The following is a 72,089-nucleotide window of genomic DNA, read 5'->3' as shown; positions in this document are numbered from 1 at the left end:
AGAAACAGTACAAGCACATCGGAATCCATGTTGTAATAACTGAGGGGAAACCTTGGCACCTAATGTTATATCCTGCTCCCGCCCATATTCACAGCGGCTTCCGAAAACATTTTGCACGTTCAAAGTCTAGTGTGACCACCCCTTTATTCAAATACCCACATTTGCGGACTTGGCCAATTGAGAGCACGTGCACGCGACAGGAAGTATGTTTGCAAGACTGTCCAGATCTTAAAAATGCCAAAGCGCAGTGCCCTTAACGCACACTAAATTCACACTCCAGAGAGGTATTCAAGGCTTAGTGCATCCCATTATGCATCATGTTGTGGAAATAAATCCCGAGACTTTTTGCCAAGATCATGAGAGGTCACGGAAACCTTTCCCATGTAAGTTAAAGATGCAATGTGTAATACAAACCAGATTCCAAAAAAGAATCTGAAGTCAAAATGGGCAGAGGATCACCAATTCAACCAATGCTGGGGTGAAAAATAGTGGAGCAATATCAGAAAGGAGTTTCTCAGAGAAAAAATGCAAAGAGTTTGAAGTTATCATAATCTACGGTGCATAGTAGGGCTGTGCGATATGGACAAAAAAAACCTATCACGATTTTTTTATAGATTTTGCGATTTCGATTTTAATCACGATTTTGAAACACACAGACATGCTTTATAGTCATAAATGTATTCAGTATACGCATCACTGACTCGCACGCAGATTTCCTTTGCTCTGTTAACAAAACCAGATGCGCGTGCTCAGATCATAGACTGTATAAGGCTCAGATATATGCTGCCTTACAACGTGTCTCCTCTCATTCAACCTGCGTCCTGTGCACTCACAACTCTCTCTGTGCTCACGCGCAAGATATAAAAAATCCTTTTCTGTTCTCATCTTTTTACCGCGTGCAGTGTGAACGTTCTGTTCTGTTCTGTTAACATGGGCTCGAAAAAAAGGCTATGCATAACAGACAGAGTGTGTGTACCTGAAGTTAGGCATATGCCCAGTGTGCTCTGTTCTCGCGCTACACTTAGGTTCGCTGCATCCCGATTGGTTCAGATAACATACTGCGGGAGGTCAGGACCGCAGAAAATCGTGCTATAAAGCGATTTAGAAATCGCGCACACTCAAATCGCGATTTTATTTCAATTTCGATTAATCGCACAGCCCTAGTGCATACTATCATCCAAAGATTCAGAGAATCTGGAACAATCTCTGTGTTTAATGGTCAAGGCCAGAAAATCATACTGGATGCCCATGATCTTCAGGTCCTTAGACGGCACTGCATCACACACAGGAATGCTACTATAATGGAAATCACAACATGGGCTCAGGAATACTTCCAGAAAACACTGTCAGTGAACACAATACACCGTTGCCGGCTAAAACTCTGTAGGTCAAAAAAGAAGCCATATCTAAACAAGATCCAGAAGCGCAGGCGTTTTTTCTGGGCCAAGGCTCATTTAAAATGGACTGTGGCAAAGTGGAAAACTGTTCTGTGGTCAGACAAATCAAAATTTGAAGTTCTTTTTTGGAAAACTGGGAAGCCATGTCATCCGGACTAAAGAGGACAAGGACAACCCAAGTTGTTATCAGCTCTCCGTCCAAAATCCTGCATCTCTGATGGTATGGGGTTGCATGAGTGCGTGTGGCATGGGCAGCTTACACATCTGGAAAGGCACCATCAATGCTGAAAGGTATATCCAAGTTCTAGAACAACATATGCTCCCATCCAGACGTCTCTTTCAGGGAAGACCTTGCATTTTCCAACATGACAATGCCAGACCACATACTGCATCAATTACAACATTATGGCTGTGTAGAAGAAGGATCTGGGTACTGAAATGGCCAGCCTGCAGTCCAGATCTTTCACCCATAGAAAACATTTGGTGCATCATAAAGAGGAAGATGCGACAAAGAAGACCTAAGACAGTTGAGCAACTAGAAGCCTGTATTAGACAAGATTGGGACAACATTCCTATTCCTAAACTTGAGCAACTTGTCTCCTCAGTCCCCAGAGGTTTGCAGACCGTTATAAAAAGAAGAGCGGATGCCACACAGTGGTAAGCATGGCCTTGTCCCAACTTTTTTGAGATGTGTTCATGACATAAAATTTTAAATCAACTTATTTTTCCCCTTAAATTATAAATTTTCTCAGTTTAAACATTTGATATGTCATCTATGTTGTATTCTGAATAAAATATTGAAATTTGAAACTTCCACATCATTGTTGAAGTGCTCCAACTTTTTTGGAATCAGGTTTGTATTTACAACGGTCTACTTACAGAAATGCAATATATTATACATAACTGTGTTTTCAGATGTATATGAAGACCTTACTTAATAAACCATCATGTTTTTATTACCTTAGATTGAGCTATTTATATGTACTTTGGCCCTGTCCCAAATGGCACACTCCGGACTTGTGGACTTCCTCAGAGTCCACACTTTGGTGACATCATGTAGTGCAGACTATAGGGCCCTTGGCGCAGGTCCACGAGGGCGCATTGAGAGGTATTTTTCGGACAGACTCGATCGCAACGGTCTGGTCTGGTTGCTTTTGCTTATGCCACCTGGGCATTAGGCAATATATATGCTTATTTAAATAATGTATACAGTGGTAATAATACATAATGTTCCGTTTGAACAAAGATTAAAATTTTAACACATAATAAACATATGCGTGAGTTTCAGATGAATTTACAGGTTTAAATATAAATACTAGGTTTACATATGACTCAGTAAAGCTCTGACATTCGGTTCTAGGGTTCTAGAGCGTTTCAAGGGTACAAAGGGGGCACTGCTGAGCACACTTCAGAGCGTTTCACGAGTTCACCCTTACAGTACATCTAATCTGATGGTGAATAGTAGGCATATTTTGGCATGCTGTCTGGGGGAGGGGTCTGGGCCCGGAGCACAGCCTGAACCCAAATAACACCCCCTATTCCTAATTTGGGATAAATAGATTAGAAGTGAGGAGTTGGGGTGGAGGAGGGATGCTGAAAAACTGTTGTGTGACAGGAGGTAGGAAAACTGGATATATATACACTTGTGTGCTAGTTAAGATGATTAGCTAAACGAGATGCACCTGTGCTAAATCGGATGATTATCTGATCTTGCTCCTCCCGAACTTTGTTAATAAAACCATATTAAAATGCTGAATGGGATGGCCTACAGACTCATAGACTCGGCGAGTATGTGCAATTTAAGTCCACGAGACCAAAACTCCACATGAAAGTCCACACAGGACAATACAGTGCCGGTCCCCTTACATGCCACTATGTTTCTACCGTAGCCCTAAACAGTCAAACAGACGGTCACTTTCTTGTTCTTATGAATAAAATAACGGACACTATGAAAAACACGTTCATTAACATATGCATGGGCATGGGCGATGGGCAAATGGGCATGGACATCGGATGAACCACAGAAAAGCGCATTCAGAACTCTTAAAAGTTTGCTCACTAAAGCTCCATTCACGGCACATTATGATCTTGTTAAAGAAACAGCGGTATCAGTGGATGCTATCAGCTACGGTATCTGAGGTGTTTTACTGCAAAAGCATGACAACAGCTGGAAACCAGTCGCATACTGTTCTAGAAGGCTGACAGGGTCCGAAACAAGATACACCCAGAAAGAGAAGGAATGCCTCACAGGCTTATGGGTGTGCAGAAGGTTCCAGGTGGGTACTTGGTGGGCAAGGAGACATTCAAATTGATCACGGATCACAAGCCACTAATACCACTGCTCAACAGTAAAGATCTAGACACCGTGCCAATGAGATGTCAGAGACTTTTGATGAGACTCATGCGGTTTAATGCAAAAGGGGAGTATGGTCACCAGGCAAAACCTTGGTTGTTGCAGATGCGTTGTCGCGAATCCAGTTAAACACTACAGAGGACAGTCCCCACAGAGAGTTCAACTTTGTGTGAACTCTTGAGTTACCCTTCAGAGAACATTGTAAGGAACCTAACATCACTAGATCAGGCAGAATAAGTAAGCCTCTGGAGCGGCTGAACCTATAGAAGAAAAAAAAAGAAGACAAAATAAAAGTGTATCGACATACAGTCAGTAACAGATTATTTTTTGAGTAATGTGACCAGGGTTGGTAATAACTGAATGTAAAATGAATGTCTGTGAATGCTATGTGTAACAGCAATGGCAAAGTAATGTAGTGTTTAATTTTAAATATATTTTTTTTTCTCATAGTCGATGTGTTGGGTAAATATATATATATATATATATATATATATATATATATATATATATATATATATATAATGTTAGAGCTGTGAATCTTTGGCAAGGCAGCGATTCGATTAGATTACGATTCACAGGTTTTCGATTCGATTCAAGAACAATTTTTGCAAATTTACAACGATTCAATTTGATTCGATTCACAATTAAATTCGATTCGATTGTAACGATTCGATTCTGCATTCTTTAAATGCATTCACAGGATTATTTCAATGCTTCTACTAAATTCTTTAAATGCTTAGTCAGGGGGCAAATTACAGTAGCATTTATGGTTAGAGAACCATAGGTTAGAAAAAATAAATAAATAAAAAACTTTTGTCCATTGTTAAATGCTAGTTTAATGATGCGACATAGCATACGTAAAAAATTATGTAAGCCAAGTTTTTAAAAAAGAGCTTAAAGAGTATTATGTACAAGCTAACATTTTGTCACACCAGGGGCGTAGCTATAATTTCAGAAGTGACAGAAATGTCAAATACATTCATTTTATGTATGTAGCCTAAATAATAATAATAATAATAACAATTATTATTATTATTATTATTATCATTATTATTATTATGATTATATTTTTTTTTACAAGGAATCATCTTCTTTTTTAATTACTTTTAATTAGCTGTAATAAATCAAATACACTGCTGGACAATATCCAATAAATCAATAAATCAATCATTTGTAATCGATATTTTTTTCCTAATGGCAATTTTATGATTGTTTTATATCCTAGGCTACATTTAATTAGCAATTATTTAAATTTTTTGCACAGAATAAGGTAGAAAATATACTTTATAGTTTCTGTACTGTAATAAATGTCAATTAGCACTGCATCATTCATAAATTGTTTGTGTTTTTTTGTTGTTGTTGTTTCATCAGTTCATTCTGCTTTTATTCAGTTTAGCTGCAGCTATAGCTTGGCACGTCTATGAGAGCGAAATCGCTTCTCTTTCAGTGTGAAAACGTCTTCATCTTTATTTAACTTTTCCTCTCCATCAGTGAACGATTCTGAGAGAAAACGCGCCAGATGTCTGTTTGCTAATGAAACAAATGCTACTTTCATGCATCTGATTATCAGATAAATCTCGCGCTCTTATTTCAAGGTCGTTGTTAATGCTGTGGTTAATTTTAACAGTTTCCTACGTATATTCGGTTCATCCGCATTGTTTAAACACATGTATCATTCAATAGATCTGTGCGTATGATTTAGACACTTACATTTCTGCTCCGTCCATGCAATAAATACAGCTGTCGACGGCTCCGGTAACTCCGTCGGTAAGATGCAGAGAGCCATTGACAAACTACAGAAAAGTAAAACTGCTTCATGTTAGCATAACTGGCCACAAGTCCTATAGATCACACGTCAGCTGCGTCAGAGACGAACGGAGCGCGAGCGCAATCCTGTGACAGTCTCAGGCGGTAAACAGTCGAGCGCGTGAAGGACAGATAAGAGGCACGATTCACGAACACTCTTCAAGGTCTCCATTAATTCGTGCGTGTAGTAATTTAATGTGTATACATTTTGAAAGCATTGAATCGCTATAGAAATCGCGATTAATTCGATTCTTAGCATTTTGAATCGATTACTGTCCAAGATCGGCGATTCAAGATTCAAAAATCATGTTTCATGATCGATGCATATGAATCGACAGGGTTTGTAATCGATGCATCGAGAAAACGAGTGAATCGTTACACCCCTAATGAAGGCAGCGTACACTCTTCTGTGTCAGTTGCGCCACAAGGGTACATTTTCTACGTGTATTTACGCTTTGATTTTAAAGAAAATAGCACATTCTTGTGTCGCGGCTGACACAGAAGAGCGTAAGCTGCTTGCGTTCAGCAAAATATACTCCAACATTCTTCTACAAAAGTAGTCTCGTTGCTTTATAACATTACGGTTGAACCGCTGATGGCAGATGGACTATTCTGATGAAGCTTTTCATACTTTTCTGGAACTTGACAGTGTATTTTACTCGGCAGTCTATGTGACAGTCACAAGCCTCCCGGTTTTCATCCAAAATATCTTAAATTGTGTTCCGAAAATGAATTAAGCTTTTACAGGTTTGAAAACACATGGGGGTAAGTGATTGATGACTAAATTTTCATTTTGGGGTGGAGTATCCCTTTAAAGGGTTAGGTCAGATGCGTGATACTATATAAAAAAGCATGTAACATAAAATACTGTGGCTTGGTTGGCATGATACACAGTCCAATGGTCTAGCGAAATCCAATTTTAAACATCTTTTAGTGTAACCATTTTATGACACTTATATTGCCTATTTGAGCCAATGTAGATGAATGAAGTTATCTCAGGATGAAACCGCCCTGATTGTAAAGCAAAACGTGACTGGCCATCCACCTTTTTCCTGATGTAAAGTGGAAAGGTTGGTGATTGAAAAGCATGCCAAGGCACAGTCTTACCTGAGCAGGACAGCCAATCAGAAGCCTGGTATCAGGGTGTGGCTGAAATATTCAGATTATGTTGACTCTGCTTGATATTCCATCCATCCATCAATCTTTATATCTGTAATCTACTGTATATCTATTTCATGGTCCGCAGGCTACTCAAGAGGAGTTGAAATCCTCGTACAGGCGGCTTTGTATGCTGTACCACCCTGACAAGCACAGAGACCCTGAGCTAAAGAGGCAGGCTGAGCAACTCTTCACCTATGTACACCAGGCGTATGAGGGTAATTATTACAACTCTCCCAAGGAATGGACCCTTTTCACAAGACTGTAGTGATGCGTTTAACAGTCATCAGCATTGTAAATCCTAAAAAGTTTTTCATATTTGTATTTTTCCTTGTATTATATCACCTTTGCATCAAATTACAAAAACAGAAAACCTGTTAATGCTAATGCAAAGGCATTTCTAATGCAGCGTCTATGGGAGGGATGGTTATATTGACATCGTTCTCTCTTCTGACTGTCCTAATCAGTCTCTCTAAATTTATTTTCCTTTCATTGAAAGTCATGAAAACCCTATCGTGGAGATTTTCTTTTGCTATTTGAGCAGATGGGAATGCAAAAAAATATATTTGTGGTACTCTCCCATTCAATGCTCTTCAAGTTAACCAAACTATGACGACTTCCATTGCTTAGAAACCTGATATGTGAAAAGGTTCGTAATATGACAATTTTTAGTACACAGATTAAATGATTTTTATTTATTCATTTTTTAAATGAAAGGCCAAATAACCATAAAGCTTAATGTATCATATTTAATGTATGATTTTCTGAGGCAGAAAATTTGTTGTACACAATTGTCTACATGCCTTCTTCAGTTGTCTGATTGATAGTTCATGTTTTTTGTAGTTTTTTTTATTTTTATAAAAACATTAAATTAAAATAAAAACCTTTAATATAGTTATAAAACTTCAGATCATAGTTTAGGTCTTTTTGCTTCGAAATCTTTAATTCATTTTATAAAGTAAACTTCTTATTGCAAGGTGCAATTCTTACTATTAACAAAGCATGGACTGTGATACATGATTGAAAAACTCATATTTTGCTGCTTATAAGCTCTAATAAACCGCTAATATGATAATAATAGGCATGTTAACAAGTAACTAGTTAACAGTAAGAATTGCTCCTTATACTAAAGTGTTTATCTATTTGACCTCTGCTTAGTTCTCAGTGACCCACAATCCCGAGCCATATATGACATATTTGGAAAGAAAGGCCTAGAGGTGGAAGGTTGGGAGGTTAGTTTGATCTTCTGCGTTCACATTGTTTATTCTAACTAATATTTGTATTACTGTGTGTTGCATGTGATGCTAATTTCTCGTCCGCTTGCTTGATCCCTAATATCTTTAGGTGGTCGAAAGGAAGAGAACCCCCGCAGAGATCAGGGAGGAATATGAACGTTTGCAGAGAGAGAGAGATGAGAGGAGACTCCAGCAGAGAACCAACCCTAAGGTGGATATTCCAGACTAGAATGACAGCGGGAGATAATGACAAGACTGGTTTTAATTTCCCAAAATGAAATTTTATTTCACTGAATCTCTTAACTGATGTAACTTCAAAGATTCAATATTAGCTATTTGTTTATAGGACAGATAATTGCAGTCAAATCTTTGCTTTTTTTGCTGAAGGTGATTGAGGACCACTTTCTTGTTTGTTTTTGGTCTTTTCTCTTTTATAAACCTGTTTGCACAAACAGTTTGCACATTGTAATTTATCAGGAAAGTTTGTAACACAGGGTCTTTAAATTTAAATTTTAAGGCCATAAAATATCTTCACTATCTAAAATGGCATAACAAATTCCTTTTGGAAGGTCTTAATTTTGTGAACGGAATAACGGGAATCATGAGACAGTCAGAGTAGTTTAATGTCAGTTTATACCACGCATTTTAGAGAAGTAATTTCTTATGATCTACTAGTTACTGTATAAATAGAATACTGCAGGAATTATGTCGTTTGGAGACCAAAACCTATAAACAAGTTTTAGCCCTTTCAGGTCAGTACGTTTTTTGATTGGATAAATTCCTGAAAGAACTTCTGTTGACATAACCTTAGGATATTTTTTTTTCATTTTATTCGTCAACATCAAATACATCAACAAATATTTTTTTTGCCTTGGCAAAAGGTTGCTAGAACTACTAATCTACTCACTAGTTCACTTTCACAGCCTTGTGTTTAAAATCACACGCTTACAAACTGTTCTAACTCGAGGAAAATGTTTTTTTTAATGAAGTCTGAAAGTTAGTGGTTGTGATGCGACTATGGTGTTGCTTATTTAGGTTTTTATTTCTACCAATTATATTTAGGTTTCAAAATTCAATTTGGGTTAATTTGTGAAGATTATGATGATGAACAAAACAAAAAAATCTGATGCTGACTTCTGGGTCAGCCTGCAAAAATAAGTCATCGGTGCAGCACACTATTGGGTTTGTTCTGCACAGACATACAATATAAAATGTATTTGTACAGGTCCTTAAAAGATCTTCAATTTCATTTAAACTTTGCAGAAACCCTGCATATTTCATATCACAGAATTGGTCAGAATATGTTTTTTGTACTCATCATTTTGTCTCTTTTCATTCAGGGGACAATAAGTGTTGGTATAGATGCAACAGACCTCTTCGACCGATATGAGGAGGACTTTGAGGATGTACCAGGAGGAGGTTTTCCCCACATTGATATCAACAGGATGCATATTTCCCAATCCATTGAGGTTAGTATGTACAATAGAGCGTAACGTGATGTCGTTATCTCCCTAATGGAAGCCCGTTCTGCCACTGAATAAAAAAATAAAAGATAATTGCAACTTTTTCTCTCACACTTCTGACGTTCTTGCTACAGTTTGCTATATTGCAAGTTTGAAGACAGAATTGTGAGATATAACAATTCTGTTTGACAAAAAGTCAGTCTTCTTTTCCCCAGAATTGGACCTTATAACTCGCAATTGCGAGAAAAGTCAGAATTGTTGCAATTATGTGTTTATTTCTCACAATTGTGAGTATATACTTCACAATTCAGAGAAATCAGATATAAACTCGCAATTGCAAGAAAAGTCAGAATTGAAAAAAAAAAAAAGCAGAATTCCAAATATCTTGCAATTCTAAATTAGTGACTAACAATTGCATGTTTATAGCCACTTTTCCACCGAAATAACCTGGAACAATTTGTCCCAGGAAAATTTTTACCCCAGACCTGCTGCTGTCTGCATTTCCATCGCTGTCTAAAGTAATGAGAAAATTAAGCAAATAGTCTGGTGACATACGTAGGTCTGGGCACGTTTCTCAATACCAAGTACGCAAATTTCGGACTTGCATCCCCATTAGTTTGGACTTGCGAGTTTGACTCGGGAGTGAGAAGTCCCGTGGATGGGACTACGCAATTCTGGTAAGTCTGCAAACAGCAGCGTACGTGATAACGTCTGTCAGCTCACCTTGGCTACTGCAGTTTTCCTCACTTTATTTACAATAAGACGAAACATGATTTCAAACACAGCTGTCTCTTCCTTTTCATTTAAACATATAAATAGCCGCAGAAATGTAGTTCAGGGAACAGACATACATTACAATGAAACAAAATATTAAATCAAACGGTATTGCTTCTCTTAATTTTCATTTTAATTAGAACAATAGAATAAAGACCAAGGAATACCTGTTAGATTTATCCAAAACAAATTATATCTTATGTTTAACCACTAAAGAGACATCAGAGCCAACGGCAAATGTCAGAAGGGCTGGCAGAGGTGAGGCTGCTCTCGTCAGGATACATGAGATCTAAGATCCCACTGATCGCGTGGAGCTCACGTCTCCGAAATCGGCAAGGCACATTCTCAAATCGGCACTGTCTTTATAAATAAATCCCAGATATGAGTTTTAAACAACTACATTCTGCCCTGAAATATTTGTAAAACTACATTTCATGACACAATAACAGTAAAATTTTACACATTTTGCAAGTAAATGTTGGTTGAAATACAATGCTGCGTGAACTCAACCAATCAGCATGTTCAGCGCCGAAGTCCCGCCCCCGAAAGTTCCAGACCTCTGAAAAAGTATAACCTCACGAGCAGGGACTTTCTGAGGGGCAATTTTTTACCTGTAACTTTATTTAGATCCTGGTTCCTGTGGAACACACCGCGTACCATCCCAAAGTCACTAGTTCTTGGGCAAAGTTCCTGCGGTGGAAACAGGGCTCATATCTCAGTTCTGAGTAAAACACAATTTATATCAATAAGAGAAATTGTCAGAATTGCTAGATGTTAACTTGCATTGTGAGAGAAAAAGTTAGAATTGTGAGATTAAAATTACAATTACTTTTTAAAGTGATGTTTATGTTTGTCAGGCGCCCCTAACCACTTCAGATACTGCTGTCCTCTCTGGATCTCTCTCAACACGTAATGGCAACGGGGGAGGAAATATAAACCTTTGTGTGCGGCGTGTGACCTCAGCAAGAGGCTGGGGAGAGGCGAGACTCTTTCCAACATATCTGAATTTTTTTTATTTTATTTTTTGTGGTATGGTTCTGATGTTCCTGTTTGTTTGTGTGTCTTAAGCTTGAGTTTGGTGCAGGGGACATTAGAGGACCTTTATTTGGGATGAAAGTGTTCCGTAATGTAACTGCCCGCTGGTAGGTGTCCATCTGCGTGTGATGAGGCTGATTTGTGTTTCTATTTTCTGGGAATCTCATATAAGTTTTGTCACCTAGCTTTGTGACTGCCCAGTGGGGATTACAGTTCTCCTCACGTGGTGTGCAGCCCAGTGCCACTACAATGATGGCCCGCCACCTGGACCAGAACACTATGGGTTACCTGCAATGGCGCTGGGGAAGCCAATCTGCCATGACCACCAGCATTGTCAGGGACACCAAAACAAGCCACTTCACGCTGGCCCTGCAGGTGAAACCTATGCAGGGGTACACTGATGATGGTAATTTGTTTAGTTCAAAACAAAGTTAATGCATTAAGAATGCAATCCATCTGTTCTTATTCCTGTTCCTCAGCTGGGTGTTCCTCATTCCTACCTGATGATGAGCTATCAGTACAAATTCCAGGATGAAGACCAGACTAAGGTCAAAGGTTCTATCAAGTATGTGTTTTACCTACAGCTTACAATATAGATGGCCAATCTATACACATATATTTACTTCGAAATACTTCTATTTTTAAAGAATTCAGAATATTCAGTGTAGGTAAATATTCAATGCATTGCCCAGAGTCAGTTTCAAGTAAAAACATCGGTAGCACTTTATTTTACAGTCCTGTTCCTCATGTAAATACTATGTCTTATTATAGTACTTACAATAACTATGTAATAACTAGGTACTAACCCTGAACCTACCCCTAAACCTAACCCTACCCCATGTAGTAACCTTGTGTTATCAGAACTTTCTTAGATAAATACACTGTAAGTACACTATAAGTACATGTTAGTACACGTACTGTAAAATAAAGTGCAATCAAAACATCTTCTCTGATAACTCAGTCTTTGTATTCAACAGGACTGGGTTCTTTGGCACTGTGGTTGAATATGGTGCAGAGCGCAAGATCAGTCGCCACAGTGTTCTGGCTGCAACTGTCAGCATTGGTGTACCCCAAGGAGTCTCCCTCAAAATCAGGTTAGCACTGACCTGAGCTTAACCGCAATAAACACAGCTCAGCAGAACAGCAAACTAACCAACTCCGGCTGCTCGTGGGTGGTCTATTTATGACAGTCATTTTCTTCTCTCTACAGGTTGAACAGAGCCAGTCAAACCTACCTCTTCCCTATTCACCTAACCGACCAGATTTTACCCAGCGCTGTGTTTTATGCCACTGTGGGCCCGCTGGCCATCTACTTAGCTGTCCAGAAGCTTATTATTATGCCTTATGTACGATCCCAGAAGGAACAGTGAGTTATTATCTACAATTACTGCCCTGAAACCGCCCATTTTCCTGAAACCCGTCTTTACATTACCTCAGTTTCTCCGTTGATGAAGGGCCCTGACTATTTGGTTGTTTACAGGGAGTTGGAGAAGCAGAAGGAGGATTCAGCTTCAGAAATTGCTCGGAGGAAGCAAGAGGCTGAAGCTTCCGTGAGTTAAATAAATACATAGACAACAATGACCATCTCCCTGTTGCCAACACAATCAGCCATTTATCAGTGCATATATGTTTTCTTGTGTTGTCATTTCTTTGGTTTTTAGGTTTTGTTGATGCAAGAGTCAGTGAAGAGAATTATTGATGCTGAGGAATCTAAAATGGGTTTGTGAAATGCACTTTTATGTTTGTTTTTTAATACTTTCAGATACAAGTTAAGCTGTATGGACAGCATCTGGGTGATATACTGGTAATTACCACAAAATCATTTCCATTCATTCTAAAAACACACAAAAATCGCAGAGTAAAGTCCCCGATATACTTTTAACGTAATAATAATTTTCGAACATTCCAACACCCCCTTTTGCTGGAGGCGGGTGCAGATTATTGTAAACATGACTCACGACGCTCGTGCGTATGCCCTAAACACAACAACGATGAAATTATGAACTGTAGGCAATCTAGGTATGAGACGATCACCAATGGTCAGAATATTATAGACAAAGGAATAAAGATTATCAGCAGTTCAGAGTCAAGTATCATGTTTGCAATACAAAAGAACCATAATCAGTCCTTTATGGGAAGTGTGAATCTCTCATAGTTTTGCTACTTTATATCTTTACACTTTACCTTCATTATTTTCATGGCTTTGAAAAACATGTCTCGGATGTTTGTCTGTGTCGCTTTTTTTGGCTCTGGGTCGTCGACACCCAGCTTCATTGTAATTTCTTTCTAGGAATTAAATGCTTTTTATGAATCTGTAAAGTATGTCCGCGAGTGATCATACAGGTGCAGATATAATCTGTGACAGCTCAGCTATTCAACACTGTAGTGTATTCATGTGGCTAGTGACTAAGCTGGAGATATAGTTCTCTTGCCTGACCTCTGTTAAACGAGAAACGAACCTGGAAAAAAAAATTGCATGTCAAAAAAGGTGGAGTTTCAGAACACACCCACCAATTGGGTAACCGCCACAGACCAATGGAAGCTCAAAGGTGTTTAGGATCCAAAACAAACTCCCCCAGAAAGATTGCTTTGGTCAGCTGTTTCGAACTGTTGAAACGAAATCAAAACAAACTTCGTTTCAGCCTGATTTAGTTCAAAATGGCGTCTTACCAGTTCATTCTTCAATTTCGTTTGAAGTATATCGGACCTAAAAACCCTGTTCACACCAAGAACGATAACTATAAAAATAACGATAGTAGCGTCCACACCAGCAAACGATATCTTCTGTTTATTCCAAGTGCACACTCGTCTGCTGCTTTAAATTCTTGAGCACTTTACAGCAGGATGGATTCTGATTGGCTGTCAATTTCTTTATCGTACATCCGCTGGAGAAAAATTGTTTCTCTTTGTCTTTATCATTATAGTTGTGATGTGGACTCTGCTATTCTTTAATATTGAGAAAGATTTTTAGAACTATTTCTTTATTCGAATTTATTATCTTTATAGTTATCGTCCGTGATGTGAATGGGCCTTAATGTAATAAAATATTTAAGAATATAAGAATAGCCAGTATATCCATACAACATTAAATATATACAGTTGTGCTCATCAATTTGCATGCCCCTTGCAGAATATGCAAAATGTTAATAATTTTAACAAAATAAGAGGGATCATAAAATACCATGTTATTTGTTTGTTTAATACTGTCCTGAATAAGCTATTTCACATAACAGATGTTTAAATATTCTCCACAAGACAAAATAATAACCGAATTTATAAAAAATGACCCTGTTTTTCTGTTTTATAATAGTTATACATGAATCCGTTCCATTATTGGTCCTGAGCAGATCACCTGCCTGCTGTTCTTCTGAAAAATCCTCCAGCTCCTGCACATTCTTTTGTTTTCCAACATTTTCTGCACATTTTAACCCTTTCCAACAGTGACTATCTGATTTTGAGATCCATCCTTTTACATGGAGGACAACTGAGGGACTCATACGTAACTATTATGTAAGAAGAAAACATTTACTGATGCTTGAGAAGGAAACACGATACATTAAGAGCCAGAGGGTGTCAACTTTTGAACAGAAAGATGGTGTAAATTTTTCTTCTTTTGTTTATAAAGATCATATTTTTTCATTTGGTATTGCACTTAAGAAGCTACATAAATACTTTTTTAAACATTTTTCCCAGAAGACAAAACAAGTAGAATTTACCCTGATCATCCAGTTTGAAAAAGTTTACACCCCCCAGCTATTTTGTGTGAGCAGTTGAATTGCTCAGGACCAACAAGGGACTCATGAACAACTATCCCAAAATACAAAGACAGTTGTTAATCATCGAGGAAACCATACATAGTATTACGATTCAAGGGGTCATTTTTATAAATTCAGTTATTGTTTTGTCTTGCGGAGAATATTTAAACATCTGTTATGTGAAATAGCTTATTCAGGACAGTATTAAATAAAAATAACATGCAATTTTCATGATCCCTCTTACTTTGTTAAAATTCTTAACATTTAGCACATTCTGCAAGGGGCATGTACATTCATGAGCACATCTGTATGTTACTTTTACACTTTTCTGTCCCTACAGCTTAAAATGAAACATTCATTTTAAATTAGCAATGTGTTGCAAATCAAATTTTTTTTTTAATTCTAGGTCTCCTCATTCTAAATGCTTGGTATGGCAAATTTGTGTCAGACAATAGTCAGAAACCTGAGAGAGCAAAGGTCATTGATGTGACTGTCCCGCTCCAGTGCTTAGTGAAAGACTCTAAACTCACCCTTACCGAAGCATCAAAGGTCAGACATGTTCAATTCAATTCAATTCAATTCAAATTTATTTGTATAGCACTTTTTACAATACAATTGTTACAAAGCAACTTTACAGAAAATTGTGTTTCTGCAATATTTAAGTAGTAGCTTATGGACATGTAAGACATGTAAACATCAAAGGGCGCTTTACATCAGTGAGCTGCTTCAACTCTTGCCAAGTTCTTTAAATTAAGTTCTGTCTCATGTTAATCAGGCTGGCTTGCCAGGGTTTTATGACCCATGTGTTGGAGAGGAAAAGAGCCTAAAGCTGCTGTACCAGTTCAGAGGAGCAATGCACCAAGTCTTGTCTGGAGACACAGAGCCTCTTAGGATACCTAAACAATGTGAGTACTACAGAACAAGCTGTGAATGTCATATGGCAAAAAATGTAAATAATTTTATTATATATACATGTGTGTGTGTGTGTGTGTGTGTGTGTGTGTGTGTGTATATATATATATATATATATATATATATATATATATATATATATATATATATATATATATATATATAATATAAATAAAAAAATAAAAAATATATATTTAATAAAATATTTACATAAATATATTTTCTGGGTTTTTTATTATTTGAAAATATTAACATTTAAAAAAATATGTCTTCCTTATATTTCAGTTCATTCACATATGTCACTTCTGAAGAAAAACTGTGAGCATAAAACATGCTAGTAGGCTATTTTAGCCACGTTTGTTTTGTTTTTTTGTATATGAAGGTTGAAAATTGCTGTATTTTCAAAATATTTTTCATTGGGTGTCACTGGTTACAATGTTTATTTAGCATATATTTTAAAATATATATTTTGGCTAGAAGAAGTAGCAATTTTGCTGTATGGTTCATTGTTCATTCAAAGCTCATTTAAGGAAAGTCTGTTTTCTCTCTCTTTTCATTCAGCTCATAGAATCAGTTCAGAGACATAGGAGTCTACCACACATTGGAAGAAAGAGCTCAATGGACATCAAAGGAACATAAAGGGAAAGTCAGACATCAAGTGATCTTTATTTCACGTAGTCACCCGTGTACCACCTTTGTGTCGTCTGTTTCTCTTATATCCCTTACATATATCGTCAATAGGTTGTTTGGTTCGTATTGTGCATAAGGATGATTTTTGATTATTGCTAATTTGGGAAAAAGGTTTAAAGGGTTAGTTTACCAGAGAATGAAAATTTTTCATCTTCTACTCACCCTCGAAGCTTCCTAGGGGCATGTGACTTTCCTCTTTCAGAATAATCCAATCGAAGTTATATTAAAAACTGCTTGCTTTTCCAAGCCTTTAAATTGGGGTAAGCAGGTGTTTGTTGTCATCAGTTCAGAAGACGTGAAATAAAGTGTGTTCATCTGTAATAAAACGTCCCTCACACGGCTCTAGGGGGAGAAAAAAGGCCCCCTTTAGCCAATCCATGTGTTTTTGTAAGATAAATATCTATATTTCAAATGTAATAAACACTTTTTTTCTCACTACTGCTGACTGTTGGGAACTGGAAGATGTGCAGACGGATGTTGTAGTTCATCAGTGCTGCGTGGTTAGTGACAAGCGCAGAGAGAGAACAAAACAAAACGCTGGTCAGATATTAGAAGCACGAAATGAGGATTTGTGAAGAAAAACGTTGGAGGATTTCAAAATAAGCCAAGAGGAGAATGGTTTTCCTTTGCTAAAGTAAGGAAACTTTGTTTCTTTTGCTCCTACATTTCCAAGATGTGCGCAATGCTTGCATCTTCAATCTTTACCCTACATGTCTTCCACATCCCACAGTCAAAAAAAGTGTTTATTACGTTTAAAATCTGGAACATTTATCTCACAAAAATGCATGGATTTGCTCCAGGGGGCGTTTATTCACCCCCCAGAGCTGTGTGAGGGACGTTTTATTACAGATGCACACACTTTATTTCACGTCTTCTGAACTGTTGGCAACAAACACCCGCTTACCCCCATTGAAAGGCTTGGAAGAGAAAGAACAGTTTTTATAATAACTTTGATTGGATTTTTCTGAAAGAAGAAAATCAAATACACCTCGGCTGTTTCGAGGGTGAGTAGAAGATGGACAAATTTTCATTCTCGGGTGAACTAGCCCTTTAAATGTAATACCAAGAAATCTTAAAAAATAGGCACCACAACTTTTTTTTATAGGATTCATTAGTTCTTCCTTCAATCTGTACTCAAGCAGTATCAAAGATAGTTGCACAGTATATTCTCCAAATGTAAAATACTTAATGAAGTCAGCAGTATTATATAGTCAGAGGTCCAATGAATCGGAAAAAGGACAGGGTGTTGTTTTTATTTGTTTAGCTTGTCGTTCTTAGCATCTGGATCTTTTTGCTTTGATAGCAACTTTCCTCCGGTTTAGTTTTCTTAAGTTTTACGGACTTGAAATGTCAGCAGCAATGGTGTAAAACTACAATGCCTTTTGGTTATTGAATGTGAGAGTTTAAGCAGAGTATGAAAGCTCTATGTTCAGAACAGTATCATTTTATTTAAAGATCCATTATTTCAAATGATCCTGAAATGAACCCACTGAAGCTTTGTGTTCTTTAAATGTGCCATGCCCCTTTTAATTTTTCATTGTTTTGTTAGTGCTTTTGTCAGCAAGTGGGCAGTGCCTGCGTTATGTTCATTTGTAACGGTCTTTCCTGTTGTACCTTTCATCTGTTGGGCTATAAGGGAAAAAATACATTTCAACAGCAAATTAATTTTGTTGTTGGAGTATCAACAATAATATTTGCATTTAGAATTGAAAAAATGCAATCTCCCAGATTCTTTGGTCTGTGTTAAATACATGAACTGCTGACAGGCCATTTAACCATTTTGGCATTTTCTGATTTGTAATCAGTGTCGTTTTACCCTGCACGTTTTAGCATAGTTCATATTCATGTTCATGGCTTCTTCAAGCCACATTTTGCAACTTTGAAAGAAACTGGTGTTACATTCCTACCTAATGCAAAACCTTACAAATGTGTAAATGTAGTCAACCTGAAGAGTAATTAAATAAAAAGTGAAGAAACCTATTTGATTTGAATGACTAAACACATACAGGACAAATCAAAACATTATACTGAATGTGTGTGGAACCAAGTCAATGTAGTGACATTTGTTTACATTCTGAGATTCCCCCATTAAGGTGATCCATCCCTTCCCTAACCTCTACACACACACAAACTTTGTAGCTCCCATGAATTGTCATTAAAATCATCTCTTTATTAACAACGGTTTACAAGAAGTTTCACAGAAACATCACTCTTTCTTTTCATTAGACTCAGCGTAACAAAAGTGTACAGAACAATTTTCAATGATCCCTTGATAAATGGTTTAAAAAAGAAGAAAGCATCAACATAATTCAATTTACAACTGACACACTTTTTCTCCCACAGAAAAGTGAAACGCTAGCTTGTTCAATAAAGGCCTACAAATGACATCTTCCCCAAATGTCCTTTGAGAGGAAGACAAAATGTTTCCAAAGTAAGAGTTTAAGGATATCCAGTTTTAATGTGCAACCAAAAAATAAAAAAATGTCCAGTGACTCATCTGACAATAACTGCTAATGATTTTAGAAATGATCAGTTATTTTCATGAACTGTCAGTGTTACTGGTCTTTATATATAAAACATCGAAGACTTTGGATATATGGACCAAATTTGTATGGCTTAATCAAAGTTTTATGGTATTAAAGTGCCTAAATTATTTATCTTTAGAACAGTACATTCTCAAGATGAAAACAAACTCACATGAGATTGAAAAAAGAAATGTACAAAATGTCATCAAGAAACACACTAATGCTTTCTGTGATGGGAGTGGACCAGCTGATAGGACACAATCACACATTTTTATTTGAGCATGCCTATGAGCATGAAAACAGACTCATGGATAATTAACCATGTTAAACCAGTCACAGGGGTTAACAAGAACTACACCCTTCTGAAAGATTCCTCCGTGTGCAAGCAATACCAACAAGTTTTGAAAACCCAAGCTTTGTAGATCAAATAATACTAGTACAGTGTTTTGAATGTAAATATGACTACAACCAAGCTATGGCATTTCAGAATAAAAAAAAAAAGTTCCCCTTTGGAAGTACAGTGAATCTCAAAAAACCTGACCAGAACACGGCCAAGAAATATTTTACCACAAAATTTGCATCGTTACTATTTTCATGACAACATAAAAAAGGCTAACCTCATTCTTACAGTAATGAAATAGAACCACCACTAAGAATGGAGAGAAAGAGAGAGAGAGTTAGTTAGTTAAATATATTTTTAATAATACTAGATTAACTCAATTTGTAAATGTTGGGGTAAAATGTGACCTGGATATGTTTTTGTGAGATTCTGAGATTCACCCAGTAAGGTCTTCCATCCCTTCCCTAACCTGTAACAACAAATCATATAATTTACATCATTACAATATTAAACGTCTACTTTGGGGGAGGCATGACAAAAATATCCTTAAAACATTACAAAATGCAAGTAAAAGGTTTCTTGTTCAATGAAGGGCAGAAAATGCAAAGATTCTCACAATTTCTAAATCAAGAAAAAGAAATGACACATATAGTCTCTAGTTACCACCAATTTGTTAGCAAAAACAATAATAAAAAATTAAAGAGATGCTACTAATAATAATAATGTAGTTAAGAACCATTTCTGATATTTCACTCAAAATCATCAGTGATTGTTGATGAAAACTTTGTTCGACATCTTACAAGCAGAACTCTTTCGCTCATCCACATTTTGGGGTCTCTGAAAAGATCCACACAAAATGATCTAAACACCTTGAACACTAATATCTTATGGTAATTTCATATAATATACATACTTTTGAGAGCTATGGGTACAAAAAGGGAATCTCTAGCTACCCCTTTGTTTAAAAAAAAAAAGTGCAATCCGACACCCCAGTCCCTTCTTTCCAGCACAACTCCGATTGTGGATAACCTTCAGCTGCATACCGTCACAACTCCCAACTGTCTGTCCAGCAGAAATCTGCTCCAGTTAATGCATCATCCTAGTATTGATTGCCTGACGCAAACATTTAGGAAAGTGAGAAATATTAAAAACAGGAAGAAAAAATGTGATGCAAGCAGGTCACTGAGCCCTTCCTCCTCTGAGCTCATTAAGTCTCGTCTTAAAGTAGACAATTTTATGAGTTTCTGTACATGTGGATGGGCAGAACGAAAAGAGCGGCATCAGTCGAGGAGGTGTTTTCGAGAGCCCATTCGTGAGCGATTGGAGCGCCGAATGTCAAACTTTGAGTCTTTGCACCTCTGGCAGATGTACGTCTCGGGAACGTTGGACTTGCGGATTTTGGCACATGAGAGGTGGATCCAGGTGTTGCATTGGTTGCATTCGATCATTGCCCTCCCGGCGAACGGCTTCATGCAGAAACATGTCACTAGGTCCCAGGAGTCATCATCTGCAAAGAGAAAGACGGTAAATAAACATTTTCTGAAGAAAACAAGACCTGTGACATTTCAAATCTCAACTCTCGTTTAACTCGTAATTCTGAGAGAAAAAAAAAAGTTATAAAAGTCTAGATTGCGAGAAAACTGTCATAACTGTGAGATCGCAATTACTTTATACACACACACACACACACCGGCCACTTTATTAGGTACACCTTCGCTAATAAGCCAATCACATGGCAGCAACTTTTAACACACAACCATCTCTAGGGTTTACAGAGAATGGTCAGAAAAAGAGAAAATATCCAGTGAGCAGCAGTTGTGTGGACGAAAATGCTTTGTTGATGTCAGAGGTCAGAGGAGAATGGGCAGACTGGTTAGAGATGATAGAAAGGCAACAGTAACTAATAACCACTCGTTACAACCAACATATGCAGAATGCCATCTCTGAACGCAAAACACGTCAAACCCTGAAGCAGATGGGTTACAGCAGAAGAAGACCACACAGGGTTAGACAACAGAAGATTGGAAAAATGTTGCCTTGTCTGATGAGTCTCCATTTCTGCTGCGGCATTCAGATGGTAGGGTCAGAATTTGGCGTAAAGAACATGAAAGTATGGATCCATCCTGCCTTGTCTCAAAGGTTCAGGCTGGTGGTGATGGTGTTATGGTTTGGGGGAAATTTCTTGGCACACTTTGGGCCCCTTAGTCCCAACTGATCATCGTTTAAACACTAGAGCCTACCTGAGTATTGTTACTGACCATGTCCATCTCTTTATGACTACAGTGTATCCATCTTCTGATGGTTACTTCCAGAAGGATAATGCAACATGTCACAAAGCTCAAATCATCTCAGACATGACCATGAGTTCACTTTACTCAAATGGCCTCCACAGTCACCAGATCTCAATCCAATAGAGCAGCTTTGGGATGTGTCGTATCATGGATGTGCAGCTGACAAATCAGCAGCAACTGCGTGAAGCTATCATGTCAATATGGACAGAAATCTCTGAGGAATGTTTCCAACACCTTGTTGAATCTATGCCATGAAGAATTAAGGCAGTTCTGAAGGTAAAAGGGGGTCCAAGCAGGTATTAGCAAGGTTTACCTAATAAAGTGGCCAGTGAGTATATAGTTATATTTTATGGCCAAACTTTAAAACTTTACAGAAAAGTTGCAGCTGGTAACACCTTCACCACTGGTATGGCCGTCTGTTTCTGCCAATGGTAAAAAGAAAATAAAAAAAATTCCATGCCAAGACTCTTTGCAGATGATTACTCCTATGACTATTTCATATTTTAGACTTTTTTATAATACACAATTGCAACTTTAAATCTTGCACTTCTGAGAAAAATGTCAAGATGTAAACTAACCCTTGCGCAAAAAAGTCAGAATAATACGATAAAAGTCAAAATTTCCTTTATTCTAATTGTCTGAAGAAAACAGAACTGTGAGATATCAACTCACAATTGCTTTTACCTCATAATTCTGATTTAAAAAAAGTTCACAATCATAATTACTTTATTATTATTTTATGTCATGGCAGAAACAAGCTTCCAGACAAAACAGCTTGACTAATCAAATTTACAGAAAAGTTTGCTCCAGCTGTAAAACAAAAGGTTCTTAAAAAAAAAGTTCTTAAGTTAATTATGAATTTTTCTCAAAATTTCGAGACTGTTTGTAGATGATGACTCCAAGGACTTTGACTTAATAATACGCAACTTTATATCTCACAATTCTGGGAAAACAAATTGCAAGATGTAAACTTTGTGCAAAAAAGCTCAAACTTGTGAGATAAAAAAAAAAGTGGCAATTACCTTTATTATTTTTATTCAGTGGCAGTAACAATCTTTCATACACTCACCGAGGGCAAAAACGTAACTTCTCCGTTAACATATTTGGGCCTGAAACATCCTGCTTACCTGAATCCACCATGATGTCCTCATCATCCCCCGATCCGTCCTCATCTCTAAACACCACCTGTTTGCCCTGACGGACTACAGTCCTTTTACCAGAAAAACCTTCCACCTTCAAGACTTCTGCCTCTTCTTCCAGTTTTAAGGGTTTCTCGAAATCCTCTGACTTTGGACTTAAACTTTTAGAACCGTTCCAGCAAGGACGGCAAACATCAGACTCCTCTTTGCACGTTGCAGTACCCGGTGAAATCAAGGCAGGTTTTGAATTTGTGCCAGTGTGCATAGGGTGGCTGCTACCCTTGCAATAAGTGGGTACAGTGATGCTGAGGTAATCTTCTGGTTCTTCTTTGATGGTACATCCATAAGTAGGAATCTCACCTTCCGCACTAGGAGGAGAAAATGGGGCGAAAGAACTCAAATCCTCATCCTTGCTTTTCCTCAACAACTTCTTCTTCTTTTTCACTTTATCTGCCTTTGTTCGACCCTCGAGAAGAAGACCTGCTGATTTCGGATGCTTCTGAGGCTTGGAATCCTCGCTCGCGGGTCTCTGGAATCCAGCAAAGCTCTTGCAGTTTTTGGGTGGGGGCTCATCCGGAGACGAGAGGCTGCAGCCCAGCCTCTGGTTCTCCCATCCGTCGCTGTCTGCAGTGCTGCCGGTGCTGTTGGGAGGACTAGAGCTGTTCCTTATGTGCGCCTCCTGTGGACGGCAATTGAAAACACTGATTTAATCACCATTTCACTGAATTTCTTGAATTAAGGCAACGGTCTGAGGTCTGAAGATGAACAAACAGCGACCGAATAACTTCACCTCATGTTTCAAGAAGACTTATGGTGAAATTAATAAATGGAAAATCATCCACACCCACGAACCCTGCTGGTTATATTGCAATATTTATAATGATAAGAAATGCAGACCACACTGGTGCAAGATGAAAATGCCTACTTACAATAAATGAAGGAACATTTCACATTTTGCAGTATGATAAAGTTTACATAGAAAATACAGTGCCTTGAATCATTAATAAGTGCGTTGAATAAAGGTACAGTATAAAATAAAAAAAAAAAATACATTTTGGGTGTCTGATAAAGGCTAAAATGTAAGAACATGTAATAATGAAAATTGCCAGAAATCGTTTATTAGATCAATGAAAAGTTCAGTAACAGGGAGCACTAAGCACCAAACAGTTAACTGAATCACCAATTAAAAAACAATTATCAATATATAAAGAACATAAACACCAGCACAATGACTGGTGGTAAAAAAAAAGGGACTATCATAAACCAGGGTAAGAGAAGCAAAGTGCAAAGCAAAGCTCTCGTAGAGTCACTCCTAAAATTACGAGCTACCACCTAATAGAAAAAAAGACTGGTCCTTGGAAATGCAGGCATTTGCACACTGAAACCGCTCTCTGTAAAAAAAAAATAAAAATAGGCACACAAATGTCAGGTTTATGAACTTCCACTGTATGTACAGAGAACTTAAAACTTCCCCCTCATTTTGCTGTCAAACCATAATCAGATTTTTGGTCACAAATAATGAAAAGCATGGGCTCACAGGCCCATCTCTTTCTACCCTTACTTTTGTTTATACCCTCATTTATTGTTTGTTTCCTTTTAATTAAAGCCATCATTATTTTTGCGCTATGTCTCCTTTGTGCTGAGAAGCCTGCGGAAACAAAGCAAGTAGTAAGCAAATAAATAATAATGTAAGACTGATTTAGAGGAATAACATAATAGGGGTGTAACGGTACGCAAAAATCACAGTTCGGTACGTACCTCGGTTTTAAAGTCACGGTTCGGTTCATTTTCGGTACAGTAAGGGAAAGAAATGCAAACATTAAACTGCAGGTTGTTTATTACAATAAACTTTTTATAACAATTTTTTTACACTTAAAAAAAAATACTTTTTAATAAAATATATATAAAATAAAAAAAAGAATAAGAAATAAAATACTGCTGCAAAGTTCTCCTCTAAATAAAATACTCTCAGTCTCAAACCAATATCATATAATAAAATATAATGAAAAATATAAATAAATAACTATGATTACAGTGCACCATTACCAATCCCAGCTTGTAGGCCTGCTCATATTTAAAAAATATATATAACTTTTCCAAAGTGTAAAGTGTTTAAATGGCGACGGGAGCTGCGGTTGAATTACAATAATTTTTTGCCTAGTTGTAGTGATGTTCACACTCGCGTGTAGGGGTGCGCTGATCGAGATTGGCCGATTGTTAATGCGCATCTCTTCAGTAAAGCCGGTTCTGAAGATGCACAAATAAACGCTGAAAATTAATGTGGATTTGCGCATCTTCTCAGTTAACAATGGCTCTGTGTAGTGACAGCGGCTCTATGTGAAATCACGCACCTGATGGAAATTACCGCTGATTAGAGAACCGGCTTTACTGACGAGTTGAGCATAACGATCGGCCGATCTCGATCGGTGCACCCCTAGCGTGATACCTTTTGAAAACCTTAGGCCGGTGACACACTGGCACATAGCACCTGTCAAACATAGTCTATTTTACCGTCAATATTGTTGACGTTGTCCTTTATCAGTAGGCTTTATATTTATGCTCAAAATGAAGTATAGATATTGTTGTCGTGAAGACAAGATCCTGGTCTATTGCGCCATCGCCGCGTCAGGCACGATTCTGGTGTGTAAAGACACAGAAAACGCGAAGCAGAAGTCATGCAACTGACACGCAGCAGAAACGCCACGCTACGCAGCCAATGTATCACCGGCCTTAGAATCAGCTGCAGGGTGGGATTTGTGCTGAACGCGGAGACTTCCGCCACTTAATATGTTCGTTTAAAAATACGAAAATGTACCTATGTTCCGCACACAAAATATTGCATTCGGTACACACGTGCACCGTAATGAAACGGTCGGGTACGAATACACGTACCGTTACACCCCTACTACATAATGATCTTTCTGAAAACAGACTCTATATAAAATGAAAGGATGTGAAAACACATAATATTAAATCACAATCTGTTCCAAAACATAGTGAGCTGCCTACATAGACATTTTAGACAAAAGGCTTCTGTCGATGTGAACTGTTCCGAGAATAAGATCGTTTTACAAGGAAGGCGCCCCCAGAATGCAATGTAACAAGCGCAAAGAAAATTCTATGAAAATGGCAGACCAAAAGCCTACAGTGGGGTATTTCTATTAGATATTTCCTACTTCCAAGCATAAAGTTTCTGGACGTGAAATGCTGATATGTAAACCAAATGCACAACTGCACCAAAAAATAAATAAAAAAAATATGCAGAATAGCAAAACCATTATTTGATCTGAAATTGTTTTATAATTAATTAACTTCACACAGATACTGAACTGAATCAACACTGAACTAACTTGAGCTCAATAATGACACTATTGTCTTTTTGGAGCTGCTTTACAGCTGAACTTGCCTCATATTTAATGACATTTCTATCAATTATGTTAACTTCCAGTAAAGCACCTTTGAAACAATCTGCAGTGAATACAGTGCTATATATATATATATATATATATATATATATATATATATATATATATAGGGTAAAATAGTAAGTTTTGGGTACCAAATAATAGGTGCAGAGGAATGATGATATTCAACTATATTTGAGAGTTGAGTGTCCCATGGACTGTTTGTTAGCAGACAGGTTGTTTCCTTCGAAGGCAGCACCCTATGTAGACAACACACTGGGTTTTGGAACATTTGGGGCTGCAACAGTTTCCTCGAGTTAGCCTAAATCCAATTTGATCCATTAAGGGGAAGACCTGTTACTGAAATGTTTGTGGATGCACACACACTGCTGTTGTGAAGAATGGCACTTAGAGACAAAGTCTGGGATGAGAATGGAGGAGACTGGAGTGGCCCTCTTACCCTGGGAGGGAGGGCTGAGGTTTTTTTGGAGGGGGGGATGTCTCTCAGCGGCCATGACATAAGAGCAACCACCATTTCTGTGGATCAAACAAGACCATCAGCAGCAAAGCAGCTCATAAGAGGTGTGCCATGTACACCCAATGCACACTGCCACAGATAGGAACCTCTGGAGGACAAAGTGTCAGATCGTTGAATGATCTTGAGGAAAGCAAGGCCACTTCACCCTGCAACACTGACAGCACTTTCTATCAAATGTACAAGCACAGTGAGTAGCATTTTTACCACAATCACCACTTAGTTACATAACAAAGAAAAGATCATACTCACCTCCTGTGGATAAGGAATATAACCGGCATATGCGAGCACAAAAGTGCAGAACTTGTTGAAATCTTCCACTGTCCGTTTCCGCTTAAATGTTGAACTGTAGCCCTGCAATAAAAATCAATAGTGACTATTTTTATCTATTAATTGCCTTGAGTTTAAAAGGTTAAATCAGTGTTTCATTCTTGTGAAAATGATTAAAGCAACTTTAACATTTGATTGTTGCTTTAATCATTTTAAATCAAGCTTAAAGTATTAAAATGTAAACTATGGAACAAAACTAATCAGGATTACATTCTGCACCACTTAACTCCTTAAGTGTCACTGGCCCACCGGTGGGCCCAAAGCCATTGCATATTTAAAACCGTAATATTCTATACTAAACCTAAACTAATCTTGACAAACTATATATCATTGGAGACCTTAGAGGTTGTATTTTTTATATTTGACCACTGTTTTATATTTAAAATTATGTAGTGACAGTAATTCATAAATTTGTGACAATAAAATTTAGCAAAAAAAAAAAAGTAGTTGCCTTTTGTTACAAAAAGCTGATACATACATATACAATCACGAAAGTATATATTTCTTATATTTTTTTGGCTGCCAATAATTCAGACAAAACATCTTTTCTAGTTTTTATAAAAAAAATTGAGAATAAATTGAATATGTATATTTGTATATCTATGATTGATGTTGCAAGTATTCAGTAAAAAATTAAATGAATGTCAATTTCATGTATGATCATAATATGATGTGATAATATGATCATGATCATGTATGAAGTTTCTGTAACAACACTCTAGTAGCTATGTTTGATTAAAAAATCATTTACAACCTATCTAGAATGTTTTATTGCTGTTTGAATAAAAAAAATCAAATCAGTCGTCCATTACAATTCATACAAGGAGCATAACTAGGACCTAGTGGACATTGTTGGTATAGCAACTAAAAATAACACAGAAACCTCATTTTTTGTGATATCAATGTCAAATTTGGAACACAACTTCTTTAGATTTTAGGCTTTTCATTTGACATGAAATTAAATTCAACACATACTTTTTTTTTTTTTTTTTATAAAATATAAATAAATATTAAATTATTATTTTTTATTACAACAAACTTAAACACCTATAACTTTTTTATTTTACATTTTATTCAACTTCTTTCACATGTACAAGAAACTTCCAAGTGTGTTTTTAAAAACGAGCCCAAAATTAGGTTCATATTCCAAACCGTTCCAGAATTACATTAATTTGAATCTGCACATGCCCTTTTCAGCTCTACCCCCAAAAAGGGGGGGTGACACTTAAGGGGTTAAGTCACCAAATGGATTAAAAAACAACAACAAAAAACAAAAAAAAAACAAACAGTGACTGCTTTCAAACAGGTAGTCCCAGCCCTAGCACATGCCATTGGTTGAGTCACTGTTGTTATCCTGGTTGGTCACAATGCTCAAACAAACACAGTCATGGTTTGAGAGCATTACAGAGTTTTAAGTGATTATAGGAGAATCAACACGGAGCAATTTACTTTTTGTCTCTACATATAGAGTTTAACAGTCGGGTTCCAGAAGTTAAAATCCCATTCATTTTTATTTATTTTTTTCCATAGGGAAACTGATTTTCACCAATAACTTAAAAAAACCACCAATCACATAATCGAATCAAATGCCAAAATAATTATTCTATATTCAAAAACATTCTTTAAATCAACAGTTTTATAATTCTCCATAGATATTCCACTCGTTTGCTCATTTATATATATATATATATATTTTTTTTTTTTTTTTACCATTTGTGTATGTGAAAAAAAGTACTTATATATAATTATCTTCTAAATCTCTAGCCTCTGCTTTACTTTGCAAACCGGAGTGGAGGAGTAAAGCAATGTCCGCGCTTGCGCAGTCGCGCACTGGCTCTGTCAAATGTGCAAATAAATGTTCGACATAATATATAATAACTGAGTACAAAATTAAAAAATGTTTTACCTGTGTGTCAAATGGACAAGTCGTCGAGCTGTTGTCCATTTCTAAAACGAAAAGAAAAATCTGTTTTAGTTCACGATCACATTATCTAAGTTACCACATTCTACTCTCATAATTGCAGATATAACACACACACACACACGCGCACACATACATTATATATATATATATATATATATATATATATATATATATATATATATATATATATATGCGCAAACTAAAATTAAATAGAGTCACTGTTTCTTGATTTGATGCATATTGTACATTATACTAGTTACGATACCATATTAGTTAAACCAAACAGTCATTCAAAAACATTAGAACAGCTGTTCAGTTCAATCAGTCCTTACATAGAATAACCAAGTCAAACAAATTAAAGTTTTAAAAAGGGATTTATGAGATTAAATAAAGCATAGAATCACGTCACGTATCTCCACACCTAAACAAACTGCAAAGACACATATAACTCTTCTGACTACTTTATATATTCATTTTCATATACGTGACTTAACTTCACTAAAAGGTTCATTATGTTTCCAGATCAATTTATTAATGAAACCACGATTTTTGATAGGCAGTCCTCGAGCTCTGTTAGCCTGCTAGCCACTAACGTTACAGACTTGATCTATTCTGTTTAATAACACTATATAATTCATAACACATCAATATCCGTGACTACACAACTAAATCGAACTGTAATGTCTTTAAACAAAATGTATCCACTTTTTTTTCATCCCCTGCAGGAACTTGCTAATTGGCTAGCCGTCACGCTAACATCGTTATGACTGTGTTTTATTCACGTTTACCTGCAGCTGAAACACAGATAGTAGACCACTCGACGGTAAAAAGGCAGATAGTTATCCTGGATCGAAAAACAGGCGATGACAGTGGCAGGACAGATTGAGAACAGTGATGATATATGTCCGAATGTGATGAAGATGTGATGGGTGGTGAAACCCAGACAGACAGATCTGCTCATCTGCCAAAATAAAAGTCCTGATCGCATTCATAAGGATTGTCCATCTATTGGTCAGTTTACAGGCCAGAAATATGATACACACGTAAAACGTCTATTATACACTTAGAGATGCATTAGATAAATAAATAAATAAATATTCCAACCGTATGACATTTATTTTAAACAAATAAAGCACAAATACACTTTTCAAACAAAATAAATATAAGAGCAAAAATCACTTGATAGTGTATAAATATATAATTATTAAATCCCTGAAATTACTAAAAGTCGAGGTAAAAAAAAAAAAAATTGAAATGTTTGCAAGCAGGTGCACACACCACAATTACATGCAAATCAAATTACTTATGGAAGTAATAGATAATAAATAGGCATACCCCATCTGAGCAAATACAGAAGAAATCTATATATATATATATATATATATATATATATATATATATATATATATATATATATATATATATATATATATATATATATATATATACTAAATTGACTAAACAGAGAAATATATGTAATAAATATCTGGGAAAAAAAAAAATCAATTTATTTTGTTTAAACAGAAGGATGCAACAATTAGCACACACTCTATTGGTTCAAAAAAATTGTTGTTATGCTGGTTGAAAGTCTCTTCCCATCTCGACAGCAATCACTAAGTTAAGCGGTCTACATGTATTTACATGTATTTATAGGTATAAGGTCTGTGTAAGGCATAGGATCCCCTGTTCTGAAGACTATGATAAACATGTCCTGTCTGTCAACATATGTATTTGCATGCTCCATTACACAATTGCAGACCAAATGAGAATGGAAGGCGTTATTATTATTATATTATGCATTCAACCCTCCACCAACTCCATTTCTCATTGTGTCGCTGGTTAGCCTCTGTTCTGCCTGTGCAAGTTCATGTATTTTGGGGGAGGTAATTTGGAGAGTAATTTGCAGGGAGGGTGGAAGCTTATGCATTCAAAGTTAGCTTGCTATTGATTGCTAGCCTCTACGAAATCACCTACCCTACCTTCAAATTCAACAAATGTGTAACATTCTAGTACTTAATATGTCCTCTATAATTTTAGGTATCCTTTTCTGACCCGTCTTGGCATTGAGTATAAACATTCATGACAAATTGTCACTTCTATCCCTGTTTTACCCTCAGAAGCGTTTTCACCTGAATGTAATTGTGACCCTGAATGACAAAACCAGTCTTAGGATTGCATTGGTATATTTTTAGCAATAGCCAAAAGTACATTGTATGGGTTAAAACTATTGTCAAAAAATATATATATATTTTTTTTTGCACTCTAAGATTACAGATATTTAAATAGTTGCATATCGGCCACATGTCCTATCCTAACAAACCATACATACATCTTAATAAATTTGTTGAAAAATGCTTAACAATGCAGAGAATTAGGTGTATAAATGTATATGATAATCCAATCAACCTGCAGGGTGGGGCTTTTAATATATATATATATATATATATATATATATATATATATATATATATATATATATATATATATATATATATATATATATATATATATATAATTAATTAAAACAATTAAATTAAAAGTTAAAATTAAATTTATGCATTTAGCAGACGCTTTTATCCAAAGCGACTTACAGTGCATTCAGGCTATAATAACATTGTTACAATAAGCACTATGCAAATAAGAGATTCATTGTGCAGTGTAGAGATTTATTGATTTCACGGAACTTTGTGAGATCACGAAGAACTTGAGTGACAGTGTTTTAGTGATTATAAAGGGAGCAAGCTTTGCGCACTTAATTGGCTATAATCTCATCCTTTTATACTAAATGATGTAATAGTGTAAAAAGTAATAAAGAAATCGTAGGGAACTAAGAAGTCATTTTCATGGTGAAAAGGAGCAGTTAATATAACAATCAAAGCTTTTGACAGGGTTTGCATAAAATCGCGCGCGCACACACACGTGCTGTGCAGAACTGTCAGCGGTGAATACAGCTGCTGATGCAGGAAGACTCATGTGCTTCATTCTGCAGAGTTTACAGGAAGCTCCCTCCCACCACCAAACGCATTCTCGACTGACTCAGAGACAGACTCAGAGCTACTCCTTTCACTGTAAGTACAATTTATATAACGTGTTGCTTTTTTATTTGTTCTGTGTTCTGTGATGCATTTATTTTATGTGTGCGCAAAGAGCTCATCCTTGCGCTAAACAGATGTACAGCAAGAAACACGAGTCAGCTCATTGAAAAGGGCTAAGCTAGAGCTACAGGACAATCAGTCCAGAATGAAATAAACCATACGACAGCATTGTTGTACTAACTTATAAATCATGTTAATACGTATAGGGAACAATGTCAGCTTTGGCATTGCATTGATAATGGGTTTTAATTTATGCATACTTTCGTTAATGAACACCCTGAAAGAAGTAAACAAGAGTAAACGCTCGAGTTCTGCAGCAGGATCCCGGAAATTGAATCGATCTCTGACGTATCATGCAGTGTTGGGAGTAACTCATTACAAAAGTAATGCATTAACAGATAGCCAACGTTTTGCTGTAACGCAGGCAGTGTAAGCCATTACTAATTAATTTACAGTTATATTTTAACTCGGTACATGTTCAGTAATGCTTGCGTTTCAACACACTTTTAGCCCAAAATGTAAAAAAAAAAATGCAGCAAATAAGTTAGATTTCCTGTTCGTGATCAGTCAATAGCTGCGTGTGGTGTCCAAGTTTGGAAATAAAGACTACACGACAGCCTCTGATATATTTGTTTAGAAATTTAGAGGCGTGTTTAGGGCGGGGTTTACAGGTGTGCAGCAAGGATACTGGAATAACGCGATATGATCTCGGTCTCGGCCTCTGTGCTCGAGGTCCAAGGCTATTTCCTCCGCCCAGCTCGCTGTTATCCCCGGCTCGCACTGGCCAGTGGAAAAGCAGCTAATGAGTGAAGATGGCAGAAGCCATTCGCGAGAGGGACGTGTGCGCATCTTGTCATTTTGCATTTGCATATGCTATTAGAATTTGTTTTGTCTAATATAAATAAACCCAAGCTATTTACAGGTATGGCAATATAATCACTTTACCTCTACCATACTTGTAACAGACTTGGATCGTTTGTGATTCTGGCTGTCATCCTTTCTTGCACTGTCTTGAGCCTTTGCTTTGCCAATTAGCTATATTGTTATTAACCTGGATAGCCCACAGTCTTATCACATATCACACCATATTGCCCTCTACTAGATGTAAAATGCTCTGCAGTACATTTTGTCATTTAAGTTCTACTTTTGTATTTATTTGGTGAAAGTAACTCAAAAGTATCACAGGAGTCAGGTAACGCATTAACTCTGAGACAGTAATATTGTAAGGCAAGGAATTACGTTTAAATGACAGTAACAAGTAATCTATAATGTATTACCATTTGGAAGTAACACACAACACTGGACATATGCAAGATAAAAAGGACTGCTGGTACAAAGCTTTGGCAATGAACAGTTTGTTATGTTATTAGTTAAAAGGGCCACTGTTTACACTATTTTATCTGGTTTATTTCAGACATCTCTCAGATTCAACAAAATGCCTGGAAACCTCTTAAAAAATCCGAATGGAGATGGTAAATCGACATTTACACTACTATTCAAAAGGACGAATGTGTTTAAAAAAAAAAAAATCATATTTACATTTACATTTAGCAGACACTTTTATCCAAAGCGACTTACAAATGCTAAGCTAGAGAGAGGGTCAAATAAAAATGGAAGAGATGAGTTTTTAGTCGATTCTTGAAGATGGCTAAGGACTCAGCTGCTCGGATTGAGTTGGGCAGGTCTTTCCACCAGGGGGGAACATTAAATTTAAAAGTAAAAAAAAAAAGTGACTGTGCTTCTTTGGGATGGCAAAATCAAGCGACGTTCACTTGCAGAATGCAAGCTTCTAGAGGGCACATAAGTCTGAAGTAGTGAATTTTAGTGAATTAATTGTAATTGTAAAAGATTGATAGAACTGGCTGGAAGACCTGCCAAGAGGGCATTGCAATATAGTCCAACCTGGACAGAACAAGAGCTTGAACAAGGAGTTCAAGTTCAACATGTTCTGAAAGAAAGGGCTTGATCTTGATGTTGAAAAAAGCCAATCTGCAGGACTGGACAGTTTTAGCAATGTGGTCTGAGAAAGTCAGCTGATCATCAATCATAACTCCAATCACAACTTGATTAGCAAATATGCATAAAAGTAATCAAAAGTGACATTAAAAGTCATTTGTAATGTTAATGGTGTTTATTTCACAAACTTTTGAACAGCAGTGTACTATATATATAATAATAATAATACACATATATATATTTTTTTTAATTCTCCATCACAATTTTAGGTTTTAGATTCAGGGTAAATAACTAATCTAGCTCTCTAATTACTAACACAATTTTCTAATAAATGTGGCACTGTTTAAAACTGCTTATGCTTTTATATTAGAAGTCACTTTAGGTAATAAGCATCTGCTAATCTTGCTGGATCTGTCTTTTGATACCATTGATCACCAGATTCCACTGTCCACCCTCAGAAAGATGGGCATCTCTGGAACTGCAATCCTGTGGTTTAAGTCCTACCTCTCAGATAGATCCTTCAGGGGTGTCTTGGAGAGGGGAAGTTTCTAAGTCACAACTTCTTGCTACTGGGGTTCCTCAAGGCTCAGTGCTTGGACCACTTCTCTTCTTATTAGGACCTTATTAGGATTTGTCATTCAGAAGCATGGCTTTTCCAATCACTGCTATGCTGATGACACTCAAATCTACTTCTCATTCCAACCAGATGATCCGATGGTAGCTGCTCGCATTGCATCATGTCTGAGTGACACTTTTAGCTGGATGAATGACCATAAGCTCAACCTTACTAAGACAGATCCCATAATTTATTCACGACCACTCTATACAGCTGGGTTCATCAACCATAACTTTTTTCCAGTACACCCGGAAACCTAGGAGTTGTGATGAATCATCAGCTTCACAGACCATATTACTACAACGACCCAGTCCTGCAGATTTGCCTTATACAACATTAGGAAGATTGGATCCTTCCTATCAGAGCAAGCTACCCAACTTTTTCTCAAGCTCTTGTTCTCTCCAGACTGGACTATTGTACTGCTTTTCTGGCGGGCCTTCCTGCATGTACTATCAAGCCTCTACAACTGATCCAGAATGCAGCAGCGAGAATGGTCTTCAATTAGCCAAAAATAAGCTCACATTACTCCTCTCCTCATCAGGTTACACTGTCTACCAGTAGCAGCTCGCATCAAATTCAAGGTACTGATGCTTGCCTACAAGACGAACACTGGCACGGCACCAATATACCCACACTCACTAGTTCAAATTTATGTGCCCTCCAGAAGCTTGCGTTCTGCAAGGGAATGACACATTGTGGTGCCATCCCAACGAGGTTTAAAATCACTCTCATGGACCTTTTCCTGTACTGTGCCCACTGCCCAGCTGGTGGAATGACCTCCCAATCTCAATTCAAACAGCCAAGTCTAAACTCATTTTCAAAAAAAAAAAAAAACATCTAAAGACTAATCTTTTTCACCAGCACTTGATTAACTTATACTAGCACTTACCTTTTCTGGTCTATCCTATTTTTGGAAAAAAAAAAAACAACAACAAAAAACCTCAGCTACGGGTTCTGTGCTAGACTAACAGAGACTTGTCATGGCACTTGTATAATGTTGCTGTTCTCTCATTGGTCTGATTGCTTTTATTGTTCTCATTTGTAAGTCGCTTTGGATAAAAGTGTCTGCTAAATGATTAAATGTAAAGGCATTTTTGAAAGTAAAGTAATTCCATAGTTAATGTGTAGTTAAGTCAACTGCATGCATAACACAAAATAAAACAAAAAATACTGTTAAGATCAGTGGTAGGCAAGTTCGTTCATAGAGAGCCGCAGTCCTGCACAGTTCAGCTTCAACCATGAAAAAAAAAAAACCTTACCTGCCTGTAGCTTAGTAATCCTGAAGACATTGATGAGCTTGTTCAGGTGTGTTTGATTAGGGTTGAAGGGGAAATCTGTAGGTCTGCGGATCTCTAGGACCGAACTTGCCTACCCCTGATTTAGACGAAGTAGTAGTTAAAGATGAACTATATTGCCATTACATCAGCTCTCCTTTTGTTAAATAAAATGACTAGTAAAGTGCACCACATTAATACGTGGAAAACTTGTATCTTCACCAGAGGATTTGGAACATTGGGAGCTGACAGAGAATGGAGGCGATCAATGGGGGACAGGCGACATGCCAGAGGACAGTCGACACACTTTCAATAACGAATCAATCACTAAATACTTCTGCACCTCTTTTGAGTAAGGAAATAAATAGTAGACAGATGAGGTTGGGGAAAATAAGGCTGTTTTTTTTTTAAGAACTTGTTGAAAAAGGATCATTGTCTCTGTCTTTCACACTCCCTGCTTGTGTTTTAACATGTCTTCATTCATCATTTGTATATCTCTGTATTTCAGTGTGTATTTCTGCTCTGTTCCAGGCTGTGTATAAAGAGACAAGTGATTGACCTGCTGGCAGAGGGTTACGACCCTGAAAATTTAGATATAATACAGCCAGCGGTAAATGTGGAGGACTGGTAAGCCTTGATGATATGGACTTAATGGCACAAGTTTTGTTTCGTCACGTTGTACATTCAGTCATTTCTTTTGAATGTAGGTTCTCTAGCCGAACAGACTGTGGATGTATTTATATGCTCACTGTGACTCTGCTTGATGAACACCTAGAGGTCATAGAAGAATTTAAGCCAGAGGAAGTGACCATTGACCCTAATTGTGATGATTGCTCTTGGAAAAAGGTATGAGTGCAGTATCCAGTCCAGTTTTGTATAACACACCGACTTAACCTTTAACCCTAAACAGCCTATTGTATCATATTTGCAAGGTATCTAAATGATCAAAACTGAAAAATCTGTTGTACATGCTTTTAGTATAATTGTAAAAACAACCAACTTCAGGTCTTGATTCACATCTATTTGCTTTCAAAGCTTTTTGAAAAAGTGAACAAAAACTTTTTATTGTTAGTAATATTTAAAGATGAGCACTTATAGGAAAGAAGCAACTTCAGGTTTGCTTGATTATCCATACACATATAATTAGAAAAATCATGTTAAAATGTGAGTTTCAAATAGGATCATCAGGTTTTAAAGGATGATTGTTCTCTCAATCGTCATTGTATTGCAATGCATTCTATCTTTTGAAAACGTATTTGATCATAAAACTAAGTATTTAAATATCATCTTAAAAATACATATTTGGAGGGTTAGATTGACAACTGATATTTATAAGCATTTTATGTAGAATAAAAAAATATTTAGACTGTAGTACTTTTACAAATACAAGTTGTTCTGAAGGTCCAGAATTTATCAAAAGTTGAGCAATTTTTAATAAAACTGCTGTCATATTCAACATTGCTGTTTTTAAAGCAGCGGTAGGTAACTTTTGACGCTCTAGCGGTTAATAAACAGAACTGCTTACGTTTTGCGGAAGAACATCGTAGCCGGAACTACTTCTCTCTGTTTATGTCTATGAAGAATCACAAAGGTACTGGGTTACTCCGCCGCGGTACACCCGAAGCAATCTAAAATAGTCCGAATATAAACACTTATTATAGGTGCACCCTAGTGATTCAGGACAAGCTAAAAACACGGTTTGGAAAATGGATTCATTGTGTTCTCGCTTATTATATAAATTTTTCTACATTTTGAACACAAACAAAGTTACGGACCGCAGCTCTGATTGGTTGATTTCTTACTGGGAGCAGTCTGTAACTGCAACTGGCAATAGGACACTGGGGGGAGCCAGAGGAGCTTGATTTTTTTCACAGATTATCTGTCTCATATTCTACTGTCAGGACATAATGACAGGTTTGACAAATATGTAAAAAATATATTTTGTATTAAAGTTCCCTACTGTAGCTTCAAGTCACTTATTTGTATGGTAGAAAACAAAATAATCTTAAATCACAATTAAGACTTTAGAAACTCTTAGAAAACAGAATTATTTTGAGTTTACATGTGCTAACTTGGAGTAGTCAACAGAGTGCTCAAAAAATCTATAGAAAATAAAACGTTTTATTACATCAGAAATTCTATGGTAATATAAAGATGTTTAAGACACTAAATGTCCCTATGGACAAAGCTGGCAGCCTTATTTCTAATATTAAAATATGTTGTACCAGAAAACCTTTGAGGTTGTTGAAGAAAAATGAAAAAGCACCATAACATAAAATGTTTTGATCAGAGCAACTGAGAAAAACTTGCAACGCACAGCTAAAATCTTGCAAGATGACCTAATGTAAAGTGGAAAAACATTTCAATACAGAGTATAAGAAGAACACTTGACAAGTATGGCCTTCATGTTGGGGCCATATGTTCGTTGTCACTCCTGACCAAGAAGAATGTAAAAGGTGGATCTGAACCTGTGGAGTTCTAGAAGAATGATTTAAGTGATGTGACCAAATTTTACATTTTTGGACCACTGGATTAGCAGTATATTTGGTATAAAGAAGGCCAAACTTACAAGCAGAAGAATGCAATATCCATGGTCAAACGTGCACCCCAGTTTTGTTATGGGGTGCTCTGCTGTTGGAGGACATGGAAAACTGAATGAAGTACATCATAGATTCTTTGAAGTACAGGTGCTTCTCAACAAATTAGAATGTCATGGAAAAGTTAATTTATTTCAGTAATTCAACTCAAATTGTTATACTCATGTATGAAATAAGACTGAAGTAGTTTACATCTTTGGTTCTTTTATTTGTGATGATTTTCACTCACATTTAACAAAAACCCACCAATTCAACAAATTATAATATGGTGACATGCCAATCAGCTAATCAACTCAAAGTTTCCTGAGCCTTCAAAATGGTCTCTCAGTTTGGTTCACTAGGCTACACGATCATGGGGAAGACTGCTGATCTGACAGTTGTCCAGAAGACAATCATTGACACCCTTCACAAGGAGGGTAAGCCACAAACATTCATAGCCAAAGAAGCTGGCTGTTCACAGAGTGCTGTATCCAAGCAAGTTAACAGAAAGTTGAGTGAAAAAAAAAAGTGTGGAAGAAAAAGGTGCACAACAAACAGAGAGAACGGCAGACTTATGAGGATTGTCAAGCAAAATCAGTTCAAGAATTTGAGTGAACTTCATAAGGAATAGACTGAGGCTGGGATCAAGGCATCAAGAGCCACCACACACAGAAGTGTCAAGGAATTTGCTGAACCACAGACAACGGCAGTTGGGCTAAGGAGAAGAAGAACTGGACTGTTGCACAGTTATCCAAAATTCTCTGTTTAGATGAGAGCAAGTTTTGTATTTCATTTGGAAACTAAGTTCCTAGAGTCTGGAGGAAGGGTGGAGAAGCTCATAGCCCAAGTTGTTTGAAGGCCAGTGTTAAGTTTCCACAGTCTGTGGTGATTTGGGGTGCATTGTCATCTGCTGGTGTTGGTCCATTGTGTTTTTTGAAAACCAATGTCACTGCACCCGTTTACCAAGAAATTTTAGAGCACTTCATGCTTCCTTCTGCTGACCAGCTTTATAAAGATTTGGCACCTGCCCACTCTGCCAAAAGCACCAAAAGTTGGTTAAATGAACATGGTGTTGGCGTGCTTGACTGGCCAGCAAACTGACCAGACCTGAACCCCAGAGAGAATCTATGGGCTGTTGTCAAGAGGAAAATAAGAACCAAGAGACCAAAAAATGCAGGTGAGCTGAAGGCCACTGTCAAAGAAACCTGGACTTCCAGACCACCTCAGCACTGCCACAAACTGATCACCTCCATACCACGCCGAATTGAGGCAGTAATTAAAGCTAAAGGAGTCCCTACCAAGTATTGAATACATGTACAGTAAATGAACATACTTTCCAGAAGGCCAACAATTCACTAAAAAGTTTTTATTTTATTTTATTGGTCTTATGAAGTATTCTAATTTGTTGAGATGGTGAATTGGTGTTTTTTTTTTTTTTTTTTTCATCACAATTAAAAGTACAAAAACTTAGACTACTTTAGTCTGTGTGCACTAAATTTATTTAATACAAGTTTCACAATTTGAATTAAATTACTGAAATGAATTAACTTTTCCAAACATTCTAATTTATTGAAAAGCACCTGTATCAGGCCATGTTGGCAAGAATTGTGATGCCTTCAGTGCAGAGACTGAAGCTTGATTTGACTTTCCTTTAGAACAGTAATACAAAGTATAGATCCAAATCTACCATTAATGCTTGTTTGATGAATCCGTCATAGACTGTTTTTGAGTGGCCTGTTCAGTCTAAGGATTTATATTGCATTAAAAATATCCGGAGTAATTTGAAAAAAAAAGCAGTGGTAATGTGAAAAACAAAGACTATCAGTGATCTGGAAGCTTTTTCAAGCAAAGAATGAGCCAAGATTGCAGCAGACAGGTGACAGAAGCTCTAAAGAACTCTCAGAGTTTATTGGAGGTTATAAAGAACAAAAGATTTGAACCAAATTTGCCTTTTGGGGGTTTCTTAATTTGATACATGAATGATTCATCCATTTTATTTTCTAAGAATTACTCGCGTGCATTGATAATATTTTTCTTATAGTTTACTGATTCCTTTGTTGAATTGTTGTCATAAAATGTTCGACAGCGAAATGCCTTGCAGGTCAAGGGTGATGAATAAGTTTTATTGCAGCATTGTGTGTTTGTGTGTGTCAGGTTTTACAGATGAAGAACTTAATAGCGAAATAAAAAAACTAGTGCTGTCAGACGATTAATCGCACCCAAAAAAAGTTTTTGTTTACATAATATTGTGTGTACTGTACATATTAAACACTTACAGTATATACTTTGAAAATTTATTTACATGCCTATAATCATATTCATATAATTTATTCAATATATAAATATATTAAATGTAGAAACATAAAAAAAAAATTCTGAAATGTATACATGCATCTGTGTGTATTTAAAGGAACACTCCACCGTTTTTTGAAATAGGGCTTATTCACATTATTTCCTACATTTAGCTAGGTGGGCAAATGCATTTTTGTGTCAGTGCATGCATTGTTTTAGTTTGACTGGGTCGGCGTTAGCTTAGCTTAGCACAATGAATGGAATCCTTTGTTGCCAGCTAGCATGGCCTGAGTAAAAGTGATCAAAAAAATAAAAAAAACCCACCTAATTACTTCTTGTGGACTGCGTATTCACAACGAGTACAAATAGCGATCCAGATTAACACTAGGCGATTTCCTAGGCAGATATTGGCTTGGGACTATATTATGGGGAAGCACAGGCGAAGCACTGCTGCTTAGGCGAAGCACTGCTACTTCGGCGCAGAGATATCACGCAACACATGAAATCCCACGACTTCCGTCAACATACCGGTATGAATAGTAGCTGCCTGGCTATTTTCCTTACAGTACACGAATGGCGATGAACATGGCTGATTTTGAGAGAGACGAAGAGGGTGACTTCTCAGACAGCCAAGAACCAGAACCATACCTATTTGAACCAGAGTTTACAGAAGACGAGCTGCGTGCTTTGGAAATAGAACGACAGTAGGAGACTGCGGTCAAGCCAGCCGTACTTCAGAAAAACACCGTCAAGCCAGCCGCGAGTGAAATTTATATGCGCGTGTATTAGTTGCGATCGCTCAACAGCCTGAGGACGTGAGGATGAGAGCCAACATGAACTGGTGGTGTGAATGTGGGGGAATATGCCAATCTATGCCGACGGAAATAGAGTGTCTTTGCTGTAGAGAGTGGGACATGTTTTTGCCATTGATGAGCAGGCTCAACACGTCAGATCAAGATGAGCGTGCCCGAAGTTGTGTCACATCTACAGAGGATTTCACGGCGCTGATCCATTCTGCAGTACTCGATTTTTTTTTCCGGTGTGACAAAGTGAACTGGAAAAAACGCCCCACGCCGAATGGACCAAATGGACAGCTGTCCACAGAGTAAGTGATTATTTTAATCATGACGCATGTATAGATCGACCCATATTATACCTGTATTCACATAGAGTTGATGTTTTCATGTGTTGCGTGATATCTCTGCGCCGAAGTAGCAGTGCTTTCTTCTGTGCTTCCCCATAATATAGTTCCAAGTCAATATCTGCCTAGGAAATCGCCTAGTGTTAATCTGGATCGCTATTTGTACTCGTTGTGAATACGCAGGCCACAAGAAGTAATTAGGTGGGTTTTTTTTATTTTTTTGATCACTTTTACTCAGGCCATGCTAGCTGGCAACAAAGGATTCCATTCATTGTGCTAAGCTAAGCTAACGCTGACCCAGTCAAACTAAAACAATGCATGCACTGACACAAAAATGCATTTGCCCACCTATCTAAATGTAGGAAGTAATGTGAATAAGCCCTATTTCAAAAAAAGGTGGAGTGTTCCTTTAAATATACATAATAAATATATAGAGTACACGCATGTATATTATGTAAACAAATACTTTTTGGGGGGATGCGATTAATTGTTTGACAGCACTAAAAACCAACAAACAAAAGAGATGCAAACTGCTATCTCAGTTTTGGTCATGGAAACTTGTACTTCTGTTATAGGTGAGCCACACTTTCACAGATTATGGTCCGGGCCTTCGCTTCATCGCTTTTCAACACGGCGGTAAAGACACCAAGTATTGGAAGGGCCGGTATGGAGTGAGAGTGACTGGAAGCTCTGTTACATTAGATATCTAAACAAAATCATAATTATTTAAAAAAGAACAGATGTATTTTCTCGCAGCTTGCTTTTAGTTTTGCACATACAGATCTAGGTGTAATAGTAACTAAATATACAGCTGAAGGTGTACATGTAATGCTAGGCCTTAAAAAGCATCTCATCGGATATATACATACATATATACATATATATATATATATATATATATATATATATATATATATATATTATGGTTTCCATTTCTGTTCAACCACTAACTACATCTATATGCCCCTGGAAGCTATGAATTTAGATGCCTTACATTAACAATGCACTTCTATTGAAGTTTCTATATGCAATAGATCTTCAGTTAGCACAATTTCCTTATGTGTAATGCTGTACAAATATGTCTGTATCATGCACACTTAAAAATAAATGGAGTGACAAAACATGATCCGTTTTAGACTTTCCTTCATCAAACAATATATTGCATTTATATTTTTGCACCAAAACATTTGCTCTTCTGTGATTGTCCTTTTTCGTCTGACTGCAAGCGAACTTGTTCAGGTTAAATGAAGACTGTATTTGAACTACCATTCAGAAGTTAAGGGTTGGGGAGAGTTTTTAAATGTTTTTGGAAGAAATCTCTTATGCTCATCAAGGCTGCATTTATTTAATCAGGAATGCTGTAAACGTGTCATGTTTTTATTATTACAAGTTATTATTAAAACTGAATACATTTTAAAATGTAACTTATTCCTGTGATACAAAGCTGAATTTTTAGCATCAGTCCTCCAGTCTTCAGCATCACATGAAATCATTCTAATATGCTGATTTGTTGCTCAGCAAACATTTATCATCCATGTTAAGGTTAGGGTTAGATATAATACATTTAAATAAATACATTTTAAACCAAAAGAATAACAACTGTATCTTAATTTCCTTCAGTCAACAGGTCACAAATTGTCTAAAATAGCTTTGTGCAATCATAGATAATGTAATACTTGTTCAGGACAATAATGCCATATAAAACATCATAATTAACAATGACAGTGAATATAAAACTGAACCGACCTATAGAGTGAGTGTCTTTTCACAGGGAGATGCTCTGATAAACAAATGCATTATGACATTTTTGGTTTTGTATATACTGACCAACTTTTACGATGTGATTGTACACTCAGATTCAAGTAGTGTGTGTGTGTGTGTGTGTGTGTGTGCATAAGTCGCCACCGAATACATTTTGGTATAAATTTCAAGGGATGATTATCAAATGGTGTACAATAATACAAAAAAATAAGAGTAACATCATGACATAACCCTAACCGATGTATGTTAGCCCTGACATGAGTTTTTCTCATTCGGCTTGTGATTGCATCTGCTTGCAAAAGGCCTCAAACTGCTGCTGTTCAAGTTCAGTCATGACTTTGTTCAGGGCATAAATCTGTAACACACCAAAAACAGAGAACAAACAAACTGAGATGAATTGATCTGAACTGAAACGGAAATAAACTAAATCTGAAGATGTTTAGCATTTAAAATAAAGAAATGACAAAGTGAACATTAACGATTTAAATTAAATAATGCAAGTAAATGAGTAATTGAACATACTGATCATGCAACTTTGTACAGGTGATTACAATGATTTCTGAAGGATCACATTACACTGAAGACTGGAGTAATGATGCTGAAAATTCAGTTTTGCATCACAGGAATAAATTACATTATAAAGTAATGTAAATCGTTCAAACAGATCTTTGAAATGGTAATAATATTTCACAAATATGGCTGTTTTTTTGTATCAAATAAATGCAAAATGCAATGTGACCTCTGCTCTTTGTCTCTGCTTTAGCTCCTGCTGGGCTGATTTCTGTTTGGTTCGGTCTCCACGGGTCGGTGTTTGCTGCTTCTGTTTGTCTTTTCGACATGCTGGCTCCATTTTAGGAAGAGATCAGTCCAGATGATAATTTCACTGAAATAAAAACTGGTTACTGAAGCCACACATTCAAACAGCTAATAATATGACGTACATTACATCAGAGATTGTCAATCTTTTAGATGCCACATATACATTTAATGATCTACAAGGGACTCCTATCCTCAAATTTAAAAGCATTTATATAGTTTATTGTATAAAAAGCCAATTTATACTGTGAAGAACTAACACTATTATGTCACACACACACACACACAAAATATTTTAGGAAAAGTTTACTCATTTTAGCACTGTACATGTACTTTTTATTCACTCATATCTAAATAACTTTTATTTGTTTACTTATTTATTTCTATTATTTAATATTTTTAGTCTCCTTATATATGTACAGTTTTTCTCCTTTCCACGAACTAGCATCCCCTGGGTTTTTGTCAGTTTAAAACATCTGGAACAGTTTATTAAATAAAACCATACGTGAAAGATTCCTTTTCGTTATTTTTTCAGATTAATTTAGTTAAACGTTAAACCTAATTCACTTTTTTCAGAATAGTAATCCTGTCTGTTTATTAGCATAGCGCGTAATGTTAAAACCCGTCACAAAGGACTAAAGTTATCCATTATCACACAACAAACTTAATCTGAAGACTATAAGACATGTAAACAAACGAAAGCAATAATAAGGCTACTAAGTCTCACCTTATGATTTCTGACGAAAACAATCAACAAACGAAGATGAAGCTAGTACGGTTTAGCAGGCTTGTGGTGTCACTGATATATAAACCCGGATAGAGAGAGTGTTCTCTGCTAGAAGGTTCCTATTAACGTTGCGTTCAGATAAAATCGACGGGAGCTAAAAGGTATCATGTTTAGTGAAACGTACAATTAATTTAATTTATTGAACTTGTAAGTGCATCCTATTTAGGTGTAATACTACTTTAGTGTTGTATAATCAGCTGGAACATGTGTGACAACTAGCCCCGGTCTCTCTTAGTACATGAAACAAAGAAGCGTAAAAATCCATAAAACCCCTTATAAAATATAAACGGATAATAACGCACGGTGTCATAATAATAGTTGATTTATTTTTTATTTATTTATTTTTTTTTCAGCATTTGTTGCTTGCAAAACTAAAGGCAAACACAAGAGGTCGCTCTTATACAGCTATTGAAGATTGAGACCGACTGATACTATTGCTAACACCTGATTTATGGTATTTCAGTACAATAATTTATCTTGTTTGTGTGCATTACATGAAATTAACCATAGGATATTTTTTCATTTTGTAACAACTGGACAGATTGAGTTACTTCAGTATCTAGAGACCAACATTTCACATATATATTTCTCACATACCAGCCCCGAATGTGCTAAATCATTCAGAACTAGTAATAAAAACATTTCCCTCTAGTTTTGACCTCCCTGCCACTTTGGAATTTAAATGTATTCCAGTGTTTCTATTAAGTTACTTGTGTGAAATAATTCAAAAGCTCAGTTTGTTCTTTTTAAGGAATATTTTTTTCCTCCCAGAGCAGGCCTGTCACAAATGCTGCGCTGGCAGTTATTGTTATCCTCATGTATCAGATGTCAAAAAAACTCATATGTCACCAGAAAAACTGAAATCTGTATGTAGAGGTGTCAGATTGTCAGACACCAATGGACCACCTATGGAAAAAAACTGCTAAAAGCTCTCGGCGAAGTCCTACAGATCATCATTTACGTAAATATTGGTTAATCCGATACCTGGCAGAGCCTGATGAGCCATAAAAATGTCAAAGAGACTATAAACTATCCCGTTTGGATCGTCTCATTAGAGTAACAGAAGACTCGTATAATTGTAAAAATGCCCCAAAACAAGACATGTGTGTCATTGACTTCAGTTTTGACCATATATGATGCTGTACTTTTACGAACCCTCACTTGACACTCATATAGCTGTCCTCAAGTTTATGCCCTTTGGCACCGCTGTGCCACATGAAATTTATCATGGCACATTCCGATGTGTTTTCCTGGATTCCTTCCCCAACACAGGAGAGCTCTCACTCCGTAATAATATCCAAGGAAGAACAACTGATCCTAAATGCAACAGACCCCCTCCGACAGATTTTCCACTCAGTCTTAACCCGACCTTTAGCGCCCTAGGAAAAGCTGGCATGCACGAGGGAGTTCCCATGAGCCACTGCCACAGTCTGCGGAAAAGCCAGCCTGAACAAACTGAATGCGGTGGGTCGGGAGGGGTGCCGTGAGCCTGTGACGGCAGATTGTTGTCAGATGCATAAGACTGAGGAGCTTTGCCCACTGCTTTTGAACGTGTGTTCTTCCCTAATACCAGCACACCTCATTGACTGGAGCAGTAACTCAAAGTAATTTGTCTGTTATCGAGACATTCTTTCACTCCAGAGCGCAGTTCATCAGACAGATGCATGGGATTACATCTACAGAGGTAATGAGTCAAGATAGCAGTGGAAAGCTGCTTGTACAGGCCTACATAAAGGGTATAACTTGAAACTTTTGTGATGTAAACACTGTAGGCCTACAGCTTTTCAACACTACAAAAGTTTGGACACATTTGATACTTTATGTAAAGGTTTATTCTCAAATGCATAACATGTATCATATGTAAAAAAAAAAATAATAATAATAAAAAGAAAGAAAAGAAAAAACTTTCAACTCTCAGGCATAAGCTAGGAGTCCTATGATAATTTCATTATTTATGTATTCATAATTTCACTACCCCCGAATCTTATTTAAATGGTTTTCAAGGCTGTAAATAGATATATGCACATTTTATTAAGAAAATTTCTTTTTTGGTCAAGTTTTTATAAATCATATAACTTGCATTACAATAAATTATAGATTCTCAGGCAAAATGTGATGCATTTTTAAACTGCTAATTTCAAACCATTACGCTAATAATTAATTTTGATTAATTATGACAGGAGTTGTAATACATTTTAGCATTCCCAGTTTTTTTAATGTTTAAAGAAAATACATTTCTAACATTAATATATATATATATATATATATATATATATATATATATATATATATATATATATATATATATATAAACCCTAAAAAGATACTTTTTAAAATGCTGTACATTTTTGTTATAATTTTGTTCATAATTGTTAAATCATATTTTTTTAAATATATCTATAAAGGGGTGATTGGATGCAATTTAAATTTTTTCTTTCTCTTTGGAGTGTTACAAGCTCTTATTGCATAAAGAAGATCTGTACAGTGGAAAAGACTAAAGTCTCAAATCCAAAGAGATATTTTTTATAAAAGTTAGGGGTCAACCACGCCCCCCTAAAATGCCTTTGTTTAAACACGCCCCCACATTTCTAAGTCACTATAAGAAATGCTTAACCTTCATTCTCGCGGTTGCTGCCGCAGCCATGTCATGGAGACTCGGTGTGTTTCATTGTGAAAGGGAAACTACTTTGTTTGGCCTTATAAAAGAGGACACAACTAGAAATCAGTGATTAAGTTGTATTTACAAACACTGTTCCAGAACAGTTCAACATAAATATTTGTGTGTGCAGTACATTTTATGGAAGACTGTTTCCTGATCCTGGGAGAGTAGACTACAATGCCGTCTGTTCTGACTCACAGTCTGTAAATACATTTACATATTTACAGGATTTGCCACTGAATATTCAAACACAAGTTTTGAGCAGTGTAGAGTAGCACTTTTTTGTCGTTTCTCAGATCACAAATGCAGATAATGGTTTAATGTTTATGCGACGCGATGCAATGCAATGCGTAAAAAGACACTATAAGTCAGTGGTTCTCAATTCTAGTCATTTTTTATGTTTCTCTTATGGCTTCAGACATTTGCTCTGTTCGAACATAAGTGCTCTGCAAAGTGTACATCACAGGATATTCCTTCATTATTCCAGTTCGAAACAAACGTATATGTTCCATTCAAAGTGCATTGAAGTGTGTGAGACGTGAATTTAAATTGTATTTATTTTCCAAGGTATATGATGTCACACTTGTCTGTGTGTGAAGACGTTGAGCAGCATAAATCCATGAATGAATGTTCAGAAGTGAGGTAAACTTGAACAGATTTCCCCTGCTTAGGGAGTGGGGAGCAATGAACACTGTGTAGGGACCATATCAATGGGAACACAGTTAATGCATGGAGCTCACGTCTAATGAGTTGATTATCTGAATCAGGTGTGTTAACAAAGAGAGACATACAATATGTGCAGAGCAGTGGGGTCACTGGTGTTGTCATTATAATCCCTAATTATGTCCCTACTGGCTGCAAAAAATGCCTCATTTATAATGGTTTTTAATGTTTGTCTTTTATAGTAAGGGGCATAACATTTCCGTCACACACTTGAGGTATTCTGCCAATCACAACACACTGAATATATGGCCAATCACAGCATATCTCACTTGTTTCAGCTTAGAGGGGCATAGAGGAAAATAATGTACAGTATGTGGAAAATAATGTTTTTTCTAACCTTAAACTGTGTAAACACGTTTCATTACACCAATTACACAAAATAATGTTCTTTTTAGCAACATCACATGACCCCTTTAAATATTACTATTTATACACACAACATGAAGTGGAAACAGAACTGCACTTTCTAACAACATGCCCTAATTATACACACATTAGGGAAAAAAATCTTCCCCCAATTCACAAACCAGCACAAAGACTTCAACCGGAGACAACAAAAGGACAAACTGCCATACATTCTGGGAGAAACCTCAACAAGCTCTAACCTCGCTTCAAGGTGCGTCAAGTCCTGCCATGATAAAAGGACAAGCTGTAGAACAGAACCACATCCAGTGGTACACATCCAAGTAACATCCAGAAGAAAACATTGTAAAACACACATAGACTGATGTGACGGGATCCAGTCCTTCTCCTGTCTCTTAGAATTTTTATTAGTACTTTTGTTTTACTATAGACTGTATATGCGATATACTTCTATTCTTATGTATATTTGTGTTAAATTTTTATTTAAATGTTTTTATGCTTTGGCAATGTAAAGATACTTTCTACCATGCCAACTTGCCAATTTGAATCTTGAATATATACACTCACTTGCTTGGTAACACAAATTGGTAATCAGCCAATTAGAAGGCAGCAACTCAATGCATTTAGGCATTTAGATGTGGTGAAGATCTCTAGGGTTTACAGAGAATGGTCTGAAAAAAAAAAAAAAAATCCAGAAAGCGGCAGTTGTGTGGACGAAAATGCCTTATTGATGTCAGAGGTCAGAGGAGAATGGACAGACTGGTTAGAGATGATAGAAAGGCAACAGTAACTAATAACCAATTACAATCAAGATATGCAGAATATCATCTCTGAACACACAACACATCGAACCCTGAAGCAGATGAGTTACAGCAGAAGAAGAGCACACTGTGTGCCGCTCCTGTCAGCTAAGAACAGGAAACAGAGGCTACAATTCACACAGGCTCACCAAAACTGGACAATAGAAGACTGAAAAAACATTGCCTGGTCTGATGAGTCTTGATTTCTGCTGCGACATTCAGATGGTAGGGTCAGTATTTGGCGTAAAGAACATGAAAGCATGGATCCATCCTGCCTTGTCTCAATGGTTCAGGCTGCTGGTGATGGTGTAATGGTTTGGGGATATTTACTTGGCACACTTTGGGCCCCTTAGTCCCAACTGATCATCGTTTAAACACTAGAGCCTACCTGAGTATTGTTACTGACCATGTCCATCTCTTTATGACTACAGTGTATCCATCTTCTGAGATGGCTACTTCCAGCAGGATAATGTACAATGTCACAAAGCTCAAATCATCTCAGACTGGTTTCTTGAACATGACAATCAGTTCACTTTACTCAAATGGCCTCCACAGTCACCAGATCTCAATCCAATAGTGCAGCTTTGGGATGTGGTGGAGCAGTAGATTCGTATCATGGATGTGCAGCCGACAAATCAGCAGCAACTGCGTGAAACTATCATGTCAATGTGGATCAAAATCTCTGAGGAATGCTTCCAACACCTTGTTGAATCTATGCCATGAAGAATTAAGGCAGTTCTGAAGGTTAAAGGGGGTCCAACCCGGGATTGGCAAGGTGTACCTAATAAAGTGGCCAGTGAGTGGATATATATTACAAATTACAATATATTAAGAATACTGAATTAAATTAAATGTTTTAAAATATTGTTTAAAAAAAAAAAACATTTTGTAAATACTTTGTAATTTATATATTTTTAATTATTGATTGATTGATTGATTGATTGACTAATGTATGAAAACTGACAAAGCAGCTCAAATATAAGAGAGTTTGCATTTATTTATTTGCATGCTTCCATACATTACTATTATCGAAATCTTGAGAATAAATATTCAGTAAATGTGTCTGAACTCTAAACAGGTATATAAAGCCTGTTTAAGTTCTAGAACAGAACAGAAAGGACACCCTTATGCGCAAAGTCTGGAACACCCACCAAGGCTGTCAACAATTTGAATATAGATGAGCAACTCAAGTTAAAAATAAAGAGGAAAGGAAGCAGTCTTTAATAAACATTTCATATTGCTTTCACTTACACATAAGACCTTAGCCACAGTAGCATCCAGCACTGGCTCGAAAACCTCTATGGGCTGCCAAAGAAACTTAGCCCCACAATGAACTTTTCAGCACTAAAAATAACCTCCAGAATGAATGATGCCCAAACTGAATGGCAAACTGAGGCCTCATTTTTCACACCTGTAGTGAGTCTGACTAGCAGATCCATCCAGCAAAAACAGTGGCATTGTTGCACTGGTGAAAGATGGTGAGGAAATGAGCGTACCAGTTTACGGGTCAGCATTTTTTGTCAGTGGGCATAATGGTTGTTGTAATCATGCACAATAAATGCAGCAAACCACATTAAAACAGTTCTGCATTTTTGGGTCCAACTCAACTCAAACCATCAGGTCCTTTCTGACCTGCCCATGAACATCCAGAGACATCAGGTGCAGGAGCATTTCTTTACAAGATGGAACAAAAGAAATGTTGTTACTGGACCGTGTTTAAGTTGGGAACAAGCGAACACCAGTTAAATGTTCATTAGAGAATTTTAATAAGCAAAATGAGCAACTTGTTTTCCTTAAGACTTCTTGAAGAGATGAAGTTTGACATATTTGAGACAGATCTACTTCACGGCCTGATGTTAAAAAAGCAGTCAGCTCTTTTTCCTTCACAAGACTCAATGTGGACTTCTTCTAGAACCTACAATTACATTCAATCATTTAGATTCATTTAAATATGCTTTATGACATTATTTTATTAACAAAGCTCTTTCAAACTAGATTTGTTTTGTTTGCATGTTTTTTTTTTTAAAGAAATCGAGTGCTGTCTATTTGTGCAAAACTCAGATTACTTGTAAAGTAACAGCACACCGATTATCAAAAAGAATTATGATATAAAGAAAAATATTTCATTTTCAGCTTATGTTGACCCTAAAATTACTTAAACGAAATTATCATCAGTGTTGCATTACACTGTCATCTTAGCTACTAAAAAACTGTATAGCAGGGTTCCTTAATTTGTTTTTATAGAGAGCCGAATTCTGCCAACAATACCAATCCAAAGGGTCACTGACCTATATATATATATATTTAGTATACAAAAATAGTATTATTGTATTGTTGCTTTTGTTAAAAAAAAAATCTAAAGATAGTCACAAGAGAAATATTCTGTCCCCCTCACTTCTGAAAAGATGGCTACGCCCCTAGTTCTATTATATTTTGTTGTGTTGCACCGTGCCCCTCGCGTCCAGTGTAGACATGATGTAAGTAAATTTGCATGCCACAATATATTTGAAATTGGTGCAGGCCAAACATTTCTCTCTCATGGGCCAGATGTGGCCCGTGGGCTGCCTATTGAGGAACCCTGCTGTATAGCCTATAACATGCTCTCACATGTTTATTTTAACATTTTGGGAGGAGTAAAATTTACTTATGCGGTTTCAAAAACCAGATGCATTTACACTTGTGCAGTTTCATCAGAAATGTGTCCCAGACCTCTTCCTGAAGTGGTTTGAGCGATCATATTTGAATCAGTCTCAAAAGCGTTTCGGAGCGTGGTGTAAACAGGCCCTCCAAGGGAGGAAACAGAGCATTTGTACTGCTTTCCCACACTGCCGACACTCCTACAGATGCATTTTTTTCAGCACCAGCGCTGGTCATGAATCTGCAATGAACTCTCCTGTCCAGCGCCTGAGCAATACTCTGGTTACTTCTTTTAAAACACAAGGTTTCACAGGTATGCGTGTGGCAAAGATGGATCTCATTTTATATGTATTATGCAAATACCGCCTTGGCTGGCATGAACGACCCGTCCTTTTAACGTAAACAAACCGTCTGGCAATAAATCCTCACTTGTTATTTCCTTGGTTTCACTCCCCAGAGCCGATTCTCAAATACAACATCTGCTTGTTGAATACGACGCCTGCCCCCATTCCCCCACGTCGACTCCCAGCATCTTCAGCAGCATGAGGGGGTAGAAACAGTCAGTCTTTTAATTTGGCTTATGACAGCCCCTCAGTGTGTGCACGCTGGCAAGTCCCCGACTTTTAGACCGGCCTCTCAACCGCGACCTAGTACTCATTACTACTGTTTGTTTTGGCAGCAGCCAGATGGTACTTAGGAGCACTGAGCGGTGCAAGCGTCCCGGCCAACACGCGATATTTATGTTTAGGGGACGTGGACATCGGTTTAGTTAAATAGAATCAATAATACCTTTTAACGCAGGTCTGAAACACTGAGTCTTGAGTACTTTGTCTGAAGCCAAGCGAGAGATGAAAATAATATATACTTCGGGAAACAAGTCAACCATTTTTCTTTTCACTCCATGTGTAATTTGGACCCTGACCCTATTTTTCAGTTGCCTATGCATGGAATAACGTATTATGTTACTAGTCGATATGTACCAAGAATGTGATAAACAACACTAGCATACTTGAATTGTCCGCAAGGACCGTGAAGTAATACCAGCAGTTATACATACATCCACACCATCATCTGACTGCAGCACTATTGTGGTACATGAGACATCAAGCCATGGAATGGTGTTATCGCTCATCTAATGAGAGTCCTCTGCTCATCTCATATGCTGGAAGAGCAATGTCAAATGAATTAGCACTCATCCAATCCACCCAAAACAAGGTGAGCGGTTTACAAGGCAGACAAAACAAATCACAATGATCAGTCTTCAAGAACGTGAATATAAAATATGGAAGGCTAATTGGAGATATACTTTAAAGATAATTGTTTTCAAGCTACAAATTCTATAAAAAGTGGTAAGAAAGTTTATTTAGATTATTCAAATGTTCTTTGTATTAAGACAAAAAATATTCTATTTTGAGAACTGGTTACTGAGAGGTTCTATGGGAAAACAAACATGGTTATTTTATGAGATTCACTGTGATAAACTCTTTTAGAAGTTTTTTTTTTTTTTTTTAGTTAAGAATGGTTTAAAAAGGTTAAAAATGACTTCCTCTGTCAAAAATGACTTACTCTCTTTAGAGTTAAAGATAATACGTTACAGTTTACCTGTTTTCAAGCTACAAATTCTCAAAACTGAGATACATTTACTAGAAAAGCAACAATGCATAAGATATGAAGACCCATTTAAAATTGTGTCTTACTGCACTGGAATAACTTTTCATTTGTCTTACTGCATTGGAATATCTTTTAATTTGTTTTTAACTTAAAGATAGTGATATCTGGCATGTAGAGAAGCAAAGCTATTTTTTTTAATAATGTATAAAAAACAGTATTAAAATCTGCCTATGGGGGTAAGAACATTTTGATTCTTAATTGTTTTTTCTTACTGATGAAGTGCATGCATACAATATTCTGTACAACCACCTTTTGGCCAATATGGCTGTATTCAAACCTGCAACCACTGTGCCAGCATCTAAAACGAAGCATTAGGTTGTAGGTTCACATCCTAGAGGGATAACTGAAGACACTATTTAACCTGGACTGTTTCAGTGCAAACCAGCTGTGCAAACAAAAAAGCAGGGCTCTGCGGGCCGCTGGGGATACAGGTGTAATTCAGAAGAATGAATAACCACACTGTGGTCAGGATTGGCTTCTGACCCAATGACGTCCAATCATTAAGTGCCACCACACCACAGACCTGCAGACAAACCTCCAGATGTTCATAATATGCAAGTCACGGTCAAGATGTGATGGGATTGTTTGCTCTGTTGCAACAGCAGGCCAGATTTCACATCAGCAACATAATTCCAGGTTAACTCCAGAGAGACTGTCCCTGAATTTATCAGTTTGGCCCTGCTGGTAGATGCTCTACTACAGTACATCATGGTACGTCATATGTGGGAAAAATCTCTCTCTACTGGCAACTATTCAAAAGTATGGTGCACCTTACTGAGAATATTATAATTAACTAACACAAGAACCATTAAAAAAAAAATTCATTAGTAATTAACATTACTGAAAAATAAACAAAATAAATATTACTGAAAGAAAGAAAAAACACAGTATGCTTATTTTATCTAGTTCTAAAATATTTTAAACTAAATATACTACACTATATATAGACATATACAACAAAAATGACAGAAACATAACAAAATTACTAAAATTTTAACTAAAATTACAGTTAAAAGACAGAACATATATGAAATAAATAAAATCTAATTTAAATTATTAACAAAAATGATAATAACATCTATAATACTAAAATAGCACCCCTCAAATATGACACAAATATATCACATTTTACTAATTTGTTCCCTCATTTCAGTTAAATCAGTTAAATCATGGTCATATATATATATTAGTTATATATATATATATATATATATATATATATATATATATATATATATATATATATATATATATATATATATATTACCCTTATAAATGCTGAAGAACATAATAAAAACAATGAATAATGACAACGGGTTACATGAGTTCATTTAAATTCACTGTTGTTAAAAGATTGCAACTGATAATAAGTTCCAGCGGACATGAATAAAGATTTTAAACTGCAGTACCACTGATGTCCATTAGGGGCAGCGTATTGTCCAGTTCGCTGTAAAGGTTTATTCACTCTGAAAGTATGACCACTGGGTCCCCTGGGAGTGGTGGGTTTGCCGACACCGGGAGCAGTGTTAAGACCAAACAGGACTAATTGAGGGAGACGCTTACATATTCTCCAGTGTATGGCTCAGGGGTGCGCTTGGCCACAGCAGCGGATACCTCTGGCAGCAAAATGGGTAGTGAATATGGCTTAAACCAAGAGATGCAGCACAGTGCACAGGCCACCTAGGGCTGTTAAAATTACCTCAATTCTCAGAGATCCCCAAACGGTTCGCGCGAAGCTGTTCAAAAGATTCAGTTTCCTTAAACCCCACCTTTCGGTAGCATACTGTGTTCTGATTGGTCAACTGACATAGTCAGGTTTGATTGGTTGTTCCGCACACACCTCCACGGTAAACTATGCATGAGCATCTGTTTGGGGTGAATTATGTCTTATTCCTCTCATCGCGAAGCAAACAGTAAAATAAAAAAACTTGAACAGTCTCGCTGCTTTTTCTTCTGTGTGGGTGTATTCAAGCCGCACGCTTCAGTTTGAATCTGAATCATTTTAATGACGTGATGTACATGACGATCAGCACAAACAAAGGCTGCAGAAAGCACACATACTGATAAGACGCTCGGGAGAAAACAGACACATAACTTCATAATCATACTTTGCGTTGTGATTCGGAGATGCTCGTTGTTCTAAATAAAGTTGGTAATGAACCCTCTTTTATGGCCAAACGCTTTGAAAATCCCGCTGTACTCACCGAGATTAGAAAAGCAGTCATCAGTGAAATGTTGTGAACACAACAAAAGGGATTTGTTGTACTGCTCTGGTATTGTGGTGAAAATGAATTTTAGCCATTGGTTCTTCTGATCTTCATTCTTTCGCAGTGAAAATAAAACAAACGGTCTCCTCGACATGATGCTCTCACACCAACCAGAGCGTCTGTGTGGGTGTGGGTGTGGGGGGGGGTTGGGGCAGGTCAGAGTTCCGTTTCTCCCAACACGGTAGGCGGAGATTATTATGCAAAGTGCTCCTAGTGACATACATAGAGATGGGCAAAAGATTTGAAATCTATAACGACTCGTTTCAGCGATTCAGAGTCGACTCCTTACTTTAGAAGCCAATAACTTTATAAATCGACTACTTTTTGGTTTAATTATCTGCACATTGTTTACACAGATGGACAGCTACATCATACACTGTAATACAGGTAATTTTTGATTTCCCATCTGTGTGGCTCTTTAAAATGATATTTTGACAAAATGACAATGTTTTTTAACCTTGGATGGATTTAAACCTAATGTACAGGACTTATAAACAGTGATAGGAAGCTTACAATTTTCATCTTACTGGCTCTTTAAAGATCTCTCAAATTAGATGGTTTCTGAGTGAGACTTATAAAGTACTTTAGAAACGAGGTAAAGCTGTCATAGGAGTGTCAACCAGTGGCGCTCCTGCCTGTATGCAAAGTGACTTATTACCTTTCTTGACCTTGAAAGTGTCAGTTTCGTTGCTGTCTATGCAGGGTCAGAAAGCTCTCAGATTTCAACAACAATCTCTTAATTTGTGTTCCAAAAATGAGCTCTCACGGGTTTGGCACACCATGAGGGAGAGAAATTAACAAAATATTTTTTTTTCATTTTGGGGTGAACTAACCCTTCAATCTACTTTCCTGTCTAGCTCTTTTGTTAAAGAAAAATGGCAGATTCAGCGTTAATATTTGTCAGATCATCTGTCAATCAAACTCCCTGCATAGGATTAATTGTGAGACAAAATTGAAATTATGCAATATGTGTTGTAAAACTATATAGAATCTTTATGACAACTGGAACCTTTGAAACACATGGTCGTTTTTTAACTATATGAATTAGAATAAACTTACAACTAGGAATGGGCCGCTATGAGATGACTGTATGATGACCTTAAGCAAAAATATCACGGTTTCACTGTATTGTTGTTACAGCTCTGAAATGTGATATTTTTAAATAACTGGGTAAAAAAAAAAATATATATATATTAACGGCGTTAACGTGCTGCTTTAACGTGAGACACATATCAGGCGATAAAAAAAAAAATATCGCTGTAATCTATTCTCAAATTTGGGTGGGGAGCTGGGTCTATACTAAGCAAGCTATGATGACTTTCACCTTGATATTTTATATAACCGCCTGGCTGAAGCCAGCCTAAAAACATTAATATAAACTTAATATAAACATTAAAGCATCCAAACACAATATGTGGAAACGCTGAACAGAGTAGCTGGTTACTCGCGCTCTGTGTTCGGTGTGCACAAGAGAGAGAGCCGCGTATCATGGACAGCGACACTGAACCGAGCTCTCTCTTCTGCGAATTTCTCCTCGAAGTCCCTCCTGCACCTAAACAAACAAATACAAATCGCAGTTTGAACAAACAAAAAGATGTGAAAGAGCCCAATTCAGTACTCACGGTGCTCTGGTGTTCAAGGCTCACGCAGAGAAAGGCGTCTCAAAAAACTTGAACATCGAATTTGCTTATTTTTGGTCTTGTACCTAATTTAACTACTGGCTGCTGTAATGTTAATTCAAGAAAATGAAAATGAAAATCACTCACTGCTCTTGACTGAATTACTTTGTAGTTTTAACAGTCAAACCAAAAATTATTCAGACACCAGATATAATTTTTGATATATATAGCAAAACTGTAATAAAGTGAGAAATGTTGAAGGTGTCTGAATAAATGTAGGTTTGATTGTATATTTAAATTTTACATTGAAGATTATCCAGTGCTATTTTACATTTAATTATTTGGTTTCTGTACCTTGACACCTACAAACTTGAGTTTGTGTAAACATTGTGTAAATAGCACAAATAAATAAAAATAAACGAACATACAAATTAAACAATTTCAAACAGGGCCCACGGGTACAACCTTCACCGGGTCCCCGCTGACCCCAGCTATGGCCCTGCTCACACCTGTTTCACACATACTCCGTCTGCAGTGCGTATCCAGTCAGTGTGAGTTACGTATGTGGTGCAGCACGGACTGGATGTGTTTTCACAGAGGATGCGTTTGCAGTCCACTACTCGGTACGTAAACGATCGCTGCACTGCTGCAGACGCAACGCTCCTGGAACGCAACTGGAATCCGTTAACATGGGTGTGTAAAAAAATATGCAACACATACGCACTGCAGATTTTATTTGGGTAACACACATATTCTGAATGCCTTCGGCAGAATTCGAATGAGCCATTTTAATCTAGATTAATCTAGATAAATTTCAAGATCACAGTGAGATTAATCTAGATTCAAAAAAAAAAAATCTATGCCCACCAATAATAATATACAGTGGGGCTCGAAAGTTTGGGCACACTTTGCAGAATCTGTGAAAATGCGAGTAATTTTCAAAAGATAAGAGAGATCATACTAAATGCATGTTATATTTTATTTAGTACTGTCCTGAGTAAGATATTGTACATAAAAGATATTAACATTAAATTTTTTTTTTGAAATTATTAAAATAACCCCACTCAAAAGTCTGGGAACCCTTGGTTCTTAGTACTGTGTGTGGTCACCTGATGATCCACGACTGTCTTTCTGTTTTGTGATGGTTGTGCATGAGTCTCTTGTTTGTTCTGAACAGTTAAAACTGAGCAGCGTTCTTCAGAAAAATCTTTAAGGTCCTGCAGATTCTTCAGTTTTCCAGCATCTTTGCATATTTGAACCCTTTCAAGCAGTGACTTTATGATTTTGAGATACATCTTATCACACTGAGGACATTTGAGGGACTCAAACACAACTATTTAAAAAGATTCAAACATTCACTGATGCTCCAGAAGGAAACAAGATGCATTAAGAGCTGGGGGATGAAGATGGCCAAATTTGTCTTATTTTGTTAAAATATATTTTTTTTTCCATTTAGTTCTGCCCTTCGTAAGCAACAGAAGATACTTGTATGTTTCCCGGTACACAAATTAAGTATAATTTACCCTGATCTTCAAATTCCAAAAGTTTTCACCCCCAGCTCTTAATCTCATTTAATATTGTTTCATATCATTTAGTTATATAATAATAATCATAAACATAATTTGATTTAATAATAACAAACGAATTTGAAGCAAAAACAAAATGTTCTGACAAGCTTGGTGAAATTATACTACATGCCTGAAAGAAACAAACAGCAGAAGCTCTGAATGAGATGCATATTCACTCTCTGACAGCAGGAGGCGCCTCAGGAACGCCAGATACAGTGTTTCCTTGGTTACCACTGTTAACAAAGATGTGCTGCGCTGAAACACTGCTTTAAAGGTGCAATGTGCAATATTTACAATGATCTACAGTAGATGCAGTATAATATACATAACTATGTTTTCAGAGGTATATAAAGACCTTACTTATCGAACCATTATGTTTTTATTACGTTATATTGAGCAATTTCTATCTACATACACCGCGGGTCCCCTTACATGGAAGTCGCCATGTTTCTACAGAATCAGAATCAGAATAAGAAAGAGCTTTATTGCCAAGTATGCTTGCGCATACAAGGAATTTGTTTTAGTGACATAACCTTTCAGTACAAAGAGATAACAACACACAGACAAAAAATAATAATAATAAAAACAATTTATTAACATTTATTTACATTTATTAATTTAGCAGAAACTTTTATCCAAAGCAACTTACAACTTACACTTACTGTCGCACATGGTACGTAACGGGGCCAACTTTTTCCGTGACTGTATAAGGGCCTTACCAGGCAGCTGTGGGCACAAGGAACAGGACGCGGTCTCCTCGCTTGAACTCCCGTGGTTGGGTCGCCTGGTTGTAATGCCGTTGCTGCGCTTGTTGTTCTTTTACAAGATGTTCCCGGATGATGGACATCACTCTATCGATCCATTCCCTCATCTCAAGTACATGCTCGATGGTGGTTCGGTGTACTCCTGGTTGTTGTTCCCAGGCCTCTTGGGCCATGTCGAGCAGTCCGTGGGGCTGTCGGCCGAAGAGCAGTTCGAAGGGGGTGAAGCCAGTGGAGGCCTGAGGGATTTCCTGAATGCCGTAGAGCACGTAGGGGAGCATCTGGTCCCAGTCCCACTTGTCTTTGGCTGCCACCCAGCACAGCATCTGCTTCAGCGTTTGATTATGTTGCTCGATGAGCCCATCGGTCTGGGGGTGGTACACCATGGTGCGGAGGAGCTGTTGTACCTTCAGTAACTTGCAGATCTCCGCCATCATCCAGGACATAAAGGGGGTACCCTGGTCAGTCAGGATCTGCAACGGGATGCCAACCCGGCTAAAGAGGAGGAAGAGCTCCTGGGCTATGGCCTTTGTCGTTGCCCTCCGGAGGGGAATAGCCTCAGGGTACCAGGCGACATCCTCTGGCACGTTGGACAGGCCTGGCAGGATCGACGGACCTCAGCCTCGAGGCCCGGCCAGTGGAATCGGTCATGGAGGCGCTGTATGGTGTTTTTGGCTCCCAGGTGGAATGCCATCACCGTCTCCGTCTTGCTGTGTGGGACCACCAGGAGGGTCTTCTTCTCCCCCCGCCACTGAGCGACACAGTAGAGGAGGCCATTTTCCACAATAAAATGTGGTGTTGGGTGGGGTGCCGGCTGAAGCTCCTTCCCCTCTGCAACCCTCACCTGGGCCCAGCAATGTTTGAGGCGATCGGATCCTTCTGCTCCCTGGAGAAACCCCCAGCCCTGGTCACCTGCTGAAATAAATCAAAGTATAGGTTAGAGGGAGGGCGGGGTACCTCACCATCCCCGGGACTGTAGGAGGCAAGCAGCACGGGACGTAGCTCGGCCTTCCTCTTTGTTGTTCTTGTGATTAAGACACTGACACAATGATGAAGAAGTACATTAACATTCGCAATAATTCTTTTTTTTTACCTTTGTAAAGAAATATCATTGCTATCTGTCTTTAGCGATGACATCTTTACCTGTGTCAGCCACCGTAGCTTCTCTAGGGAGGGGTGAGCGGGGAACTGAGCCTTTGTTTGCAATTTGCAACTTCACCGCTAGACACCACTAAAATTTACACACTGCACCTTTAATATGAACTATACAGAGATGAGATGAAAAGAATACCATGTAAACTTTTCAGAAGACAGTCAGCTCCCCTCAGAAACACATACATATAAACCCACAAATCAATATTGAGGATTTTCTTCCAATAGTTCGTAAATCATGAACAGTGAGTGATCTACCTGTTACAGTATTTTCTCTGTGCGTCCGTATTCAGCGTCTCTGGCCTGTGTTAACGGGCGTTAAAAGACTTCATATTTTCACATAAATGACATTTTGGAAAATTATTGCATTGCAACGCAGTTTAAGCAAGTCCAGAACATAGTTGCAATGAGGCAAAAACACGTCCGGTTGTCGATTGAGTAATGGCGAAAGTATACTTTGGCCATCTGCGCACCGTCGGTATTACGTTATTTTCGTCATCAAGAGGGCTCGCAGACAGCCGGCACCCCGTGGTACTACTGCGCATGTGTCAAGCTCATCAGATAATTTAATAAAAACCATATAAAAGCATTAATAGAACACAAAAACAAAACACAACTGTTTGGGTTCACCAAACCATCAGTGATTCAAAGAGGTAATGTTCAGTGAAATGGTTAACTGCTAATGTTTATACACTTCATCACTTTATTTTTTAACGTAAGCGTTTGAGCTCTTGGAAGCCTTCTGTGCTTCCAGTTATTTTACCTGTAAAAAACTACTGGTTCTGCTTCTTGAAACTGGCATTTCTTATCATTATTTTAAAGAAGTGTCCTAACTGTAAACACACTGGTTTATAGCGTATTTGTTTTGTCATTTACTGCACTTTATGTATTATTTACCCACAGTGGTAGCTAAAAGCACATTCACAGTTTTTTTTTTTTTTTTTTAGCCTTGGCAAAAAAGGTGGATAACTTTTCCCAGTTTACAGTGAGACAAAGAAATAATTAAGGTTGTTGAGTGTAGATTTTGTTTAGCTGTTTATTCAGCTGCTAATGGATGAAAACGAACTTTTCTGAACTGTATTTTTTTTTTCTGAAACTACATTTCCTAAGGCAAATGTGAGCGAACATGTTAAGTGCCATATAGCTGACTGTATGCCTGAACAAAATATGTCATAAGCTAACACAGGTGTTAGCGATCTGTCCGAAGCTTCTTCACAGTAAACTGCTTTAAATGCTGGTAAGTGTTTGATTTGCACTTTTCAACATGTTACCTTTTTTTCTCTCCCACTTTTTTTTTTTCTCAGGATTTTTACGTCTGTTTACGTAAGAAGAGATACATGTTCTGGTATGCCTGCCGATATGGTGGTGGCGAAGTTTCATGGGTCGCAAACTGACTGCTGTAACAAAAATTGGTTATCTTTTAACGCTCATGCACCTTATCAAAATCAACTACGGTATATGGGTTTCTTCTTTTTGCATTGCTGAACTCAACTGGTAAATCATAACAACAGCTATTACCCTACCAAATTCATTTAGTTGATCACTGAAATCACAAACGAAAGGCTATGTTTTATATGACAGTAGAACTTTCTATTTTATTTATACTGACACTGATTTCTTTCCCACTTCTACTGTAATAAAACAATATTTTTCAGTATCAAATGAATTACAACCTTGGTTATGAAAATAAAACGTTTTGCAAGAGCTGCCAAGCCATAGACCAGCTATGCATGGATCCCAGCGTCTGGGCGCTGCTCAAGACACATACCTATCAAATGCCCTGTGAATTGTAAAACACATATCAACTCGACACTAGAAAGTCCTTTGGGCCAAAGGAGCAGGAACTTTCAGATGAACTCCTTTAATGTCCTTGTATACCATTCGATTCACATAATGTTTAGAGCATTAAAATGACATTTGAAAGCCAAGCTCAGCCCATTTGGTTTGCTGCAGAATGTTTCTTTATCTGCTATACTATATTCTTTTTAGTTCTTCACAGTTTAACATGTGATTGACTTGACTTTGACTTATTAAGTATATAATTTAATATGTTTTGACTTGAGATGTGGAATTATTTCCATTGATGCCAGTTTGACTGAAGTCTTTTCAATTTTAAAATATTCTTTCAGTACAAATGATGTTTTCAGCATAATTTGAGTGAAAAGTGTATCACTACTTCCCCTCCATAGTACCTTCTTGTATAAGGTGAGTTGCAGCATTTGGCACAAAACTGTTAGTATTATGAAATCTGGGAGATAAACTACACTGAAGTGAAGCCATTAAGTTAATGACCCGGCTGACTTTGGCTCTGAAGGATGCGATCAATCTCAACTAAATTACTTTCAGCAATTTCTTTACCGTTAGGGTGTGTAGTTTGCTGGTTCCCGGTTCATCATGGGTACAGTTCTTGCAGAAATCAGCAGGAAAATAAAGAGCTTTTTGTTAACCAAAAAGGCAACATCTAAAGTCCTGAATAATATTAAAGAATCAAATAATGAATATCAGCTCAATACACATGCCAAACCACTATAAAAACATTTACTCTTGTATGATAAGTACTTGATATAAACTTCTACTCTAAATAATGAATTGCCCAATGAAACTAATCTGGTTTAACCACAGTGGGATCCAAAAGGTTTGTGACCACATTGAAAATTTGGGCCTTTTTTATTTTTATTTAAATAAAGGATGTTTTGTGAATAAAAAAAAAAAAAAAAATGCACTACAGTACATTTTGGGTAAAGTACATTTGACATATTTTCACTTAAACGTTATGAAAAGAATATTGTTATGTTTTTTGTTATTTTTATTAATTAATACGTTTTAGTTATTTTAGTGCTTCAATATATTTAGATAAGATAAATGTTAGATATTGTTGTTTAAAAATTTTCATCTAATATGTAAATTTTAGGTTAAATTTACATTAGGTTAAATTTACATTTTTTTTTTTTTAGTTTTATGCATCTGATAGAGTTCAAGTACAAAGACTTGTAGATGCAACCCTAAAAAGAAATAGAGAAGGTGAGAAAAAGACAGAGAGAGAGAGGAGTGAGATGGCCTAAATCAACCCTTGCCTCTTAATTTAGCCAACATTCACAGAGACATCATTCATGGCTGTGTTTCTGTGCTCCATGCAGTTTGCTCTATTTGCTTTTAAACGTGTGGCGGAGACCTGGCTCGCAGGCTCGAGTCCGATTATAACTTTATATTAGGATCCGAGGGGGAGTCAATTGCAGCCAGTCCTGTTTTATAAATCAGCGTAAAAGGAGGAAGGAGGGGGAGCAAATAGCACAGAGCCTTCTTAATGCAGATTTGTGAATCCTGACTTGTTTTATTGCTGTTTGAGTACGTTTTTGCGGTTGATTTCCCATCAGCCCTCTGCTTTATTAATCAGCTCACAGGCATTCAATGCATGTCATCCTATGAGTCATGGAGGCTCTGTATGCTGCTTTGTTGAGTTTGTCGAGAGGACAGAAAATGAAGGGGGACAGGGTGGGCAAGGTCAGTTTAAGAGAAATGGACCTGGAAGGAAAATTTATCATAGTGCAAGAACCAACAATGGACTTATTGTTGTAGCAAAATCAAGGAAAGACAATCTTGTGTCCACTGACCTATGATGGATTGAAGCTATTGGAAAAGCAAAAAAAAAAAGATTTTGCCCAGCAACCTGCGAAAGTGGTTGTAACCACGAATAAAAAAGAACGTTCATCTCCCTTGTAATTGAACTGAAAAAATGGCGGAAACCACCCAATGTTTGCGACATACTGCAAACACTCTTTAGCTCTGTTCTAAAACCAACTGAGCTGTCTAGCTGTCTATTCCCTACATGGACAGCAGCCTAAATGAAAGTGAACACCTTTTGAAAAAGTAGTCTAAAGTGGTTTAATCTGTTTTCAGTTGGCTGGCCGGTTTTAGCTGGGTGTTTAGAGACCAGTGGGACCATACAACCATAAACCAGTCCAGCACCAGCATGGAGAGGCTCAAAGTAAACCAGCTAAATCAGTTGTAAACTGGTTTAAGTTGGTTTCTAGAATCTATTGACAATTAATTTATTAATTTATTTTTAAATTAAGTTAATATTAAATTAAGATACATTTACTTCAGAAGCAAACACACTAAACTATTAAGGCCCAATCCCAATTCTATTTTATACCCCTTCCCCTTTCCCTACCCCTTCCCCATGTCCCTTGAAACAGAGTGTCAAGGGGTAAGGGAGAAAATATTCCCCTAAGGATTGGGACACCAATACCATGACGTCACACGCCATCATACGTTGTCTAGCTCTTTAAATACACACACATACTGGTGTGCATTAAAGCCTTTAATTATCGTTTTTTTGTTCGCTGTAGCAGCCATATTTCCGAGATAATTCATACCCCTTCGTTTGAAGTGTGGTCCCGAAAAACCTTCGATTGAAGGGCTATCTGGCTCTTCGCCATACCCCTATCCCTCCAACCAAAAGAGAATCGAGACACCCCTACCCCTTCACGTGAACGCTCAAAACGGAGGGGTAGGGGAAAGGGGAGGGGCTAAGTGGTAGAATTGGGATTGGGACTAAGTGTTGTTATCTGGAGGGGGACAAAATGGACCAAATTGAACAATGCTTAAATATTTGTACTAGACAAAAATACTGAGAACACCCCATTTTGAAAATGTAGAAATTTAAAATGTAAAATATTTAGATATAAAACAAGTCAAAAATACTGAATATAATTTCTGCAGAGTCTAATTGTAACATGTTGCTGAGTTAACAGCAGCACACTCTTATACTTTAATACAATGAAGTATTGAATAAAGTATTATTTTTACATAATAATTTTAAGTTCAGTTTAAATTGTTCTCAATATTTTTCAGTGTTAAATGCATACAGTATCTATAATCAACATTTGTCTCAATTCTTGGATTTCTTGGATCCATTGCATTATGGGACTTTGTTCTCTAAGAAGGATTCATGTGGTGCTGCCTTCGAGTTCTGCTAAAAATTAAGTGACAATAGGAGAAATACATATACATATCTGGTTTTGAGAGATTTCGAAGAAGAAAACTTTAACAGGCTGGTCAGCCGTGGTCAACAGGTTAAGAATTACATACCTTCCTACCACCTTTGACAAAACCAATTGTGCAAAAATGCTTTCACTAAACATAGCCAAAAGTATATAATTAGTTGAAACGTGGCCTTTTTTATGATGTCTGTAAGAGTTAATATTTCTCATAACTGTCATTTACACTGACTTGAGTGGTCAAAGTTCATTAATCAGATTGACCGCCCCATAATTACCTCCCTGTCTTACTGTGAGCACTAACTGTCACTCTCACAGACTGACAGGTCACTGACCCAATAGACCACAGTCATTTTCATTTCCCTCTGGAGATTAGGGAGTGGGACATTTAATTGCCCTCAAAGCGTTTACTGCACCGAGTAAACAGGCTCAGGCATTTACAGTGTGGTATCTTGACTTGTGTTTATGCCAAGAGTACTTTGTGTGTGCCCAAAGCAGTGAAAAACCCAAATGCTGCTCACACTGAATAAAATTCTGCTTAGGTGAATAATATATTAAATTATTCTCCCATCTTTCCATCCATCAGTCAAATGCCTGTGGTTTGGATGTAGAAGTGGACGGTTACGGGCGGGGGTAAATAAGGGCCCTGTTCCATAGTTTCGCTTTCACGGGATTCATAATGGTGATCAGAGGACCGCATTTCACCTTTTGTTACAGAGATCAGCAGATAAAACTATTAAAGTCAAAATATATTGGATAACTTTAAAGTTAACCAACAGGCCAAATGGTGTTGTCTATAGACATTATTTTTAGGGTGTGTATGGACAATAGTATTGGGCCACACCTTTTAATTACTGAATTCCAGTGTTTCAATCAGACCCATTGTCAAAGATGTATAAAATCAAACACCTATCCATGAAGTCTGCAAACAGTTTCCAAACATTTGTGAAATAAAATGGGTAAATCTGTGGTGCTGTAATAGGATGCCACCTCTGCAATAAATCAATATGTGAGATTTTATCCCTGCAATATATTCTGTGGTCAACAGCAAGTGGTGTTATTAGAAAGTGGAAGTGTTCAGAAACTGAAGCACCTCAGCCATGAAGCAGAAGACCACATAAAGTCACAAAGCACGGTCACTGAGTGCTGAGGCATATGGTGCATTAAATCGCCAACACTCTGCTGATTCCAAAGCTGAACAATTCCAAACTTCAAATGGCATTGATATCTGAAGAAAAACTGTGTGGCCAGTACAATGGGTTTCCATGCCTGATCAGCTTCATGCATGCCTCATATCACCAACACAATGCCAAGCGTCAGATAGAGTGGTGTAAAGTACACCACCGCTGGACTTTGGAGCAGTGGAAACCTGTTCTGTGGAGTGATGAACCGCACGTCTCTGTTTTACAGTCTGATGGCCGAGTTTGGGATAGTGGATGCCAACAGAGCTTCACTTACAGTACTTGATTGAATTGTTCCAAATTTAAAGTTGGGTGGAAGAGGGATAATGGTATGGAGCTTTTTTCACAGGCTCGGCCCCTTACTTCCAGTAAAGGGAAATCTTTATGCTTCACCGTGCCAAGATATTTTAGACAGTGCTATTCTTCCAACTTTGTGAGAACTGTTTGGGGAAGGCCCTTTCATATTCCAGCATGACTGTGCCCCAGTGCACAAAGCAATGTCCATAAAGACATGATTGAGTGAGTTTGGTGTGGAAGAACTTGACTGACCTGCACAAAGATCTGACCTCAGCCCCATCCAACACCATTGGGATAAATAGGAGTGGAGTCAGACCTTCTCATCCAGCATCAGTGTCTGACCTCACAAATGCAAAGGGAAGTCGTGGCCTAATGGTTAGAGGGTTGGACTCCCAATCGAAGGGTTGTGGGTTCTAGACTCGGGCCAGACGGAATTGTGGGTGGGGGGAGTGCATGTACAGTTCTCTCTCCACCTTCAATACCACGACTTAGGTGCCCTTGAGCAAGGCATCAAACCCCCGACTGCTCCCCGGGCACCGCAGCATAAATGGCTGCCCACTGCTCCGGGTGTGTGCTCACAGTGTGTGTGTGCATTTCGATGGGTTAAATGCAGAGCACAAATTCTGAGTATGGGTCACCATACTTGGCTGAATGTCACTTCACTTTGCTTCTTCACTATTGGATGAATGGGGAAAAATTCCTACAGAAACACCAAAATGTGAAGGAATTCCTAGAAGAGTGGAAGCTGTTGTAGCTACAAACTCATATTATTGTATATGTATTTAGAAAGCATGTCATTAAAGTCCCTGTTGGTAATGGTTACTAGTCCCAATAGTTTTGTCCACGTAGTTTATATACACCTTGAATAATGCAATATAAGTTTCTTTGGATAAACACATCTGCAAAATACAGTAAAAAAATACATTTACTGTTATAGTTAACTGGGCTCTTCTATAATCTTGCCAATAGTAAACAATATTTTTCTTTATATAAATTACCTGCAAAAATAGCGAAACAGATTTGAAATTGCACAACTGGGAACCATAAAGATCATCACAGTCCTTTTTCATTTTCGTATAGTCTTTTAACACTCACTTAACCTTGTTTTTAAGACAGACAGACAATTTTTTTAAAAGCCCATCTTGTCAGTGGTGAAACACCCCTTTAATTTATCGTTTAGACCTTGTAGATATTTTAACTGGAAAACAGAAGACAGAAATACTTGTTTTTTTCAGTGCACTTGCATGCTTGTGTAGAAGACATCATTCATCTGCTTGAGCACTGATAGCTGTACAAATAAACATACTGAGAAATTATGATCAGAAATGATGCCTGTATCTATGTGTGTGTGTGTGTGTGTGTGTGTGTGTGTATGTGTGTGTGTGCATTTTACCCTTGACATGACACGTCACGCTCCTCCTCCACTGTGCCATGGAAGTGGGGTGAGCCATGGGGGCTCTTATTCATTAACATGAGTGACAGAACAAGAGTATGTGTGGAGAGCAGAACATCAGGTGCTCTTCACCACTCCATTCAGCAGAGCTGTTGATACGGGCGAACATGACGGGCATGAAGGTGATGTGAGGGTGGGGGGCATCTCATTCTGACCCCCTCATTCTCCTCCAAACTCATTTTCTTGTTGCTCTTGGCAGGGTTTCTGACTTGAGACCACAATTAGTGGCCTAATGCGATGAAGCATTTATTATAGCGTTCTATATGGATTACATTTTACTGATAACATCGTTATGGCATTGATTCCAACCTCATGATGAAAGAGAGCAATGGAGATACACTTATCTGATGCTTGTTTGCCATTTTGAACATGGCTCAATGCAGAAAGTGGAACTTTCAAGCAACTGCTGGTAAATTTGGAGGGCATCTTATTTCACCTCACCTTCAAGTTCAATGCATCTATAGCATTGAGCCAGAAGCATGTCTTCCTGATATCGGATCTTGGCCATATGTTCTCGCTTCTCATTGCATATGCTTTGGATTGTCTGCTCCCACCAAATCTCATCTGGGCACAAGAGATCATGTAAAGAGAATAGATGCGATTGTGTGTTTCATTTCAGTTGAACAATGACATGTAGTATGTTTCTTAAGCTCACATGGTAGAGCATGTTAAAAACATTTTTTAGATTTTCTTGAAAGCATTTTTATGCAAGTTTGGGGAAATTGCATAGAAATGGTGAAGCATCAAGATGCAAATAACATTTCCAAAAAAAGGAACAAAAACTATTGGTTTTCCACTTTCTAGTAGATTTCACAAATAATTACAAGTAAATGGCAAGTACCACACTGAATTAAACGTGAAATTTTGAAGTAACCTTTGGCCTTTTTAGAAGAGCTTTTCAGCTCTTTGCTCACAGTCTTCATCGAGTCTGCAGATGTCTGGCTTTGCTTTAAAGGGTACAAACCTTTTCTCTCTTAATTCACCGCATCTTTATCAGACCAGATATTTGAGAGGAGATCCATTTGGCATGACATGTGAAGGCCTCTTGAGCAGAGGACCAAAACGAACGAACATATTGTTTCTAACACTATTTTTACAGGATATGCTGCCTGACACATGTGCAGCTAAACGATTCTCTACCGCGGAGTAATGATGCTCGCTGTGTCAAGATTTAGTCAGCTGCGTCTGACCCCAGAAAACAATAAAAGCAGAACTGATGAGCTAATAGATCAGGTCAGGTAAGAGCTGGCCAATCACTCTCTGGTCCTCCAACCAGGCGCTTGGCGCAAGACTGGCCTCACAGCTGGTTATCATTAATGTCTCGGCATGCATGACCACCTGTTATCAATAAAGTGTTGCACTCGCTCACTTTGCCTCAACTCAGTCTGTCTGCGGCGCTGGCTCATCCCAGGGAGTTAAAAACACCCCGTTGCTCTCCAAGGGACCACATTCCTCCTTGTACGTGGAAATTAATCATATGAAAAGTGGTAAGCCAATACACATTAGTTTATGCTTGATGAACAGGCAAATGTATTAGCCAGTGCTGCATGTGGAAGTAAAGACCCACGGGATGGAAGCTGTTGTGAAAGACAAACTTGCTCTTGTAGGCAATGAAAGATAAACGGCATAAGATGGCTGGAAAGAGAGATGGGATGTTCCTAAACCTCATCCCAGTGGACTTCCTCATCATTCTAATGGCAGATGCAAAAAACTCTTTTATGAATTACTATCTTCATTAAGAGTTGTTGAATTTGGTGGATTAGATAATCGGTAGATCTCTTTTGGGGGTGACACAGAGTTAACAAGATGTTTTAGATTCTGAAACACTTGTAGTATTTAACTAAACCGAGAAGGGGCATCCATTGCAATAAACCAACACGTGTTTCTTTGCAATGCAGGCTCATCATAATGGATGGAAAAACATCTGCATTTAATGGTCATTTACAGAACCCCAGTGTTTAAATCTTTATTTGATTACACAGTTTTCATATCCTCAGATATTTTGTTTATTTGACAATCAATAAGAGCAGGAGAGTTTGATCATAGCTCATTAATTTGCTTCTGTTGAAAGTTTCATTTGTTTGGATGTCGATGAGAGATCTGGCTGTTGCACTTGTGCTCTGGTACCAATGGTGACGTTCTCCATAAATGGCCCTTAGAGTGACATTCTGCTTTCTAAACTGTTGAAGCTCTAAACACTGTGGAAGAGCTTAGGTCTGTAGCAATGAAATGAACTGTTAATGAGCATCAGGAGAACCTGATTAAAGTGCTTATGAAGGTGTTTATGTTTGTAGACATGAAAAGTAAAGGCTTGATGCCACAGAAAAACCTTATTTGGAGAACAAACCACCTGCACTGGGGCTTTAAAGGAAACATATTATTCCCCTTTTTACAATATGTAATATAAGTCTCAGGTGTCCCCATAATGTGTCTGGTGAGTTTCAGCTCAAAATACCCCACAGATCATTTATTATATCCTTTTGAAAATGCCTATTTTGAGTGAAATCAGAAACATGCTGTTTTTCATGCATGTCTCTTTAACTGCAAATGAGCTGCAA

General features: G+C 37.3%; 4 protein-coding genes across 8 annotated transcripts in view; 2 read left to right on the top strand and 2 right to left on the bottom strand.

The window, feature by feature from the left end:
- dnajc11b (DnaJ (Hsp40) homolog, subfamily C, member 11b) overlaps positions 1-16,754 on the top strand; it is an 18,353-nt gene extending 1,599 nt beyond the window's left edge. Inside the window, exons 2-16 of the mRNA XM_026275108.1 lie at positions 6,803-6,932; positions 7,873-7,946; positions 8,059-8,160; positions 9,290-9,418; positions 11,044-11,166; positions 11,255-11,328; positions 11,407-11,596; positions 11,701-11,786; positions 12,199-12,315; positions 12,432-12,587; positions 12,702-12,771; positions 12,883-12,940; positions 15,383-15,525; positions 15,752-15,881; positions 16,450-16,754. Of these exons, the coding sequence (XP_026130893.1) occupies positions 6,803-6,932; positions 7,873-7,946; positions 8,059-8,160; positions 9,290-9,418; positions 11,044-11,166; positions 11,255-11,328; positions 11,407-11,596; positions 11,701-11,786; positions 12,199-12,315; positions 12,432-12,587; positions 12,702-12,771; positions 12,883-12,940; positions 15,383-15,525; positions 15,752-15,881; positions 16,450-16,475 (1,608 nt within the window). The 3' untranslated portion in view covers positions 16,476-16,754. The remainder of the gene's footprint in view (positions 1-6,802; positions 6,933-7,872; positions 7,947-8,058; positions 8,161-9,289; positions 9,419-11,043; positions 11,167-11,254; positions 11,329-11,406; positions 11,597-11,700; positions 11,787-12,198; positions 12,316-12,431; positions 12,588-12,701; positions 12,772-12,882; positions 12,941-15,382; positions 15,526-15,751; positions 15,882-16,449) is intronic.
- A 1,973-nt stretch (positions 16,755-18,727) lies between these two features.
- LOC113110866 (PHD finger protein 13-like) lies at positions 18,728-30,040 on the bottom strand. Of its 5 annotated transcripts, none has more exons than XM_026275103.1 (5): positions 29,855-30,040; positions 29,049-29,089; positions 27,065-27,166; positions 22,862-23,552; positions 18,728-20,950 (listed from the first exon to the last, which is right to left on the bottom strand). In XM_026275103.1, the coding sequence occupies exons 2-5, from the start codon at positions 29,085-29,087 to the stop codon at positions 20,724-20,726; spliced, it is 1,059 nt and encodes a 352-aa protein (XP_026130888.1). In that variant the 5' UTR covers positions 29,088-29,089; positions 29,855-30,040; the 3' UTR covers positions 18,728-20,723. The 5 variants fall into 5 exon arrangements, with proteins under 5 accessions (XP_026130888.1, XP_026130892.1, XP_026130891.1 ...); XM_026275107.1 differs by lacking the exon at positions 29,855-30,040 and adding an exon at positions 26,738-26,814; XM_026275106.1 differs by lacking the exon at positions 29,855-30,040 and adding an exon at positions 26,738-26,903 and having other exon boundaries at positions 29,049-29,068.
- A 1,966-nt stretch (positions 30,041-32,006) lies between these two features.
- Positions 32,007-43,142, top strand: LOC113110865 (F-box only protein 2-like). The gene is made up of 6 exons (XM_026275102.1): positions 32,007-32,134; positions 33,576-33,633; positions 36,233-36,359; positions 36,539-36,634; positions 36,715-36,853; positions 42,592-43,142. Exons 2-6 carry the CDS (start codon positions 33,597-33,599, stop codon positions 42,724-42,726), a joined length of 534 nt encoding a protein of 177 aa, XP_026130887.1. The 5' UTR covers positions 32,007-32,134; positions 33,576-33,596; the 3' UTR covers positions 42,727-43,142.
- A 285-nt stretch (positions 43,143-43,427) lies between these two features.
- LOC113110863 (small vasohibin-binding protein) lies at positions 43,428-45,424 on the bottom strand. Its single transcript, XM_026275101.1, has 3 exons — positions 45,321-45,424; positions 44,517-44,660; positions 43,428-44,132 (listed from the first exon to the last, which is right to left on the bottom strand). Exons 2-3 carry the CDS (start codon positions 44,625-44,627, stop codon positions 44,046-44,048), a joined length of 198 nt encoding a protein of 65 aa, XP_026130886.1. The 5' UTR covers positions 44,628-44,660; positions 45,321-45,424; the 3' UTR covers positions 43,428-44,045.
- Between the last annotated feature and the right edge of the window lie 26,665 nt (positions 45,425-72,089).

This window comes from Carassius auratus, chromosome 11, assembly GCF_003368295.1.
Source record: "Carassius auratus strain Wakin chromosome 11, ASM336829v1, whole genome shotgun sequence".
Classification (NCBI taxonomy): domain Eukaryota; kingdom Metazoa; phylum Chordata; class Actinopteri; order Cypriniformes; family Cyprinidae; genus Carassius; species Carassius auratus.
Note: the sequence above shows the minus strand (reverse complement) of the source record. Positions and strands in the feature narration are given on the sequence as shown.

Excerpts from the sequence above, each read along its gene's own strand:
- LOC113110866 (XM_026275103.1), bottom strand. The coding sequence starts at position 29,087 with ATGGACAACAGCTCGACGACTTGTCCATTTGACACACAG. Across the intron at positions 27,167-29,048 it reads CTTGTCCATTTGACACACAG|GGCTACAGTTCAACATTTAA; the intron begins GTAAAACATTTT and ends TTTTTATTGCAG. Across the intron at positions 23,553-27,064 it reads ATATTCCTTATCCACAGGAG|GAGGCGCACATAAGGAACAG; the intron begins GTGAGTATGATC and ends TGCCGTCCACAG.
- LOC113110865 (XM_026275102.1), top strand. The coding sequence starts at position 33,597 with ATGCCTGGAAACCTCTTAAAAAATCCGAATGGAGATG. Across the intron at positions 36,360-36,538 it reads TACTTCTGCACCTCTTTTGA|GCTGTGTATAAAGAGACAAG; the intron begins GTAAGGAAATAA and ends GCTCTGTTCCAG. Across the intron at positions 36,635-36,714 it reads GCGGTAAATGTGGAGGACTG|GTTCTCTAGCCGAACAGACT; the intron begins GTAAGCCTTGAT and ends TTTTGAATGTAG.
- LOC113110863 (XM_026275101.1), bottom strand. The coding sequence starts at position 44,627 with ATGGAGCCAGCATGTCGAAAAGACAAACAGAAGCAGCAAACACCGACC. Across the intron at positions 44,133-44,516 it reads AGCAGAGACAAAGAGCAGAG|ATTTATGCCCTGAACAAAGT; the intron begins GTCACATTGCAT and ends GGTGTGTTACAG.